General features: G+C 43.1%; 3 protein-coding genes across 3 annotated transcripts; 1 reads left to right on the top strand and 2 right to left on the bottom strand.

The window, feature by feature from the left end:
* Positions 1-30,663: 30,663 nt before the first annotated feature.
* Positions 30,664-34,907, bottom strand: C5H7orf25 (chromosome 5 C7orf25 homolog). Its single transcript, XM_072153341.1, has 2 exons — positions 34,753-34,907; positions 30,664-32,117 (listed from the first exon to the last, which is right to left on the bottom strand). The coding sequence occupies exon 2, from the start codon at positions 32,096-32,098 to the stop codon at positions 30,830-30,832; it is 1,269 nt and encodes a 422-aa protein (XP_072009442.1). The 5' UTR covers positions 32,099-32,117; positions 34,753-34,907; the 3' UTR covers positions 30,664-30,829.
* Positions 34,908-39,425: 4,518 nt separating this feature from the next.
* PSMA2 (proteasome 20S subunit alpha 2) lies at positions 39,426-52,751 on the bottom strand. Its single transcript, XM_072153342.1, has 8 exons — positions 52,600-52,751; positions 46,447-46,523; positions 45,177-45,309; positions 44,970-45,092; positions 43,149-43,230; positions 40,457-40,530; positions 39,792-39,849; positions 39,426-39,711 (listed from the first exon to the last, which is right to left on the bottom strand). Exons 1-8 carry the CDS (start codon positions 52,638-52,640, stop codon positions 39,595-39,597), a joined length of 705 nt encoding a protein of 234 aa, XP_072009443.1. The 5' UTR covers positions 52,641-52,751; the 3' UTR covers positions 39,426-39,594.
* Positions 52,752-52,984: 233 nt separating this feature from the next.
* MRPL32 (mitochondrial ribosomal protein L32) lies at positions 52,985-57,935 on the top strand. Its single transcript, XM_072153343.1, has 3 exons — positions 52,985-53,160; positions 56,162-56,328; positions 57,552-57,935. The coding sequence occupies exons 1-3, from the start codon at positions 53,049-53,051 to the stop codon at positions 57,801-57,803; spliced, it is 531 nt and encodes a 176-aa protein (XP_072009444.1). The 5' UTR covers positions 52,985-53,048; the 3' UTR covers positions 57,804-57,935.
* Positions 57,936-72,089: the final 14,154 nt, after the last annotated feature.

Here is a 72,089-nt window from a genome sequence, read left to right on the forward strand (position 1 = left end):
TAAGACATATTTTCAGTTTTTCACACTGTTTTGTTAAGTATATAATTCCACATGTGTTAATTCACAGTTCACAATTCACAGTTTTGATGCATTCAAGCAGAATCCACAATTTCTACAGTTATGAAAACAAAAACTTTTGATCTGTTCTGTATATTTTTATTTTTTTTCCTTATGAATAAAACTAGGTACATAATCATATTTTAAGATTTCCAAAATGTCTGTTACCAGTAATCTAGCAATTTGGCTAATTAATATATTTTATAACTTTTTAGTTAAGGAAAAACTGATGCCATCTTTTTACTTTTTTGGGATTTGTTGTGCATAATGCTGACTGAACCTTGTGCCATGGAAGAATACAAGGAGCTCCTGTATACATATAGGATTAGACATGATCAATCAGACTGCAAGTGCAGTAATAAATTACTAAATGACCAAGCAAATCTGGCTATGATGTTTCATGGCTCAGACCTGATGGAAATAAATTTAATGTAGAATTCTTTTTTCCCCTGTATTTGGTTTTCATTTGTTTTTACTGGCTGAGTAACCTAATAAAAGATTTACAGTTTAACACAAGGAAGTTTGCTAGTTGTCTTTGGACAGAAAGAAGCTTTTCATTTATTACTGTTATTTCAAGAACATTGCAGCTTTAGTCCCTGGAGTTCGGTTATATGTGGAAAAAAGTAGAGCCTTTCTATAAGTACATCCTAATCATCCTTCAATTTATGTGCACCAACTAAGATAGCAAATTATTACTTGTTTCACTTGGACAGGAAAATGCATCAGTGCAAATGCTTTTTATCTTTTTTTGCTTTTTATTTTTACACCAACATAAAGAATAAGACTTTTATTTTGGGAGAATGAATATACATCTATGTGTCTTCTGTTCCCACAAGGCTTGTCTGTTCATAGCTTCTCTTGGCCTATGTAGGTTCTTCATTCAGGGGAGTATATAATATTCCTGTACACTCTACAGACTATAAGGGTTAAAGGGGTTGGCCACTTTTCAATAAATCTGTTCCATTAAACATATCTCTGTATGTATCTTTGCCTCTGGTGAGAGCTTCAGCCTTTCCCGATTCTCCCCATGCTGCCCTCTACGTATATACACAACTTCCTGCCTCCATTATGTCTTTTTTCTCTCTCAGTCTGTCTCACTGTCTCATCTCCTGCTGCAGGTACCTCCTATTTATCAGTGCACAGATATAGAACAAAGATCCACAGAGAGTTTACAGACAGCACTAAGCATCAGGGATACTAAATTAATTGATGAACATTCAGGGATTATAATTAAGGCAGTAAAGGTACATAGGCAATGTAAAAGGTTGGCCAACACCTTTAATGTGCCCATACACACAAGAACCAGTTGACTGAATTTGGGAGGGCAGACAAAGGAGTGGTCATGTATAATTTCAACATGGATCTTTTTATTCTCAATTGATCCAATGCAAGTTGCATGTACATCGGAGTATTTGTATAGTGGAGTTGAGAAGATTAACTTTGCAGGTGTTTGGGCACTTAAACCCCATTTTCATACCATGACAGTGACAGAATTTCCAGGTACTGAAACTACCTTAGCTATGACAAACACATCACATTGATCAGCACAACAGCCCAGCTGTAATTTGTTATTGTTCTCTGATGAAATGGTTGCAGTTGGTAATGCACCTTCTTTGTCCATATGAGTATAAAAACTTCAACGTTCAAGGAATTTATCAGGCAAATCCCAAAAACTAGCAATGCTTTACTATACATTACACACAGACATGAGCAGGGGGGTGAGAGGGGTAACAGGTGTGACATCACTGCCTCTGACCATGCGACCGGCCTCATTTACATAATAAAGAAGATATCATTTTAGAATGTATAATGTATGAATTAACTAGATAAAGGCTTGGAAACCTTGTGAGTTGCTTCAACAGGTAGTGGTGACAGAAATAGTTTTAGAGACCTGATAACAGGTGTCCTTTAAGATGTGGGTTTTTGGTCAATGTGTAAATTTTAGGGCTAAAAGAATATATGGTCAAAATAGGACCATTCTAAATTTAACCTCAATTTTGTTTTAATTACTTTGAAGGTTTCAAAGGGTTAACAATCTTCATAAAAGCTATTTCTGATAGTTTGAGGGTTGCAGATTTGAAAATGGAGTGATGTATTGGGGGTTCCTAATATCATATATTTCAATTCTCATTAAAAACAATGATCCCAAAAACAGTAAAATCTGAAATCTCCTGGAATATATGGAAAACCGATGATATCCAGACATTTTAAAAATGATGAAAACTTAAAGCAGACATATAGGAAATGTTACTTAGTAACTCATTTGGGTGGAAAAACTATCTGTCTGAAAACAAGATAATTTAGAAATTTTGAAATTTGAAATTTTTAATTCTTTTTATAAATAAATGCAGTCACAATTTACCACAAACATGAAGTACAACATGTGATATAAAAACAGTCCCAAAAGTGTTCAAAAGTTATAACAACATAAAGCGACACATGTCGGATTACAAAATATGGGTCTGAGCCTTAACCCCATAGCAGCATCAGGCATACATGCACGTCTGAAAATGTGGTGTCTTAGCTCATCCAGACGTACATGTAGTGATTGCACAAATGGAGTGACAGCTCCGGGTGCCAGGGGCACAGAGACGAGAGCGCAGCCGGCCGCAAGTGTGCACCAATCCCCATTCAGCAGCAGTTTCCAGGCTTCTCACACAGAGTCACCTGTCATCTCAGAAGTACAAGTCTGGTGTCATTATCATCTGTAATCTCAGCGTTAGGTCCTGCAACAACATCACCTTTCGCTCCAGTGTCAGTGTCACCTGCTACGTCAGTGTCACAACCATCTCAGTGTCACTGTGTCACACGTCACCTCAGTGTCACTGCCTCTAGTGTCACTGTCACCTGTCATCTCAGCAGTACGAGTCTGGTGTCACTGTCATCTGTAATCTCAGCGTTTGGTCACACATCACCGTCACCTGCCGCTCCAGTGTCACTGTCATCTGTTACGTCAGTGCCACAACCATCTCAGTGTCACTGTGTTACCCGTCACCTCAGTGTCACTAGCTCCAGTGTCATTGTCACCTGTAATATCAGAATCAAAAGTCCTGTGTCACTGTCATCTGTAATCTCAGCGTCAGGTCCTGCATCACCTGTCGCTCCAGTGTCACTGTCACCTGTTACGTCAGTGCCACAACCATCTCAGTGTTACTGTCTCACCTGTCACCTCAGTGTCACTACCTCCAGAGTCACTGTCGCCTGTAATATCAGTATCAAAAGTCCAGTGTCACTGTCATCTGTTACGTCAGTGCCACAACCATCTCAGTGTTACTGTCTCACCTGTCACCTCAGTGTCACTACCTCCAGAGTCACTGTCGCCTGTAATATCAGTATAAATTAACCCTTTTGCTGCTGTATGGGGAAAGTAGGGCTGTTTGTTCTGAAAACCTGATGTTGGTCAAATTCAAGGACAAACGGGATGTGCTTGTTTTGACCCGTCTCTACCTTATAGTGCCATATGAAAATCTAGGGTATGGTATAAAAAAATAGTAGTGTACCTTACTCAAGTGGCACTCTGCAATGCATTTGTACTCTAAAAAGCGTCTGGCCACAGGGAGACTTTCTTTGGTTTCCAGGAAATAATTATAAAGAAATTAATTTTTGGAGACGAAGGTACAGGCACCAGTACTAGTGGGACTTCTAGGATAGTCACCGGGCAACACTTCCCTGGGGTTATTCCCCCCTTTGAAAAAGGTGTCGTGTCTGCACGGCTAGACGGGTGAAGAAAGACACTACACGCCATTGTGGCCTTTGAATTGGAGAATACTTCCACATCCACCACACTTCTTAAGATATAAAATAACAGCATTCATTTTGTTGCAAATAATTACATTCCCTGGTGTTTGCATCAAGAACCCCCCACCCCAACCCCTCACCCCCATATTCCCATTATATCCATTGATGAATATTGTAAAGGCAGCAGAAAACATTTCTTCAGCTTCCTTTATGTTCTGGCAACACTATAGTCTCTGTACTCCGAATAACAATTTTAGTGATACATATTCTGTCTGGCATGGGCTGGGCACAATATACAGTATAAGCCAATGACTACCCCATAATAATTTTCTTAAACTGTGTAGTTTGTAAAATGAGGTCATTTGGGGGGTTAACTATTGTGGCTCAGTTTTCAACGGCCCTAAAACTATTCATTGCAAATCTCCCCTTCAAAAGAAAAACTGTGCTCTTCCCCTTTTGCCGTTGACCACTAGCTGCGATATCAATTTATACCCACATGTGAAATATTTTTGTACCCTGGAGAAATTGGTTTATGAATTTTGTGTGCATTTTTCCATTAACCCTTGGTGAAAATGAAAGATTTTGAACTCCAATGATTTTTTGGGGAAAATATCTCATAATTACTAAGAAAGCCCAATTCTATGAATCACCTAAAGGGTTAAAATGCTCCTTTTACACCTTGATAAATTCTATGAATGGTCTAGTATTCAAAATAGGGTCACATTTGGGATATTTCCACTGTTTGGTAATTTGGGCACTTTGCAAATGTGGTATAGACCCTGAAATCTATTCCAGCAAAATCGGACCTCTGAAAGCCAAATATGAAAGCTGTATGACCAAACATAGTGTGAGAGGTTTAAAAAAATCTGCCCTTATAAAGCCCATTGTCGCTCCTTCCCTTCTGTGCCATGCTGTGCGCCCAAACGCCAGCGTACATCCACATGTGAAGTATTACCATGTTGGAGAGAAATTGTGCACCAAATCTCCCTAACTATTTTACACTTATACTCTTTTTCAAAGCTGAAATTTTAGGTCTACATGAATATACTATGGACATGAACAAACTTGATAAAAGCATTTTACAATAACTCAAGATGTGCTGTTTTCATAATGGGGTTACTTGTTGGGGTTTGTAATGAAAAGGCTTTTAATGGCCCCTTCGAACTAACCTGGTACCTTGAAAATATAGAAATTTGCAGTTACACTTGTAAATCTTCTAACATCCTAATAAAATAAAAAGTAATGTAAAAAGTTATACTAACATGAAGCACATATATGGTAAACGATAACTGTCAACTAATTAGGATGCTTAAAATAACTGTCTAATTGGCAGTAAATTTTCAATTTTGAAAAGTGCAGATTTTTCCAATTTTTCATTACATTTCATTTCTTCATAAATAAATGCAAAACGTATCAACAAAAAATTCTCACCAAATTGAAGTACAACATATCATAAAAAAAACAAATCTTAAAATCATGTAGGTAAGCTAAAGCGTTCTAATGTTATTACTAGAGATGGGCGAATTTGTTGAATTCGGTTCGTCCCGATTCCCCAAATTTTTCGAAAAAATTAGATTCGACCCGAATCGATTCACATTAAAAAAAACTTGTATTTCCTGGCTACAGAGAGCCTGTAGAGTGTTGTAGAATGTTGTGCCATGCTCAAATATGCATAGGGAGCGTGGTTTGGTCTTCAAACAATACTATGTTTTAGTATGACATACACATGACAGCTGCCGCTCTTAGAATCACTTCACTCTTCAATTCCATGGACACTTACAGAGGCCACATTCACCAAATAAGTGAAGCAGCCTGACAAGGTAACGTCTGTGCCAGCTGGAAAAGACTGAGCAGAGGGCCAAGATCCCACTATAACATCAAAGAGTGCACTCTTTTTACACTGACATCAGATGATTCCATAGATTACGACAGAACTTGTTCTGTTAAATGCTGATACATGTAAAAAGCCCCCAAAAGAGTGGAGAGGGTGTCGGCAGTAATAATGCATTGGCATCACTGATCATTTTGCCCTTCTTTTTCATCAGTCAGTGTCCGCTTTCAATCGGACAATAATCCATCATCAGTATTGCTAAAACCAAAAACAAACAGGAGTGGATCCAAAACAGAGATGACCAGTAAATGGGATATTTGCATGTCCTCTGTGTTCTGCATCCACTCCGACTTTTGGTTATCAATCCTGAGGTTTTTTATTCCTTCTGACAGATTAAATGAAGGGGAAAACCAAACATAGTGGCAACGTCATAGAGTGGTGGAGGGTGAAAACAGCATTATGGAAATCACAGGATGTTCCAGGAAGACAGTGGTCAGTTGGCAGCAGCATATGTAGGCTGCAGAGTAGCTCAATGACAAATTATGGAGGTGGCGGCAACATGGTAGGCCACAGAGTGGCAAAATGACAGAGTGTGGAGGTGGCAGCAACATGGTAGGCCACAGAGTGGCACAATGACAGAGTGTGGAGGTGGCAGCAACCTGGTAGACCACAAAGTGGCACAATGACAGTATGGAGGTGGCAGCGACATAGTAGGCCACAGAGTGGCAGAGTGTGGAGGTGGCGGCAGCAGCATGAGGTCAGAGAGTGGCAAAATGACAAATTCTTTAGGTGGCAGCAACATGGTAGTTTGAAGTTTGAAATTAATTTGAGTTTAAAACGAATTTGAAGTTTGATTGAATTCAAAGTTTGAAATGAGTTCAAAGTTTGAAATGAATTTGAAGTTTGAAATCAATTCGAAGTTTGACATTCTCAATTTAAATTTGAATTTGAAGATGCCACATGTATCCTTCTTTACAATTTTCCTGAAAATATCATGTCTTTGCCAAAAAAAACTGCACAGCTGCAGCAGGAGCATGAGGTCAGAGAGTGGCATGATGATAAATTCTTTAGCTGGCAGCAACATGGGTGGCCACATTGTGGCACATTGACAAAGTGTGGAAATGGCACTAGCAGCATGAGATCAGAGAGTGGCATAATGACAAATTCTTTAGGTGGCAGCAACATGGCAGGCCACAGAGTGGCACAATGATAGAGCGTGGAGGTGGCAGTAACCTGGTAGGCCACAGAGTGGCACAATGAAAGAATGTGGAGGTGGCAGAAACATGGAAAGCCACAGAGTGTCACAACGATAGAGTGTGGAGGTGGGAGCAACATGGAAAGCCACAGAGTGGCACAATGACAGAGTCTGGAGGTGGCATCAGCAGCAGTAGGAGCCTGCATAGTGGCACAATGATAGAGTATGGAGGTGGCGGCAACATGGTAGGCCACAGAGTGGCACAATGACAGATTGTGGAGGTGGCGGACAATTCTTGTCCCTGGTAAAGATGCTGGGAGGCAGATGGAGCAACTGGCAGCAGATTTGTAGCATCAGGCGGGTGGCAGCATCAGAATAGTGGTGGAGGCAGGTAGTTACAATCCAGACACCTTTCTCAACGTTTGGGGGAGCCGTCATGGCTGATCTAATCTGATTCAAAAGGCATTGGTGTGTTGAAATCCTCGCCGATCCAAGCCTGATTCATCTTGACAAAGGTCCGTCTCTCCACATTATGGCTAGAGAAGTGGGTTTTTCTTGGTGTAACGATGGCCCCGGCCACACTGAACATCCGCTCTGATGCCACACTACTGGCCGGGCAGGACAGCTTCTCTACTACAAACTCAGCAAGTTGCTGCCACGCATCAAGTTTGGCTGCCCAGTAGGCTAGGGAATCCTCTACTCGGGGTGGTGAAGTGCTGTCCAAGTAGGCCACCACCTGCTGGTGCAGGGTCTGCTTCATGTCCTGCTGCTGCTGCTGCTGGCAGCTACCCTCCTCACTAGGCAGGTGAAGAAAGCTGCCCATTAAGGACTCCAGACTTAAGCTGCTGCTGATGGAGCTGCTACTGCTCCTACCCCGCCATCTCCCCACAGCAGCCGTGGCAGTAGTACATGAGCGATGACTGCCAGGAATTCCCCGGTCAGACCTGACTGAGGATGGACAATGGCACACATAGGCAGTGGCCAACTGTGTGCAGAGTATTTCTCTATAGTACGCCAGTTGTTCCTCCCTCTCGGCAGCTGGAAAAAAGTCACCCATTTTTGACCTGTAGCGAGGGTCCAAGAGGCTGATGAGCCAAAACTCCTCGCTATGCAAGATGTTGACTATTCGTTCTATCACTAGATAAGCAAAAAAACACTGATTTCACCAGACTCTGCTTGTGCTCCAATGTCCTCCTCCTCCAGTTCAGCCCCCACTGGACTCATGTGGCCATGAGATGTAGTCGCCACTTCTCCAGTGCCCTGACCAGCCAGATTTTGCAGCATGAGTTCCAGGACATGAAGCAGTGCAATGACGTTATTCATCCCGCAGTCCTGGCAACTGACAAATAACGTGGTCTTTTCAAAGGGCCTGAGCAAACGACAGGTGTCACGCATGAGCTGCCAGTGGGTGGCATCAAAGTTACACAGGGGAGTACTCTGGTCCGCTTGCATCATCAAAAAATCATTAATGGCTTTTCTCTGTTCATACAGGCGGTCTAACACATGGAGGCTGGAATTCCAATGGGTGGAAATATCGCATATCAGACTATGTTGGGGGAGGCCGTTCTGCCGATGCATGAGGGTGTATTTGGCTTTGTAAGAATGGCTGAAGTGCATGCACAGTTTCCTGGCCATTTTTAGAATGTCCCGAAGATGGGTGGAAGACTTGATGAACCTGTTGACAACCAGATTGAACAGGTGCACCATGCAGAGCGCATGGGCCATCCCTACTTGGTGCAGCGCAGACACTATGTTCCTCCCATTGTCTGTCACCATGGTTCCAATTTTCAGTTGTCACAGAAAAAGCCACAGATTGATTTCTTCTTGCATGACGCGGAGAAGTTCCTCTACTGTGTGACTTCATTCGCCCAAGCAAACCAGGTGTAGAACTGCGTGACACTGCTGTGCCCTGGCTGAGAGAAATGAACAGGACAGAGGAAGGTTGAGGACAGGTGAGCGCCACTGACCTGCTCCTGGGCCATGCCAACTAAACGTTGTATCTGACGAACCCACGGACTCTTGGCTGGGGTTGTCACATGTCATCTGGGAGAAAGTGGATGACCGAGTCAACCAAGCGATAACCTTTGGGTTGTTTATCAACACACTGCCGCTAGATGACAACGGCAGTTCTGGACTCACAGAGTCACCTCTGCTGCGACATCCCCTTACTGTGCTGCGACCTGTGCCTGCACCACATACCACCTCTCTGTGTGATATATTGGTTAATCAACTATGTTGATTTGACAAGGATTTACTTTATCTACCAGAAAAACTCAAAATTTGGGATATACAGAAGCACAAGAACTGACACCGTGGGATACGAGCAGAAATCACTACAGAAACTATGTGGATTTTACACAGATTTCTTACGATTCACTTCAGCAACAAAAAAGAACTGCTATTTGGGGTATACAGATCCCACAAAACGGACACCCTGGGATTGAAGCAGAAATCACTACAGAAAGTATGTGGATTTTACACAGATTTCTTCCTATTCACTTCAGCAACAAAAAAGAACTGCTATTTGGAGTATACAGATCCCCCACAATGGACACCCTTGGAGCAAAAATCACTACAGCACAGTACAGTACAAGCAGCTGGACGCTACAGGCAGTGTGAAATGCTGAGATTGGAAATGGTTGCCTGTTTTTATAGGGCTGTGTGACATCACATAAGCCTGTCGCTCGCTTATTGGCTTACAGGTTTGCACATGTGATCAAGGGTGTTCGTTTCTCCTTCCCAGAGTTCTCTGCCCCATGTAACACATTGTGCTTGCGCCCATTTTGGTAATAAAGGAGGAAAAAAAACTTTGTTCCCACGAATCACTGTAAACTTTGGATTCATAACGAATCAAAGTTTTCCTAAACTGAATTCCGATTCGTTAGAATCAATTTGCCCATCTCTAGTTATTACCACATAAAATGACATATGTCAGATTTAAAAAATGGGGCTTGGTCCTGAAGTTCAAAGTGAGCTTGGTCCTTAATGACTGCGTCCAAATGGGTTAAAAATTGTCTGATCCTATTATGTACGTCAAAGACTCCCATCCCACACGCGATCTCGGCAATCTATGATTTGTTGCTAGATAAATGGGCGCTATCGGACTTACCATATGTTAAGACATGGGAACTTGAGCTAGGCAAAACATTACCTGAAGAAGACTGGGCTAAAGCCTTTGAGCTTTGCCACCGGCTTTCCCTATCGGGTAAAGCTCAAGAAGCAAACTTCAAAATATTGTCGCGATGGTACTGGACTCCTGCGAAACTGAATAAAGCATATCCCTCGTGCTCTGATGAGTGCTGGCACTGTAGGCAGGCGTCAGGAAATATGACACATATCTGGTGGGGATGCCCCTTGTTAAGGCCACACTGGACCAGAGTTATTAGACTTATAACGAAGCTAACAGGGACCAAATTGAACGACGAACCCACCACCCTACTGCTGAATATCCTTCCGATCCCTGTTGCGAAAGCCAAAAAATCGCTAGTGGGTTTCGTGTTAATAGCGGCCAGGGCTCTGATACCACGCTTATGGAAATCCACTAGGGTCCCTACTTGCTCTGACCTCCTATCAGAGATTTCGCTCCTACATAGGATGGAAGAGCTCACAGCAGACACATATCACACGACCGAACAGCAAATTAAAACTTGGGGACCATGGCTCGACTTTAGAAACTCACAGGACTTTCTCTCCTTCATGTAAATAGCTAAAAATATTTTCGCTAGCTGACACTAGACTCCCCTTCTTCCCTATACCTTTCCTCCCTCCCTCCTTAGAGATGGGGTTTTCCCTCCCCAACAACAAAAGGGATCTATAGGAATATAGGCAAGGTTTAGACATTTTATAATCTCTATGATGAGATGTTATGTTCTTACAATAACAGCCAACAAAGACGATGCTCTGATTTTACGAATACCATATTCTTGACAAGACTACATCAACTACATTATATTGTTATGTATTTATGCTATCTGTTAACTACAGGCTTACTTAAAAATGTATGACTTGATTAAATACATTGGGGGTCATTTACTAAGGGCCCGATTCGTGTTTTCCCGACGTGTTACCCGAATATTTCCGATTTGCGCCGATTGTACCTGAATTGCCCCGGGATTGTGGCGCACGCGATCGGATTGTGGCGCATCGGCGCCGGCATGCGCGCAACGGAAATCGGGGGGCGTGGCCGAACGAAAACCCGACGTATTCAGAAAAAACGCCGCATTTAAAATCCGAAAAAGTGTCGCTTGGGGAGCGCTTACCTTCACCTGGTCCGAGGTGGTGCATTCCGGCGCGATGAGATGACTTTCAGCGCAGCAGCACCACCTGGTGGACGGCGGAAGAACTACATTCATAAATCCCGGCCGGACCCGAATCCAGAGCAGAGAACGCGCCGCTGGATCGCGACTGGACCGGGTAAGTAAATGTGCCCCATTATTGTTAGTCCTAGGCACCTGAGCCTGCGTGCGCGAAAGGCGCTTGTATCTTTTTGTTTCTGTACAACATCTGTGCCTTACAATGCCGATTCTTGTTGTACCATGTATCTTGTTCAATAAAAGAATGATACAAAAAAAAAAAAATTGTCTGATCCAAGACAGTCCAATATGTATATATACTTACAGTACCCTAAAATGAATCATGAGAGCACTGTATGTGCATATATTAATTTTAGGGTACTCTTTGCCGGTTTACATATATATAAAGTTCAAAAAATGGGAAGCACACCAAAATACTTTAGTGAAAAAATTGGGTATTAACCCTAATGCTATGTTTTGGATCCTCTTCAGAATCCTCCTCAGGTGAAGGGATTCTGAAAAAGATCGGAAACAGCACTTGGGTGCTATACATCAGAGGTCCCCAGGGACCGGCTTTAAGCTAGACCAGTTTTCCATGGTCCGGTGGGGGTGGGGGTGGGGGCGGGGCTTTGGTCATATGGGTTATGGAGGAGTGGAGCTTAGTGCATACTTATCATATAATTATGACATTTATAATGAGAATGTGATTCAACTTACCATAGGTTCAGAATGAGTGGGAGCACCAGGCTTGTTTGCCTGAATCAGTGGGAGCACTGGGCTTGTTTTCCTGAAACAAGACGGTCCCATCTAGGGGTGATGGGAGACAGTGAAACCCGAAGTGTGTTCCTTATGTCCAGTCTACTCCGTAATCTCGTTTTTGCTGTTGTCATGGCAGAAAACCCAGTTTCAGTGTACAGCACTGCTACTAGCACTGCTATATGCACCAGACAGCACTGTATGGGGAGGATACTGGCGGGACCTCTGTGTACAGCACTGCTAAGCAGCAGCATTGTACATTGAGCGTCAGTGTATACAGCGCTGCTGCTTAGCAGAGCTACACACTGAACACCAGTACCGGGAGCCGCGTCACTGAAGCCAGTCTGCTGCCCCAGCACGCCCCACATAACATGTTCTGCCGGGGGCGTGTTAGTGAGGAGAGCCTGCCGCCCCACCCCGTCAGGAACACACCATGCTGTGCAGGAGGACCGCGTCACTACGACCCGCCCCGTGACGTACAACAGGTACCATGCTGTGCTGTGGAGGGCTGCGTCACTAAGACCCGCCCGACGCCCCACCCCGTCCTGCATAATGTTCTCTGCTGGGAGCTGCGAGCTGTCACGGCTATGGCAGAAAACATTATAAATCCACACAGAGCGAGCTTTGACCAGACGCAGGGCCGCGGAGCTAGCTGTCAGCGGCGCCGCAGACCGGCTGATAAACTCCAACGGCCCGGTCCTGGTCCGCAGACCGGCGGTTGGGGACCTCTGCTATACATCACATCTAATATATAAAGCTGGATGCATGTGTCTGTATATATGTATGTATGCCTGTTAAAGGAATCTACACCGTCGCAGTAACAATCACCAAATATTGCATAGCCGCTCCCTGTGACTCAGGGAACGTCATAAGTTTTGAGTCAAAATTTTCACCCCGCACTTTTCTAAATACACTTACTAACCACCATATACAGGAGTCATTAACTGCCGGCTGCTGTGGCAGTTAGCAACCAATCACAGCTCAGATTCTATTTTGTCACAAGTCATTAATGAGCTCTGAGCTTTGATTGGTTACTATAGGCAATGAGTATAAGACAGCTTATAATAGAGATAGAGACAGAGACAGAGAGAGAGATTTAGAGATAGTTATAAAATATTTTTGTTAACCCATTCTTTTTGTTATAGCTAAGAGCGTTATTTACTCTCCCGGGTAACAATGGTGGCTACAGCTAGTTTATCTATATATCTCACATTCATTCCTTGAGTACTAAAAAGTTAATACTGGGATAAGAATAAGAATTTAAGGAATGTAGTGTTTTATCACCTGTATCTACACAATTGTTAGCACATCATAACTATAGTGTGACGAGAACCAGAGTAGGGTGTGGCGGTAAATGAAAATAATTTTAATATTAAAGGCAGGTTTAATAGAAATAAACAGGACCACATTTTTTAAATTAGTTTTGGCCTAATGGCAAGATTATTGTATTTGGAATGGATCCAGGGTACAATATGGCTTCAGATTTATCATGTGGTGAGAAAATAGAAAAAGTTTTCATATAGAATTATTCATACACATGTGTTGGTTTATATTTCTCAAGTTCATACACTTTTCATGAAAAATATGGGCTCATGTGAATGGAAAATGTGTTGACTATGTGATAGTTGCTGATTTATGTTGTGCTAAAAGTCACCGTTTTCTCACATAAATAAGTTTTCATTAATTTAGAAACAAGGAGTAAACTGCAGATTACATCAAACCTGATAAGGAAAAGTTGACACTTATTTGATGTCTCCCTTATTTTACCAGACATAGCTCATGGGAAAAAATGGCATCTTTCTAGAAAAGATTCATGATGGTGCATTAGTTTGTAGTGACGTGCAGCAAACATTGTGCATCAAAAAATCTCACCACAAGGTAATAATTTTATCTTCTTTTTTTGCTGTATTCCAGTGAATGGGCTACAATTGCAATACTATGCACTGCCACTGTACAATGTAAAGCACTGTGCTTGATAGACTGTGAAGGAGGTGATAGACTGGAAGGCAATTGGTCTCCAAGTCCATGTCCTCAACAAAGAGGGCTGAGGTTGCAGTCACACGTGGCTTTTACACAGCTTGTTGAAACGCATTTCAACAGCTATGGAGGAGAGATTATATAGAGATTTCCCAATAAATGTAAATTAGGCAAATCTCCTCTCCACAGCTGTCAAATTCTGTTTCAAAACACAATATCAACTCTACGTGTGACTGCACCCTGAAGTAGTACATGCTGCACGCTCATGTGCATAGCAGCATCCACTAAAAGGGTTCATGCACCAAAAACACAGGCGCCTAAGGGTTTTATTCACATGGTGAATTATATATATAATTTCAGTGAAAGTGTGGCAATATGCTGAGGTTCACAACCTTTTCTCCATAAACAGGAATTTTTCACAAATAAACAGAACAATAAACTGTAATTTATCGTTTTGGTGTGATATTTGATATCCCAAAGGCAACAGCTTCTAAGGGGTTAAATCGACAGGATCTGTGTTGTCTCCTTCCTCCCCAGAAATTGTAGGTGGGTATCAACTAAAAAATGCAGCTGGTACTCATTAGGGTATTGCAATAGGGTGCAAATAGACGCGCCCTGATGCATTTCTGATGCGAGTGGCCACATCAATTAAGGAATTGTGATGATAATAACAAAATTATTATTTAGTGACAGTTTCATGTGAACAGTACATGAAAGTCACTATATAATAATTTTGTTACAAAAATGCATCACAGCCTTGTCATGGCTGCACCAACTATTCACACCCTATGTAGCCCATTCTGTCAAACGTTCACTGTATGTACACAGCAGGGGGAGGTGAAGGGGTTAAACATTGTAGCTGCATGTTTTTTTTTCCACTTTTACAATTTCCAGGACATACAACTTAGTGTTTAAGTTTATACAATAAAATCAGTATTTTTTAATGCTATTTCACGCATTATAAGCAACAGATATTGATTATACATACACCAAATATGTATATACTAATTTTTTACTATTTTAATTAAAATATGTATTATAATCAGATTACATTTTGATGTGGAGCGTTGTCTTTAGCTTTCTTAGGTAATTTACTGGATTTTTTTCCTTATTTTTAAAAATTAACATATGTTACAGGGGTTCCTAGAGATCCTGTTTAAAATTTACAGGTACATCAATACATCCCAAAATTAGAAGAGTTCAGTAAAGTTCAACCAGAAAAAAAGAGTAACATTCACAGGTAATATACACTCACCGGACACTTTATTAGGTACACCATGCTAGTAACGGGTTGGACCCCCTTTTGCCTTCAGAACTGCCTCAATTCTTCGTGGCATAGATTTAACAAGGTGCTGGAAGCATTCCTCAGAGATTTTGGTCCATATTGACATGATGGCATCACACAGTTGCCGCAGATTTGTCGGCTGCACATCCATGATGCGAATCTCCCGTTCCACCACATCCCAAAGATGCTCTATTGGATTGAGATCTGGTGACTGTGGAGGCCATTTGAGTACAGTGACCTCATTGTCATGTTCAAGAACCAAGTCTGAGATGATTCCAGCTTTATGACATGGCGCATTATCCTGCTGAAAGTAGCCATCAGATGTTGGGTACATTGTGGTCATAAAGGGATGGACATGGTCAGCAACAATACTCAGGTAGGCTGTGGCGTTGCAACGATGCTCAATTGGTACCAAGGGGCCCAAAGAGTGCCAAGAAAATATTCCCCACACCATGACACCACCACCACCAGCCTGAACCGTTGATACAAGGCAGGATGGATCCATGCTTTTATGTTGTTGACCCTACCATCCGAATGTTGCAGCAGAAATAGAGACTCACCAGACCAGGCAACGTTTTTCCAATCTTCTACTGTCCAATTTCGATGAGCTTGTGCAAATTGTAGCCTCAGTTTCCTGTTCTTAGTTGAAAGGAGTGGCACCCGGTGTGGTCTTCTGCTGCTGTAGCCCATCTGCCTCAAAGTTCGACGTACTGTGCGTTCGGAGATGCTCTTCTGCCTACCTTAGTTGTAACGGGTGGCGATTTGAGTCGCTGTTGCCTTTCTATGAGCTCGAACCAGTCTGCCCATTCTCCTCTGACCAGGCATTTCCAGGCATCAACAAGGCATTTCCGCCCATAGAACTGCCGCTCACTGGATGTTTTTTCTTTTTCGGTCCATTCTCTGTAAACCCTAGAAATGGTTGTGCGTGAAAATCCCAGTAGATCAGCAGTTTCTGAAATACTCAGACCAGCCCTTCTGGCACCAACAACCATGCCACGTTCAAAGGCACGCAAATCACCTTTCTTCCCCATACTGATGCTCGGTTTGAACTGCAGGAGATTGTCTTGACCATGTCTACATGCCTAAATGCACTGAGTTGCCGCCATGTAATTGGCTGATTAGAAATTAAGTGTTAACAAGCAGTTGGACAGGTGTACCTAATAAAAGTGGCTGGTGAGTGTATAAGGCTTCTAGTTAAAAAAAAAAAAAACATTTTAGAAACATTTTCAACCAAAAAAAATCAGCAAAAATGTGGTTTTAATACATTTTGTTATTGTCGTGTATTATAGATGTAGGAAAGGCCTGAAACATGCACTACTATGTGGTGGTGTGCTGTTCTTTCCAGTCCCTTTGCTCAGTATTGAGTATAGGCACACTTTGAGTCAGTACAGTAATGAGTCTTCTTAGGAATGATGCAACAAGTTTTCCACACCTGGATTTGGGAATCCTCTGCTGTTCTTCCTTGCAGATCCTCTCCAGTACCGTCAGGTTGGAAGGTGATAGTTGGTGGACAGCAATTTTCAAGTCTCTCCAGAGACGCTCAGTTGAGTTTAGGTCAGGGCTCTGGCTGGGCCAGTCGAGAATTGTTCTGAAGCCACTGCTTTGTTATTTTAGCTGTGTGCTTAGGGTCATTGTCTTGTTGGAAGGTGAACCTTCCCATAGCATGAAGCTGCCACCCCCATGTGTCACAGTTGGGATTTGCAGTGCCTGCAACACATACAGCTTAGAATTAACACCAAAAAGTTTCATCTTCATTTCATCAGAAGGGATAATCTTATTTCTCATTGTCTGTGTGTCCTATTGAGTTAAATATGTGTGCAAAGTGTCTAAATATGGTCACATTATGACCATGTGATATTTCAGTTTTTCTTGTTGAATAAATTAGTAAAAATATCTATGTCTCATTTTTTTCTGTAAAGATGGGTTGCAGAGTGTATATTAATGAGAAAAAAAGGAACTTTTTTGTTGTTACCAATTGGCTGCAATGAAACAAAGAGTTAAACATTTAAAAGGGTGTAATTACTTTCAGTACCCACTGTATATACACAATATAAATATGTTCTGGCAGATAACGTAACCAAATTTAAGATTGGCCCCTTGTCAGCAATGGTAATTCCCCTCTGTTTCCTGAATAGATCAGGGATAATAGACTACATTTGTTTTTGTGTTAGAAAAAGAAGGCCAGCATCATCTTAATGAAACACTGCCACACTGTGGCTGCATCACTGCATTACCACTCTTTTGACAACTTGGATCTTACAGTCACTTCACTGATATATCTTTTCATCAATATGACTGCATTTAACTCAAGGTGTCCAGTAGGCGCAGATACAGGAAGGTTTTTGCTACAGCTTGTTTGTCCCTCAAAAGAAACATGAAAAAACTACTATTAATTACACACGGGACACTACAGTCATGGCCAAAAGTTTTGAGAATGATACAAATGGCAATTTTTACAAAGTCTACTGCATTAGGTTTTATAATGACATATACTCCAGAATGTTATAAAGAGCGATCAGCTTAAACGCGATTAACTGCAAAGTCAATATTTGCCTAGAAAATGAACTTTTTCCCCCAAAACTCCAATTTCAACTTCATTGCAGTCCTGCCTTAAAAGGAGCAGCCAACATGGTTTCAGTGATTGTTCCACCCAACACAGGTGTGGGTGTTGATGAGGACAGGGCTGGAGATAAATCTGTCATGATTAAGTAAGAATAACACCAATGGACACTTTAAAAAGAGGCTGGTGCTTGGCATCATTGTTTCTCTTCTGTTAACCATGGTTATCTCTAAAGAAACACGTGCAGTCATCATTGCACTGCACAAAACTGGTCTTACAGGGAAGAGTTGCGGAAAAAAAAGGCTCCAGGGCGCCCAGGAAGGACCAGCAAGTGCCAGGACCATCTCTTAAAAGTGTTTCAGCTTCAGGATCGGGCTACCAGCAGTGCAGAGCTTGCTCAGAAATGGCAGCAGGCAGGGGTGAGTGCATCTGCACGCACTGCGAGGCAGAGACTCTTGAAGCAAGGCCTGGTGTCAAGGAGGGCAGCAAATAAGCCACTTCTCTCCAGAAAAAACATCAGGGTACAGGATGTGGACTGCTGAGGACTGGGGTAAAATAATTTTCTCTGACGAATCCCCTTTCCGATTGTTTAGAACATCTGGAAAAGATTGTTCGGAGAAGACAAGGTGAGCGATACCACCAGTCTTGTCTCATGCCAACTGTAAAGCATCCTGCAACCATTCATGTGTGGGGTTGCTTCTCAAGGGAATCGGCTCTCACAGTCTTGCCTAAAAACACATCCATGAATAAAGAATGGTACCAGAATGTCTTCCAAGAACATCTTCTCCCAACCGTCCAAGAGCAGTTTGGTGATCAACAATGCCTTTTCCAGCATGATGGAGCACCTTGCCATAAAGCAAAGATGATAACTAAATGGCTCAGGGAACAAAACATAGAGATTTTGGGTCTATGGCCTGGAAACTCCCCAGATCTTAATCCCATTGAGAATGTGGGGTCAATCAACAAGAGACGGGTGGACAAACAAAAACCAACAAATTGTGACAAAATGCAAGCATTGATTGTGAAGAATGGACTTAAATCAGTCAGGATTTGGTCCAGAAGTTGACTGAGAGCATGCCAGGAAGAATTGCAGAGGTCCTGAAGAAGAAGGGTCAACACAGCAAAGATTGACTTGCTGCATTAACTCATTCTAACTGTCAATAAAAGCTTTTGTTACTCATAATATCATTGCACATGTATTTCTGTATGTGATAAAAACATCTGACAAACACACATAAAAACCAGAGGGCAACAGATCATGTGAAAATATAATATTTGTGTCATTCTCAAAACTTATGGCCATGACTGTAGATGTAATATGGGAGTGATGTATATAATTTGGCCCTGTATATATGTGTGGGCAGGGATGGGAATAACATTTTTAACAACGGGCTCCCTGCTGTGCTAGCGAGTAGTTCGTTAATACTCCATAAATACAAACATGTAACATTTACAGCATTATGCTGTCATACATACATTCACCACGCGTTTATGCTGTCATACATACATTCACCACACGTTTATGCTGTCATACATACATTCACCACACGTTTATGCTGTCATACACACATTCACTGCACGTTTATGCTGTCATACACACATTCACCACACTCGTGGATGCTGTCGTACACACACATGGAAGCTGTTATACGTTCATGCACCACAGACATGGGTGCTCGTATGCACATAGATGCCTTCAAACACACATGGGGGGGGGGGAATAAAACTGCTTCTAAGCAGTGGAATAATCACTAATTTACCTAAGCCTTTGGATGTATTCAGCACGACAAGTGGGAGTATGGCCGCTTTGATAAATCTCCCCATGGAGTCTGTAATACACACATTCACTTGGGGGCGATTTAATGCTATTATGAGCTCTGGACCTCCCCTCATAAATGTCACTACTAAGGAGAGTTTTAATATGTTTTTTGTAAAAATATAATTGTGTTATATAAATATAATCAAAAGACTGAAAACACTCCACAAAATGTGTGAAAAATATATATTTTGGATGCAGATATTACTGCAGCTGTATGAAAAAAAGATTCAATTCAACAGAAAGCATTAAAGGGAACCTACCACCACAAATGTACCTATAAAGGTAGATCGGGTGGTAGGTGGATCAATGGGACGTGAGGATAGCCCTTTTAAGGGCTAATCCTCACGTCCCCACACTTTTTGTTAACTTTTATTAAACTTGTATGCAAATTTACTTATGCGGCTACTGGGGCGTGGAGTAGCCGCATCTGAGGTTACACGAGGCGGCTACTCCACGCCCCGGTAGCCTCTTTTCCCCCCCTACTCACCATCTTCGGCGCGCAGATCCACGTAGCTGCGGGCCCTCATCCGGCGATCCTGCCGTCTGCGCATGCGCAGAAGAGCAGGCCCGCGCCTGTTTCGGAGCAGTGACCGCGCAGGCGCGGGCCTGCTCTTCTGCGCATGCGCAGACGGCAGGATCGCCGGACTAGGGCGCGCAGCTACGCAGAGCTGCACGCCGAAGATGGTGGGTAGGAGGGGAAAAGAGGCTACCGGGGCGTGGAGTAGCCACCTCGTGTAACCTCAGATGCGGCTACTTAACGCCCCAGTAAACGCCGCATAAGTAAATTTGCATACAAGTTTAATAAAAGTTAACAAAAAAGTGTGGGGACGTGAGGATTAGCCCTTAAAAGGGCTATCCTCACGTCCCATTTATCCACCTACCACCCGATCTACCTTTATAGATAGATTTGTGGTGGTAGGTTCCCTTTAAAGGTATTTCCAATAGATTTATTTACTGAGAAATTGGAAATCTATGTGCCTCAAAACTACAGCAAAACATGCAACACAAAAGCAAAATTAATTCCATCTGTAGCCCAAGAGAAAGACCTAGCACTCACCATCCATTTAGAGATGAAGCATTTTATTACTGACAGAGTGTATCCATGTCTGAGAGTGACTGCAACGGGAGTAATAAAATACGTAGTTTCTGATTTCTCTTGCATCTTTGATTCAATGCACTTCTTAACCCTATAGGAATTTTTAGCAAGTTTTAAAATGAGTGAAACAATAGAGAATGTTATAATAATAATACATTACCAGTTGTACCCACATTGATGCTCCCCACTTAAGTGTCAAAGTACAAATTTGTTATGGTTTTCTATATACTGATCATCACAGTTAACAGCGTTTCACTGAGCAGTTGTACAACAGTAAGAAAGTGGTTTGAATTCTAATCACCCCTTTAGGCTACCTGTACACAATAAAAGGTTAAAAATCAGTGGCAAGGAACTAATTCTAATTACTGTGATAAATATAACACAAAAAAATTATTATAAATATGTAATATATATATATATATATATATATATACACACACACACACACTATAGAGAGAGAGAGAGAGAGAGAGAAGAAAAAAAAAGTCCATGGCAGCACAGTGTCAAAGAGCCCCTTACAAAGAGGGGTGCACAAACTCCAGAGTCGTGGTATAAGACTCACATGCATATATCTTCCAAAGTGAAAGTAGGAAGTATTTAATTCAAAACCAGCGACGTTTCTGTGTGTTGCCATCTTTTTCAAACAATGTGTGCTTACAACTGAATAATCTTATATACCCCCAGTGGGAGTGCCCAAGCAATCTCATTACTATAAATAAACAGTGTACAATGCATATAAACATTGTTTTTTCTGTCCTGTGCTCCTGCCTACCATGTGTATGCTTTTTTAAATTGAAAGAATAAAGCTGGAAGATTTATATTTTTATCAAAGGTGGGAGCTGGAATTTCCTTCTTTTCATGTTGTCCATGCAAATTGCTGATGAGATTTGAAACAAAGGGATTAGATCTGGGATCGTTGTCTCCTGGGGTAGACGGGCACAATTCACCAGCAAGTTCACTGTCCACACTGTGCGAATGGGGTACAACTGACCACAGACAGTTTTATTCGGCAGTAAAACAAAATAAACAAAACTGCAAAAAAAAAAGCCTAAGCCTCTCCAACACTAACTACACATTGAGGTTCCCTACCTCACCAGGTGCTGGCCTACTGCCAGGCACCCCAAAACTAACAGTATCAGATCACTGCCACAGCTCCACAGGCTTTTGATGATTCCTCCCCAGGGTGGAGCCAATCTGGGAAGTCTGCACCAGGTAGTTGTGCAGGACTTCCAGCTGGATGCAAATTGATCCTCATTAGTGGCAAAACACCCAGCTTTCCCACATCCATCCAGCAACATATTCATTCTATACCCAAAATCTGCTTTAGTGGCAGCTACCCTGCCACTATATATATATGTATATATATATTATATATATATATATATATATATATATATATATATATATATATATATATATATTATATACCCTATATACTAACCTATAAGCCGACCTAAGTATCAGCCAAGACCCCTAATTTTAACACAAAAAAACTGGAAAAATTAATTGACTCAAGTATAAGCTGAGGGTGGGAAATGCATTGGTCACAGGCCTTCCAGTATATAGCCAGCCCCTGTAGTATACAGCCAGCCATCCTCCTGTAGTATACAGCCTGCCAGCCCCCTGTAGTATATACCCAGCCATCCCCATGCCCCCGATATAATGCCTGTAGAAAAAAAAGTGTACTCACCTTCCGACATCCCCCCTGCAGGTCCTTCCATCCATTGTGGCTCCATGTCCCCACGTGGTCCTTCGTAGGCACCATGACATCAGCCTCTCGCTAACGTCATAGTGAGTGCCAATGCCTGCGCACACATTAGAATGTCAGCGTGCATCTGACGTCATGATGCCTGCAACAGACCAGGCCGATGTCGGGGCCGCAATGTATGGAAGTGGACCTGCCGGGGGAGAAGGGGGGGCGTCGGAAGGTAAGTGGAGTTTTTTTTTCTTGACTTGAGTATAAGCTGGGACAGGTTTTTTTAGCACATTTTCTGTGCTGAAAAAATCAACTTATACTCGAGTATATACGGTACACACAGTGCCTTGAAAAAGTATTTGGCCCCGTTGAACTTTTCTACCTTTTGCCACATTTCAGGCTTCAAACATAAAGATATAAAATGTAAAAAATTTTGGTGAAGAATCAACAACAAGTGGGATACAATTATGAAGTGGAACAAAGTTTATTGGATATTTTTAACTTTTGTAAAAAAAACAATAAACTAAAAAGCGGGGCATGCAATATTATTGTGCCCCCTAAACGGGGTTTGCCCATGAAAAAAAAACTCAAATTTCCAACCCCTATTGATGTTTACACAATAAAGATAATTCTTAACCCCTTAATTTACAATTTTACTCAGTTTTATTGCTGTTTTAGCTCCTATCACTCCCTTCACTGGTCAGTGTAAAATTCAAGAGTGTGGGCAGACACTCTTTAAGCAGACACTTCATACTTTCTCTAGTGCTGTGAGATGTTGTGTGCTGACAATGTGGTTAAATTATCAGAGTACAGGTTTATATACACTTTCATTTAGCTTCTGAACATTCATTAATACATGACAATTAGAAAGAAAGACAGATCAGAGATCTATCTTCTTTACCTTTCCCCTTTGACCATTGATCTGTCTCCTAGGAGAGGGAGGTAAAGAAGATACTAACCTGGGGTTCTAGTAGCAGATAAGAAATAAATTAGAACATACCATACAGCACCACTTACATGGACAGGTGGGTGGAGTAGGCCCAAGTCTGCCTCATCGGTCATAATGTGTCTGGGACAGCAAGGAACGTACAAGCGGGCACACTACTGGGAATTGTAGTCCGGCGGAGTCGCGCCTCCTCGTGTAGGCTGCGTATCTCCATCGCCGCTGGAGAGGATGGACACCAGATCGAAGAATAACACAGGGAAGGACAAGCCGACCGAGGACTGATCCAGAGGGCAATTTCGACTGTGGAAGGCCGGTATAACCCCAGGTAAGTTTGTGCCGCCCCCCCCCCTCCTGCCCACTTAGGAGGAGAAAGACCCTCTCTTTACCTGACCGATGTAGGGACAGGAAGAACACTGGCTGGAGGATGCGGGTGGGAGGCCTTTCTCCTCTCTTCTTCCTGTCGCTAAAGAGGTCAAGGGGCATCCTCCAAGTGGGCCATCATGGGGACGTCATGGAAAATTCAAGTTACTGCCTACTGACTTCGTGGATAGCTCGCCTGCTAACACCCGCTTTTTTCCAGATTTTATGTCACTTACCTATCCGGTGCTACTATACCGGCTCTCAGAAGGCTGGTGCAATCCATCAGCTATTAGGACCTCGATACACCCTATAATTTCAAAGCTATGACACAAGTTCAAACCAGGTGAGCAATTTTCATTCAAGGAACATCCTCTACCGATACTACTAGGGACGCCGTCCGTGTTTCTCCTTTCTAATGTGATGTCTGTCCGTAGCAGTGGTTTCCTATTTTACTTGCTGCACACAGTCTCCTCTTAACAGTTGTTCTGGAGATGTTTCTACTGCTAGATCTCTGTATGGCATTGACTTGGTCTCTAATCTGAGCTGCTGTTTACCTGCAATTTCTGAGGCTGGTGATTCGGATGAACTTATCCTCTGCAGCAGAGGTGACTCTTGGTCTTCCTTCCCTGGGGCGGTCCTCATGTGAGCCAGTTTCTTTGTAGCGCTTGATGGTTTTTGCAACTGCACTTGGGGACACTTTCAAAGTTTTCCCAATTTTTCAGACTGACTGACCATCTTTTCTTAAAGTAATCACGGACACTCATTTTGTTTACATTTTTGTTTAACTGCTTTTTTCTATCCATAATACAAATTCTAACAGTCTATTCAGTAGGACGATCAGTTGTGTATCCACCTGACTTCTGCACAACACAATGATGGTCCCAAGCCCATTTATAAGGTGAGAAATCCCACTTATTACACCTGACAATCCAAGGTAATGTTATATCCAGATGATATACTGTTGTGTTTGGCAGACAGAAGAATCAGTGCCGACCACGATGAGGGCTGTAGAAAAGTTTGGTTGTCTGGTTAAGAGTTAACTGGAACAAGTCTATTTTAATTCCTCTAGATTCACTCACGTTAAAATGGTGTGGAGAGTTGAAGGTTTCAGAGCCCCAACAACATTTTGAGCAGCTAGGAGTTGTGGTCAGTACTGATATTTCTTGGTGTCCGGAACTCAACTTTTTACCTATACCTCATGAGCTTAAGTTCATGTCTGGTCCAGATTACCTATTTTAAAGACAGATTGGGGCACACTTACTAAGGGCTTTGTGCCACACTTTAGTCGGACTGTCCAAGTTCTTCGTCGCTTAAAACCGCTTGCACAGGTATTTAAGAATTGTGTGCGCTGTGGTTGACACAATTCTGTCCTGTCAGAGGTGCTCATGATGAAGAGCGCCCGCTGCCTTGAGTGAACCAGTGGGACCCACTTTATGCATTTTATCCCCCTCTTCTCCAACAGTTTTAATGCACCCTGTGAACCACTTCCTACATGTACTGTTCCACCTCAATATCACTCATAGACTGTTTACAGAGCTACCAGTACCATCATCTCTATCACAGTCATTGAACACCTTCATCGAGGCGAACAGTCTGGGAGACGGTGCTTCCTCTTTCTGCTTTTCTACCACTACCATCCTAATGGTGAGTCCATACTCAGGCTATGACCGTCTGGTAATATATAATCCCCCACGATTGTATAGGACCCATTGGTTTAGGTCTAACCATTCTTTGGTGTTTTTTTTAGACAGATTTTTGTCCAGCAGTGTCTTCTATCATTATTTCTTGACAGAACATTTGCATTTGCCATTTTTTAACGGCATATATTAAAAGTTATATTTTATTCTCCACTTATAATTTCCTTGATATACATAAGGTGAAATTACATATTGTCATTTGGTACTACTTGTATTTCCATATTGTTGAAGAAAAATTATTTACCGGTAATAAAGATTATATGAATTTTTTTTAAAATCTGCATGGAAAGGCTGATCAATATTGCTCACCTACTACTGAATACTAAATTTTACCGTTTCATGATGTATTACATTCAAAACTGTTTGTTTAAAAACCTTCAACGTCTAAGGAATGGCTTGCAAGACAATGAATTTTCTAATTAAACTCTGATCTTGGAAAAAAAAAAAAAATGTGTAAGTTTATAAATATGTATTTTTTATGTTTAAGGGGAAGAGGGGCACCCATGAATAAGACTACTATGGGTCAGAGCCTCTCCTAGTTAAGCCCGAGGTGATCCTACAAAGTATTGCATCAGGCACTGAATAAATATGCTCTCCACACTTATTAGCTTTTTGAAAAAACACATATTTTCTTTAAACTTCACAAATACTTCATACTTTGTGTTTTATTGACATGTGAGAGCACATCACATTCTAGTTTGTGGCTCTAATGCTTAACCCCCTAACGCTCTGCGCCGTAGCTCTACGGCGCAGAGGTATAAGGGATGTATGAAGAGGGCTCATGGGCTGAGTCCTCTTCATACAAAGGTGGGGGTTTTTGCATTCTGCAGAAAACCCCCACCGCTAATAACTATTAATCATTGCAAAGTCGCCGGCAGCGTTTAAAAAAAGGCGGCGCGTGGGCGCTGCCATCTTTATTGCGATCACCGCGCCCCCGAACGTCATCGGGGGGCGGCGATCGGTTGCCATGGTAGCCTCGGGTCTTCTTTTGACACGATGCTACATGGCTTCTGCAGTTTCGTTACAATGAGCCAGTGCAATACAGAAGTATTGCAGTATATGGTAGGAGCGATCTGACCATCTAGGGTTAATGTACCTGGTCTAAAAATAGTGAAAAAAAAAAGTTTAAAAAATAAAAAAAATTTATAAAATATTAAAAGTTCAAATCACCCCCCTTTCCCTAGAACGGATATAAAACATAATAAACAGTAAAAATCACAAACATATTAGGTATCGCCGAGTCCCAAATTGCCCGATCTATCAAAATATAAAAACGGTTATGGGCGGCGATGACCTCCGAGACGGGAAATGGCGCCCAAATGTCCGAAATGCGACTTTTACACCTTTTTACATAACATAAAAAATGAAATAAAAAATGATCAAAATGTCGCACAGACTTCAAAATGGTAGCAATGAAAACGTCGCATCATTTCGCAAAAAATGACACCTCAAACATCTCCGTGCAGCAAAGTATGAAAAAGTTATTAGCGTCAGAAGATGGCAAAAAATGTTTTTCTTTTTTGTACACATTCATTTAATTTTTGAAAATGTATTAAAACACAATAAAACCTATATAAATTTGGTATCACCGCGATCGCAAACCAAAGAATAAAGCTGAGGTGTTATTTTGAGTGCACAGTCAAAGTCGAAAAAACTGAGGCCACAAGAACGTAAAGAACGTGCAGTTTTTTTTCAATTTTTTCACATTTGGAATTTTTTTTCAGCTTCGCAGTACACGGGGGAATAAATAACATTACGGGAAAGTAAAATTTGTTACGCACAAAATAAGCCCTCACACAGGTCTGTACACGGAAAAATGAAAAAAGTTATGGATTTTTGAAGTTGGAGAGCGAGAAATGAGCCGAAAAACCCTGCGTCCTTAAGGGGTTAAGAATGAGTAAAAGTTCAAGGGGTATGAATATTTTTGCCAACCACTGATTTTGTAAGCCTATATTGAGTTTTTATATAAATACTGTCCCTCGCATCTAAAAATATAATAATAAAGTTACCTCCTAAACTAAAGGACACATGCCTTAAAGGACACCTGTCATCAGGTCTCTGTCACTAGTCCTGTCACTACTACCTGTTGGAGCAGCTCACAAGGATCCATCCCAGCCTTTATCTAGTTATTTCATACATTATTCATTATAAAATCATCTATTTTTTATCATGCAAATGAGGCTGGTCACATGGTCAGAGGCAGTGATGTCACACCTGTTCCCCCTCCCCTCTCCTCCCCCTGCTCATGTCTGTGTGTAATGTATAGTAAAGCATGGCTACTGTGTGTGCGCTGCATCTGCTGACATGCTGCATCCTCCTAATATACAGGTGAGAGACACAGACATCAGCTACACATGTGCCTGACATGTTCTGCTATAACATGGCTGCCTGGAGATGCTGTATCTCTCCTATGAACACAGGCTGCAGGGGGCGTGGCCACCAGGAAGCACATCATTATACAGCCTCACATCATTATACAGGCTGTCAGTCATGCACTGGGGGTGTGGCTGTGCCTCCCACTCATGAATAAGGTGGACAGCTTGAATATGCTAATGCTTCATTAGATATTTCACAGATCATTTGCATACAGCTTTAGGACCTCATTGCTTAGGTTTACAGGCATGTAGAGGGACAATGAAGGGATAGAGGCAATGCTCTCTAATGGCAGTTTATGAAAATATATTTAGTTTAGGGGGGTTATTTTGCATGACGGGTTCTCTTTAATCACCAGTTTTCTGGTAAAATCTCACCACCCCTGCCAGTTTCTCTGCTTTTCCGTCCAGCACAGTATTTTTGGTGGGCAGGCAGAGGCGTGCACTCTCCGGCCTGCCACATTTATTATTGTATCCGCCATCCCAGGTGGTGGGGTGGGCCAGGTTGGGACATGCCTGCACACTAGCTATAACCTGCGCCCCTGCTCCTTCCAATGCAGCGGAGTGGCGGGGTTTACATCATAAGCTGGCAGAGAATATGATATATAACCCCCACAAATTGTCTAGAGGTTTGTGCTTCTGGCTTTTTTTTAGAAAATTACAATACATAATAATGATGGCAACTGAAACACAAACTGACCTGCACCGTGGGTTTTTATTGAGCCAGGTAAATGCTGCAACTATTGATGTTGAAATACTCAAGTTTCTTGAGTTCCTCCTTGCATTATATTTCACTATGATGTTCAGAAATCCCTTCTCAGCTCAGCTGTAGTATGGCAGTATATGATAGGATCGTACAGACACCCTAGGTTTAAAGTACCCTAGTGAGTCTGAAAAATAGTAAAAATTAAAAACAACTTTAAAAAAAAATTATAATAACAAAAAAATGACACCACTCACAGCTTTGTACACCAAAGTATAAAAAAGTTATTAGCGCCAGAAGATGGCAAAATCCCCCCCAAAAAATTTGTACAGGAGGTTTTAATTTTTTTAAATGTATGAAAACATTATAAAACATTATAAATTTGTTATCCCCGTAATCGTGCCGACCCGAAGAATAAAGTAGACATGTCATTTGGGGCGTACAGTGAAATCCGTAAAATTCCAGCCCACAAGAATACGGCACAAATGCGTTATTTTACCAATTTCACTGCATTTGGAATTTCTTTCCCGCTTCCCAGTACATGGCATGGAATATTAAATACCACCATTTTGAAGTGTAATTTGTTATGCAGAAAATAAGCCGTCACACAGCTCTGTACATGGAAAATTTAAAAAGTTAGATTTTTGAATGTGGGGAGTGAAAAATGAAAACGCAAAAACGAAAAAGGGCTGCGGCGGGAAGGGGTTAATGGAGTATAAGCCGAGGCCCCTAATTTTACCACAAAATACTGGGAAAACTTTTTGGGGGTCATTTATTTTATTCATCGTTGTCGATTCATAGACTACATGTTCTGCGTATGAGCGGGGCCACAGGAGACCCTAATTGAGTACTTACTGTACCTTAACTCCATTAGAAGGGAACTACAGTTATCCATGACATATGACAGAAGTTTTCTAGGCACAATGGTACACAAGGGTGCCAGCGGTGGTCTTAAAACTGACCTATTGAGAAAAGATACCGATAAGAATAGTGTTTTACACTATAATAGTAACCATCCCTACTGTACAAAAAGATCGGTACCCAAGTCACAACTTTCACGAGTATGTAGAATAGTAACGGATATTGCTTTGAGAAATGAATGATTAGATAAAATGAAACAGAGGATCCTTGATAGAGGGTACCCGAGGTACATATTGAAACAAGCTTGTGATGCAGCAGTATCTGAGACAGGTTCATCTAAGGTTCAACCTGACAAAAAAAAAAATAGTGTTATCACACCAAGGAGACATTGGCATGTCCTTAGGACGTCCTATCCAGATGTAGAAGAATTTAGGAACCCCCCACTGATTTGTAACTAAAAGGCACCTAACTTGCGTAACAAATTAATCAAAGAGGATATGGGGAGCTCTGTTAAAATTCCTCAACAACGGTTTCTATCCACTAGGAAGAAGGGTACATTTCCATGTTTAAACTGTTCGGAATGCTCCAACATCATACGAGGTGATACCTTCTGTCACCCTCATACTGGTAATCCATTTAAAGTAAAAGGTTACTATTCATGCAATTCGTGCAATGTCATTTATTTAAATGGCCGTACAGACTCTTATGTATCGGAGAAACAATACAGCCTGTGAAAACAAGAATAAAGATAAATCCACAGTCAGATGTAATAACCATTTAATACCTATCCCTTATCATTTTCATGAGAGGAAACACACTATTGCCCAATTACAATTTCAAGTTATTGAGCACAGGGGACCTAGGAGAGGAGGTAACATCAAAACTCTCCTACAACGGAGAGAAGCTTATTGGAACGATACTCTCGGTACATTGGAACCGAGAGGGTTAAATAGAGATTATGATCTCAGCGGTATCCCTTAATACAACTTTCTCTTTTCATGAGGGTCATGATGATATTATATGAATATATGACACATTATGTCAGTTTGGTTTTCTAATTTGACCTTACCTTTTCTCCCTAGAAACAGAATCTGGATGAAGAAAACCCCTGAACTCACTACGTCACACCACAGGAGGCAACGTTTCGGTAGGATGTGACACTGATGGGCAGGTTAACTTAGTTATTTTGTATATAGTTTGTATCAGTTTGTATTTACATATCGTAGTTGAGAAAGGCTTGGGTTACCAGCCGAAACGCTTTCTATTATTACTGAGATGTGGCTGTTCTGGTGCGCAAAGAAAACTACTTGCATGAAAAGACGAGTTCTGGGACTTCTATTTTCTGAAATATTTACACTAATGTCTGCACCAACACAGGGGCAGCAGCTTCTTATAAGAAATAGAAAACACTACAAGACCGAGTGTGGTTAAAGTGCATAGCTTTAACTCTTTATTGAACATGTTCTTTCCACATGATACATGTATCAAGCCTCATTGTGGGATACATTAACAAAAAATTTGGAATATTTTTTATATGCATAAAACAAACAGTCTAATGAGATCTTGACAGAGAAAACAATGCCTGGGGTCAGTGCAGGTCAGAGGCTGCCTCATTCTTTGGTATAGGAGTTGCAGAAGACTCTTTGCTCTCAGTAAGTGCTCGAGGTTGGTGAATAAACACACTGAATTTAACCCCTTGATTATTGGCTGCTCTTACAAAGCCACTATTTGCGGTCATTGTGATTGCCCTTAAGGTGTCCCCAGTACCAAATATGGAGACTGAACGGCTGTTAATTTTGGAGCTAGCAGCAAGTTTTAAGGCACGCTCAGAAGGTTGGTCGGGCACAACATTGATTCTCTGTATGAGTGATGCCGCACGTTCTCTCTCATATGTGCCTCCTAAGGTATCCAATATGGACTGGAAGTCCCTTACAGCACATTCACAGGCAAACAGCTCCTTGCCCTCCATAAAGGAGTCTAGCAAAGGTAATACTTCCTCCTGCCTTTCTTGCGCAGCCTGTTCTGTCAAAACCTTCTCCTTAAAGATAAAATAGCAGCCCCCATGACTCAAAGCAGATACGTAAGTAATTAATGTTGTGATGTCCAGGTTCACCCGGTTGCAGACTTCAACCTTAATCTCTCTAGGAAAGGCCAGGCTGGCAACTATATTTTCTCTATCTACTTTGCCTACATGGAGAAGCTCATCATCATCTTCATCTGATTCACTGCAGCTAAGATCATTTTCTTCTTGAACGTTCCCTGAAGGTAAATTAACAGCGACAATATCCCCCCGGACAGATATCCTCATCTCTCGTAGCTTCTCGGCCATAGGCTTGGAGACACTGTTATAAAAGGCAAATATAATATGAGGACTGCTGTACTGCACTGGCTGCTGACGGCTTGCTTGTAGGTAATCCTTGGCTTGTTCAATAATGCTTTTGTCCCCATATTGTCCACGTCCAATCCATATATTATGGAGAGCTTCTGCTTTTCTACCTATGGCTTTAACCCATGTATGACCACCATTGGCAACCACATCAACCACCAGTGTTTGCTTCTCACCAAACTCATCAGTGTAGCTAAAGACATGAAGAACACTGACCACATCTTCTAGACTCTCGGCTGACTCAATAATGGCTTGTAGGTGAGTGAGATTAGTGCTTTTTAAGTGAGACTCCTTAATGGCTACTTTTCGGGCCTCTACTTTTTGTAAAAACTTTAGTTCTGCCTTTAATTTGCTGCATAGTTTTGCTCCACCCTCAACACCTCCAGCTCGAGACTTTGAGAGGACTTCAGCTCTCTTTATAAGTTCCTTGGCAATTGTTATACGATCGCAGAGCATAGAATCCACGGACATGATGACAACATTATTTTTCCTAAAAAGAGAGAGAAAGAGATTACTGCCATTAGTAGAATTATTTTATGTTGAAAAGCAACACTGACAATAATTTTCAAGAAATAAAACACAATTTATAATAGTGTGTCTTGTGTTACCCGTGGTAACTCATGGCAGCCACCTCCTCTGACAATTTCTTCTGGGGCAATGGACCCCATTGACGACAGAATGTAAAGGCCAAGATCAGGGGTTCCTCTGACCTCAGCGCTTTAAACATACATGTACAACCTTGTCTTTATTACAAGTCTCTGTATTCGTACAAGTTCACATACATCATTATGCTTGAAGGTGTTCTTACTGGGTGTTTAACAAATGTTCAAAGCAACAGTTTATTTTTTTTCATTAAGAAAAAACTTTGCTTGTAGAGGCTGATTTACCCCCCCCCCAAAAAAAACACCACCATACGTATAAAAACTATGTTAATATGACCTCTGATCAGGGGAAGAGTAAGTGACAATGTTGATGGCGTGGGAGTCGGAGTGGTGATAAAATGGACTGACTCCCCAAATATAATAAATTACAAAAAATGTAAATCTCCCTTAAATGTCTGTTCCATTCCTGATGTAAGGATTAGGTCAGAGATGAGCTACATTTATTGGTCCAAGGTCCATACTGTCATACTTGCCGCAAAAAATGCCACCCCAGCAATCAATACTGCATTTTGAGCAGATGATAGTATGGGAGACACCTGCACGGCAGACTAACAATACTTATACAGAAGACCCCCAAAGCAGACCAAAAAAATTATAAATCCTCCCCTTCTTCTCCCTGTGCCATACTGCAGAAGCTTCTCTACTCCATGTGCCACTCCTTGTTTGAGCCAGCATCGAGACTGGGAACAGAGCTATGCCTGGAGCAAGAGAGGACATGATAGCAGTAAAGCAAGTACTTAGCACTTTGGGGACCTCTTCTGCTGGGCCATTCTTCTTAACCAGGTGCATACAACCAGTGTAAGGAATCTGGACACAGTGCGGAGCATCAAGAGAGGATGCGGGAGCAGTGAGAACTGTGCCCCACCAGAGCGCCCCTGCTGTGCCTCACCAGAGCGACCCTCCCCCCCCATCCATTCCGCCTCACCAGAGCGCCCCCCCCATCCATTCGCCTCACCAGAGCGCCCCCCCCATCCATTCCGCCTCACCAGAGCGCCCCCCCCCCATCCATTCCGCCTCACCAGAGCGCCCCTCCCCCATCCATTCCGCCTCACCAGAGCGCCCCTTCCCCATCCATTCCGCCTCACCAGAGTGCCCCCCCATCCATTCCGCCTCACCAGAGCGTGCCCCCCCCATCCATTCCGCCTCACCAGAGCGTGCCCCCCCCATCCATTCCGCCCCCCCATCCATTCCGCCTCACCAGAGCGCCCCCCCATCCATTCCGCCTCACCAGAGCGCCCCCCCATCCATTCCGCCTCACCAGAGCGCCCCCCCATCCATTCCGCCTCACCAGAGCGCCCCCCCATCCATTCCGCCTCACCAGAGCGCCCCCCCATCCATTCCGCCTCACCAGAGCGTGCCCCCCCCATCCATTCCGCCTCACCAGAGCGTGCCCCCCCCATCCATTCCGCCCCCCCATCCATTCCGCCTCACCAGAGCGCCCCCCCATCCATTCCGCCTCACCAGAGCGCCCCCCCATCCATTCCGCCTCACCAGAGCGCCCCCCCATCCATTCCACCTCACCAGAGCGCCCCCCCATCCATTCCGCCTCACCAGAGCGCCCCCCCCATCCATTCCGCCTCACCAGAGCGCCCCCCCCATCCATTCCGCCTCACCAGAGCGCGCTCCCCCCATCCATTCCGCCTCACCAGAGCGCGCCCCCCCCATCCATTCCGCCTCACCAGAGCGCGCCCCCCCCATCCATTCCGCCTCACCAGAGCGCGCCCCCCCCATCCATTCCGCCTCACCAGAGCGCCCCCCCATCCATTCCGCCTCACCAGAGCGCCCCCCCATCCATTCCGCCTCACCAGAGCGCCCCCCCATCCATTCCGCCTCACCAGAGCGCCCCCCCCCATCCATTCCGCCTCACCAGAGCGCCCCCCCCCATCCATTCCGCCTCACCAGAGCGCCCCCCCCCCATCCATTTCGCCTCACCAGAGCGCCCCCCCATCCATTTCGCCTCACCAGAGCGCCCCCCCATCCATTCCGCCTCACCAGAGCGCCCCCCCATCCATTCCGCCTCACCAGAGCGCCCCCCCCCATCCATTCCGCCTCACCAGAGCGCCCCCCCCATCCATTCCGCCTCACCAGAGCACCCGCCAGCCCCTGCCCTTCACCCGAGCGCCCCCCACCCACGGCGTCCCACCAGCGCGTGCCCCACCCGCTGCACTTCACCCGAGCGCCCCCCACCGCTGTGTCCCAGCCAGAACGCCACCCTGCTGCGCCCAACCAGAGCACCACAAAACTGCACCAACAGAGCACTAAAACGGCCTGCGCAATCTAAATACAGTCACAACAAACTATACGGTAGTGTTATATAGAGTAATACAGCCAGACATACAGAACAGTCTATTCCCTCAGTCGCCCGTACATCTCATCATGATGTACATCACACATACATACTGCATACACAGTAATGAGCTGAGGGGACCGCAATGTCTGTATATGTTCCGCAACGTTCCTCACCTTAACTGCAGCCACGCACAGACAGCGATACAGCGCTAACCGGGTGTCTACAGCTGGCAGCAATACCGGACCCACTGCGCATGCGCGCGCTCTGCCTGCCGGAACTGTTCTTTCCGGGGCGGAGTTCATCCCTGCGTTACGTGTGTTGTGACTCTCCGCCCCCTGCAGGTCAATGTGGTACATTACACTGCAGAAAGAGCGGGCGCGCTGCTGTGTACCTCAGCGCCTTCTCTCAGATATATGAGATTAACCACCCCATTGATGCCAGTAGTTAAAGTAAAAATGACATTAGTTCTTCAAGGACACAGTGACTAAGCAACAGATGATGGGGGCTGCCTCCTGCACACTGCCTGGTACACACAATCTCTGAGTTTCAGGTGGCACCTGAGATCACGTGACTCCAGTGAGGAGATTCCTACGCCTGGGCTGAATAATAGAGGTCTATGGCACCCAGTGGCTTTCTATGGAGAGGGGAAGGGTGAAGAGCACTCACCCCTTCTCCCTCCGGTGAGCACACAGTCATGTACATGAGACCTTAAAGAGGACCTATCACCAGATTTTTACCACCCTAACAATGTCTGCTGATAAAGGGTTACAAGTCCTCCCCATAACACCTAAAATTGGCTGCCTGTGGGGCACTGTACCTTAATTACAGATGTTTTTCTGATATGCAAATTAGCATTTGTTACTCATGTCCTGTGACTGTGACTCTTCTCTCTCTGGCTGCCAGTGAACCACGTCCCATTATTTTGTCTGACAGCTTTGTGTCTCTTCAAATCGCTGCTCTGTCGCTTTGTACTTAGGGACTGTCTGCTGATATTTAAATATAGACTATGTAAGGATGGGAATTATTGTGTAGATTTTTTACACAGTGTTACATTCATGACATGTGACCAGAGACATCATCGCAGATCCTTTAGCCTTCTAATAATATCAAACTGTACATCATGTATGTGATTACATGAAATCACAGCAGCCTCCTCGGAGGCTGCTGTGACTTCATGTGGTTAGATACATGCATGTGGTACAGTTTGCTATTGTTAAGAGGCTAATGGACCTGAGATGATGTCACTCTGGTCACATGACATGAACTGTGACCAGTAAGGAGGCATAAGGCGGCTGAGCAGGACACGCCCCCCCCCTCCCCCTGATGCCAGGTATAAGATAAAAGGTGATTTATGTGGATGTAAGAAAAACTATTTTTAGCTAATAGCAGGGTATCACTTAAAGGAAACCTACCACCACGGATCTACCTATTAAAGCAGATTCTCTTGAAAGCCCTTCCCCGGACTCTCAGACTATTTCCCACCCTTCAAAGTTTTAAACATGCTCTTAAAACCCATCTCTTTAGGCAAGCCTATCATATTTGCTAACTGCATGAAATGTCAACTCTCCCTTTACTAATCCATCTTGTGTCCTATCTACCCTCTGTTAACCGGCAAACAGCAGATATATACCAAGCTCCAGGCTTCTCTGCAGTCACTTTCACCTTGGACCCTGTAAATAAGATGGCGGCTGATGGCTGGTTCAAGCAGCAGAATTTTTATTTATTAAATTTTTTCGTAAATTATTTTATATTGTTCCCTTATAAAAAATGGCTGGACCATTATACAAGCTCTTTTACCTCTTGTGTCACCCCCTTCATCCTCATAGTCTGTAAGCTCTTGTAAGCAGGGCCCTCACTCCTATTGTTCCATATTGTTTGTACTCGGTAATGTAATATTATTTTTGTATATGTCCCCTATGATTTGTAAAGCTCTACGGAATTTGATGGCACTATATAAAGAATAAAGATTATAATTATTGTTACTCCTATTACTCAGTGATAGTCGGTGTAAAATCCCAGGTTGTGAGCGGGGACTATCTAAGCAGACACATCATGATCAATCTAGTTTTGTGAGCTGACATATGGTTAGATTATCTGGGTACATGTGTACATACACATTCATATGGCTTCTGAACATAGTACTAATATCTGACACATAGATAGATGAGACAGATCAGATATTATGAGATCCATGAGATCTATTACACACAATGACACAGTCAGCTCTCCTACATCTTTGCTATTCCACAATACACTAGATCTTCTGTGCCTCCCCAGATAAAGAACTTATCTGCTTGTAGCTTTACACTCCTCACGCTGCTGCTGGCAGGAAGTCAGTGTATGCGTATCAGTGAGAACCCCTGGCAGGGCTAGAGTGGAGGGAGCAGAGAGAGAAACTCATTTCCACAAAGAAATCCAAGATGGCTTTCACCACCCTAAGTCAGAAGTTACAGGGTTGTGTCTAGGGGCAACTGAAATTGTGTACAGCAGGACTGATAAAGGCAGGTTGGAATTATACCTGTGAAATGCTGCATTTTTGTTAGTGAATTAGAGAATGTGTTATTTTGTTATCCTGAGTATATTTAACCCCTTAAGGATGCAGGGTTTTTTCGCTCATTTCTCGCTCTCCACCTTCAAAAATCCATAACTTTTTCATTTTTCCTTGTACAGAGCTGTGTGGGGGCTTATTTTGTGTGTAACAAAATTTTTCTTCTCTCACTTTGTTTATTACCTGCCATTTGCCGGATACCTCCACCTACATAATCCACGGCAAGGCTGATTTCTTCCACAAACAGAATCACTTAACCAGAAAACTTAACCCCTTAAGCCACCATGACGTTCCCCAACGTCATGGGCAGCAGTGCATAAAGACACCATGACGTTTTGGAAAGTCATGGCTTCTGTCTGTCATCCTGTCAAAACGCAGGGTAACAGGATCACCCAAGGCTCAGCTGAGCAGCATGTCGGTAGTGGGTAACTAAGAACCTCAAGTTCGTTATTACAATATAGCCTAGAGGAAGTAGATCATAGTGTGATATGTGGATGTGCGGTCCAGTTCTTTTTCTCTCCCCATGTTGGTCCAGTATCAGAATCCTTTCTCATTTTCCTTCACAGAGAAAGGAGGTCAGATGCCTACAGTGACCGTCCACACCAGAAGTCACTTGCACAACACATAGAATTAGCCCCTTCACTGCCCTGCTGCATAACTCTCTCCTCTGTGCTCTCCTCACCATTTTTGAATTTAAGGGGTGTAGTTTCCTAAATGGGGTAATTTGTGCGTTTTCTGTGGTTGAAGTCCATTAAAATCTCTAGAGATATGAAACTGCACTTGAAATGAATTAGGAAATATTCTTGAAAATTGTCACCAAACAAAAGCCTTCTTCCATCCTACAGATACAAAAGAATTTTAAAAAAATGGCAAAATTTGATAAAAATGGTGAATATTATTTATCAAGTCATTTTTGTGGTGTGACTATTTGTTGAAATATTATAAGAGTTTAAAAAAAGCACTAATTTTTGCTACTTTTCAGTTTTTACACAAATAAATTCAAAATATAATCACTCAAATGTTTCAACATGAAGTACAATGTATCACGAAAAAACACAAAATCAACTTGATATATTAGGTGTTCCAAAGTTATTACAATTTAAATTGACACATGTCAGATTTGAAAAATGGGTCTGTGTCCAGAAGGTCAAAATAGGCTTCGTCCTTAAGGGGTTAATGTAGCTGAGCTGCAATACCATATATTACCCGTTTCTGGAAGGAAGCAGACATGTTTATGTAATCCGATAATCCCTTTGAATCCTTCTATGAAGTACTACATAGAAGGAACTCCCTGAATCCTACCAACATACTTCCATGCAAATACATCCCCCTCTTGTACTCCCAGCCTGCTAACATTCAGTCCCATGGAAATGCAGCCCTCATGCCACCCCAGCTTTTAACTGGGGCCCCATGTAAATACACTCCTCATCCCTTCAGCCCCAATTAATGACATTGTTACTGTCCATTCCTCCAGTACATCTCCCACACCTTCATTTTTCTGCTCCATGAACTGACCCCTCAGCACAGATATCTGAGGCTTCTCTTTACCCTTTATTGATGGCTCCACCCCCTAATTGGGAGAGCCCGTCCCCTCAGTGACATGAATGATACCTATCTGAATAAAGGTGCAAGCCAGTGCCACAGGCAGACCGAGTCAGACGGGGAGGGATGTGGAGCGGACCACATCCCTCCCCGTCTGACTCGGTCTGCCTGTGGCACTGGCTTGCACCTTTATTCAGATAGGTATCATTCATGCACTGCCATATTCTGTGGCATTGCATCTTTTCTCAGGCAGCCTTGTTCTGATCACCAGGTTTTTGTATACCTAGCGCCATTCAGCTATTGATTTTTTACTTGTAAATTACATTATTGATTGTGGTCTGGACACCTGGTGTCATCCTGTACACTCACTCATATAAACTTTTGGATTATCTGTTTGTGGGAGGGACTACAGGGTTTACTGACCCTTGGTAGCCAGATACACCTGTGAGTGTATCCTTTTAAGTGTTTTTAATTTTTTCTTTGTCCTGTTCATATGTGTAGTTATTTACAATAAAATATTTTGTCATTTATGGTTAGTCCTTTGTATGTATCCCATCTTTCTCTTCAGTGTTGTCACAAATGTATGAAGGTTACCACAGTCACTGTGCCTGGATCTATGAGTAAGTGCCTCTGGTTAATTATGCTTTTTTTTTTTATTTCCTTTAAGTAAAACCGACTACTTAAAATTGTAATTTCAAGCATCGGGAAACTAGTTACAATGGATAGGAGGACGGCAATAAGAGACAGGGTTTGATATTCTGTTTGATGTTCTTTATTGTGATTAGATCCATATCATTTTTAAAAAGATCTGTTGGACAGGTAGAAATAAGAAAGTATGCAAAAAAATCTGCAAAGAAAACCATTTTGTATCCTTTAGTGGCAGAAAAAAAAACTACATCAACCGATCTCCCCAATCGGAAACCTTTTATGCTATAGCTGCCAAGTAATCCTTGACTTCAGCAGGAGTGAGCCTCTTAAATCCAGCTTCATTGCAGATCCCCACTTCAATATTATCTTCTGTCATCTGACCCTCAAAGCTTTCCTGTGGAAATACACATAGGATAGTTGTATTATACGCTCCCTTATTCATGGTTACATTTCCTATGTGTTCCATCACAATACCTTCAGTGTTAAAATTGCTGTGTGAATGGCATCTTCCAGTTCAAGATCTTCATTATATCTACAAGAAACACAATGACATTTTACAATGGAGATGATAGAGACCTTAAAATTCAGCTATAAGACCTTGTACAAAGACATTGAAGTAGCATCCAAGAACAAAGAAAACTGCAGAAGGAAGTAGAAGTACAGCCACCAGAAGGTTATGGATCTCTCTAAATGGGCCCAAAGAAAAATAAAAATAAGACCGTTTGGTGCAGATTTTATTTCCTTAGTAAAAATTTATATACAAGCGGTCCCCTACTTAAGAACTCCCGACTTACAGACGACCCCTAGTTACAAACGGACCTCTGGATGTTGGTAATTTACTGTACTTTAGCCACAGGCTACAATAAACAGCCCTAACTGATATCAAAGGCGTCTGCAATTAAGCTTTATGGTTAATCCTGACAATCCAACATTTTTAAAATCCAATAAACAAACAGACTTAAATTTTTTTCCCTGGAGCTGCAATTATAAAATATACAGTTCGGAATTACAAATTCACCTTAAGAACAAACCTGCCGAACCTATCTTGTACATAACCTGGGTACTGCCTATATTATTCTTACTCAAAGCTCCTTTAAATTATAAGACTCTCATCCGCTCTGAATAAATGTATTATGTACCTTTTTTCCAAGAAAGTCTTTCCATTTACATAATTCTTTCCCATTGCTGTAGCTTTCCATGCAAAGTACGCCCCCTGGAGGAGAAGAAACCATGTTTTATAAGGGAAACCATTGCAGAGTACCAAGTTCAATTGTCACAAAGAGAACTGGCACATGACCGTAACATGTTTTTGCTGTTTTGCAACCCTTTCACCTACTTCACACTCCATGCTATATATGTACGGCACAGTGGTGCAGGGCCTGCATGAAGAGGGCTCAAGGGCTGTGTCCTCTTCATACAGAGGTGGGGTTTACTTATTTTTGAAGGTGGAGAGTGAGTAAAGTGAAAAAATCCTGCGTCCTTAAGGGGTTAATTGCATTAATTTGTTAATTGCAATTTTTTATTACAGGAGTCCTCTGATTAGAGACACATATCCTTTATATTCAGGTCTGATCACTAGGATCTCTTGTGAACTACAGCACAAGTGACTTAGGGCCAAGAGCTGCTGCATAAAAATAGGACTTCCAGGAGCAGCTAGAATCACTCCTCTGGTACAGCTGTGAGGATGTTGGGAGCCCTATTCTGTATGGAGTAACTGAGGGTGCCTTGCAGTCCCCTGTCCATTCTAGTAGGCAAATATCTTTTAACCCCTTAAAGGAAACCTACCATTTGATTTGATGATTTATGAAGCAAACATACCTTGAAAATGCTATAGCTACTCTAGTGCAGGATCATATCTTGGTTAATCCCCAAGCTGAGTGGTTTTGCTGAAAAAAAACCAATACCATTCAGGACCTTGGGAAAGCTGGGACAGACTGTCTTACACATTACATGGAGCTTGGAATTGCAAATGGCTATGTAAAGAATGACTAAGCATGACTAGTCAAGCACTAATCAACCCGAGCCGAATGACTCATACACAGCAGCTGGGGGATGGTGCAGCAATTGATTATTCTGTCTGAGAGAAACTGCTGGGCGGCAGAGCAGACATAGTAGGGGCAGAGCTTCATTATCATAATGTTATATCTGTTCTAACTGCAAAACCACTCTGCACAGGGATTAACCAAGATATGATCCTGGAACAGTGTAGCTTCAGCATTCTCAAGGTATGTTTGCTTCATAATGCATCAAATCAAACGATAGGTTTCCTCAAACCGTGAAATTGGCGAAAAAATGTATTTGCTTTATTTTCTTGTGGGTTTAGATTTAATGGCCTTCACTGTGCACCACAAAATGACATGTCTGCTTTATTCTTTGGGTCAGTGTGAGCATGGGGATAAGTTTTCATACATTTACAAAAATTAAAACCTCCTGTACAAAAAGAAAAAAAATCAAAAAACACTTCATTTTGCCATCTTCTGGCGCTAATAAATTTCTTATACTTGGTTGTAATGGCAAAAAAGGGGTTTCAACTAAGGACGCTATAACCGTTATTGTATTTTAAAAGATCAGACATTTTGGGACATGGTTATGATTATTACTGTTTATATTTAACATCAGTTCTAGGGAAAGGGGCGGATTTGACTTTTTTTTTTTTACTATTTTTCAGACCCACTAGGGTACTTTACAGCCAGACAGCCTTGGGTCTTTGTATGACCCCAGGGCTGTCATAGTAACCTATCGCCACCGCCAGATGACCTAACAGCCTGTGACCCCTGTCCGTACAGCAGGAGCCGACATGTGACGTACTATTAAGTCACTCATCGGTAAGGGGGTTAAGGACACATACTTATGCAATTGGAAATATAGTTAAGCTGTGTAAGGATTCATTTTTTTAACTGAACTGTCATTTTTGTTGATGACCTTTAGATCAATTTTTATTTTATGGTTGACAAAATACAAGTGAAACAAACATTTTTCTGCAGGGGTGTTCATCACAAGGGATCATTATATTTATAGACCTGGCAGTCTGGGATGAGGTAAAACCTTACATCTTTATGATGTCATGTACGTTCTAAGGGAAGGGGAAAGAATTAAATAAAACCAGAAAAATCTAAAAATCTTAACAGATAATCAGGTTCTAAGCAGCCAAATGCATGGCAAAAGGTCAAAAACGGATGAGTTTTCAAAACGCATGCGTTTTTTAACGGTCTGAAAACAGGACAATTGCCATCACCCTAACCCAGTGTTGGCAAACCTATGGCATGGGTGCCAGAGGTGGCACTCAGAGCCCTCTCTTTGGGCACCTAGACCATCACCCAGCACAAAGTCCACCATTCAGGACTCAAGACCTGAATCAAGTAGGTGTGGACAGAGCTTGATTATCATTGTAGCCCCTTCTCCGGACCTGTGATTCATCCTGTTAAGGGGAATTTAGAGGGAAATTACAATAATACAAATTCCTCCTTCTTTCTCCTGTATTGGTGTCCTCAGGGCGCCAATACGTTTGAAACCTGTTACTTTAAATTGGCCTTTGTGAAAAATATATGGCTTTTGCTTGTAGTTTCGGCACTCGGTACCTAAAAGGTTCGCCATCACTGCAGTAACCTGTGTAAATGGAGAAACAGCAGTGTTCGGCTCATGCACATGAACGTATGTTTTTTCCCGGTTCTGTATATACAGCTGTAGATTGTGGTAGATGACCTTTAAATGTCCCCCCCCTTTTAATAAGATGTATTTTCTTTATAAGGTGATCCCTTTGATAGTAATAAGATATGGATGAAGGGCAGGTAACAATTTTATGTAAAGCAAGAGAATATTCATGTTACTTACAGAAGGATCAGACTGAAATAAATATGGCCTATCTTCATCCCAACCAGCAATTAATAGTGAGACTCCAAATGGACGCACACCACTAAGGATTAAAAGAAAGTTATTTGTCATACATCCAGTAACACACGTGGCATTTTATGTATAGCAGACACATTCAATGTGGAATGATATTATATACAGTATATACTCGAGTATAAGCCGATCCAAGTATAAGCCGATCCAAGTATAAGCCAAGGCCCCTAGTTTTACCACAAAAACCTGGGAAAGCCTATATTTTTTTTACTTGAGTATAAGCCGAGTTTGGGGTTTCAGCACATTTTTTGTGCTGAAAAACTAGGCTTATACTCGAGTATATATGGTATATATATTTCACCCACTACTAACAGACATTTGAAAATCTGTTCCAAATTATCTTTATAAGATGATTGTATACAATACATATACGGTAGATATACTTAAATGTTATACATAAATGTAACTACTCTATTTAGCAAACTATAAGATGCACTTTTTAGCAAGAAAAAGGGTGAATCGCTGACAGTTTCATTAGCTCTCGGAGAAGAGCCTCCGCACATCTCTCTCCCTCCCTCTCCCAGCTCTCCTGACATGATTACCACCTACCAGGACCACGTGACTAATCACATATCACTGCAAGGTCCTGTAACCCTATAATTGCAGCCGGTTAAAAAGCCAAGGGATTGGCCAGAAAACAAGCTGCAGCTGGTACTGGGCATGGAGAAGTGTTAGGGTGGTGGCACACATGCCATTTTGGCTGCGTTTGCAAATGCAGACCAAGCCGCACCCTCCAGGGCGGCCCGCAGCCCGATCGCATCGGCAGTTCTATGGAAACGCCTGCGATCGGGAACGAGCCGCAGGTGTTTCGTAGCCATAGGTGTAGCCGCATGTGTTTCAGGCCGCCCTGGTGGGTGCAGCTTGGTCTGCGTATGCAGCCAAAACGGCACGTGTGTCACCACCCTTAGGTCTGATACCACACTATTAGGCGGTTAATATGCATATGACTCATTACATTATACTTGGGGTGATGCCACACATGGCGTTTTTGGTCTGTTTTTAAGAACGCCCTTTCAGTCTGTTTAAGGCAAATCTCTCTCCAACTGGTGCAATATGTTGTGAAACTGCAAGGCAATCAGTTTTGAGGTGGTTTCAGATGCAGTTTTGTTACTTTAACAGGTGAAAGACATTAACTGAATGGGTGAATTAACAAAACTACACCTAAAACAACCTCAAAGCTGATTGCGATGCATTTTAAACTGCAATGTGTGACTGCATCTTGAGGCCAGTGGCACACGTGGCGTTTTGAATCCATTTTTGCGCGGTTTTTAAGAAGTCCGTTAAAAAAAAAAAAAATTAAAAAAAGCGCATGGCGTTTTACCAATTATGTTATTTAAAAAGCGTCAAAAACGGATGCGTTTAACGGACTGCTTAAAAACAGCCCAAAAATGGGTTCAAAATGCCCCGGCCTAAGGGTGGTGGTAGTGTTTTGAACCCGTTTTTAGTTGTGTGTTTTCAGGCTCGCAGTTTATTCCCCCCCAAAAAAAGCACACTTTTTTACAGTCTGAAAACGCATGATTAAAGACGGCCTAAAAACACCACATGTGCCACCATCCTAAGAAGTGTACGGCTATCCTAGCTTAAATGTAATTACAATTTTTTTTTTTTTTTTTTTTTTTAATAGAACAGCCTTAATAAGAAATTAACAGAGGCTGGGAGGTCAGAAAGTCATTTTTAACTATTTTTTAGAAAAACCATCGAATCTGTAAAAAAAAAAAAAAAAAAAATGGGAAGAAAAAAAAAGCTCACCCGGACTGTGTGTATTCCTGCATGACGGATGCCACTCTCTGTACTAACTGTGCTGTTGGAATAGGTTCCTGATACACCATGCAATACTGCTGGGCCAGTTTACGGGCCCTCCGAACAAGGACTCTAAAGATAAAAAAAATAAATAAAAGAATATGTAACAAGACTACAGGACTATGCCATGCACACATCTACCATGCCATTGGATACCTGTAATCTGGGCCCATGCCACTGTACACCATGCCTATGTGTTTTGTGATTGGTTCCACTTTATGTACACTCTGCTCATCGTACAATATGGATTTCTGTTTTTTCTCAGTCGCCAAAACAACGCCATTTGCAGCTATAACAGAAAACAAAATGGTTTACATACACACCACTTTCCATACAGATCACATACAGACCACTTTCCATAATGGCAATGATTCTGGGACAAGTTTTCAAGATTTGACAGTTCAAGGTAAGATATAGTACCTACTGATCATACTGCCATATTTCAAGGTAAAATGTAGTATATACTTCCATATTTCAATGATTGATTTTTATTGCAATATCCATGAATACTGTTCCTTAACCCCTTCACATATTCCATAAGACTACATAATGTCCTATTTAGACATGCCAGTGCAGATAGCATATACATTATGGCAGTGCCAAATTTCAATCGTTCATGTCTTTGGATAGTTGGCACCTACAAACACAGAATGCGCAGAATTGCGTTTCTAGGTGCCACGGTTCAGGAGACATGTCAAAGTGAGCCTCTCCAGTTTGAAGGAGCTGCAGAGGACACTTTGGATAAACACATGTACCCTCAGCCTCCATCTGAGGGTGAGCAATGCCTTGTCAGTGATAAGATACGTGATTGGTACGTGATCCAAGCTTGCCACATTAAAAAAGTCCTGGGCAGAGACTTTCCCCTGAAATTCAGGGTCCTCATCCTTCCCGCCATCTTTAAGTCCTATAACCCCCCCCCCCTTTCAGTTTTGCACAATTTATTGTCAGAATACTAACTAATGTAAATAAGTCAGTCACTCTCTAACCATTCCCACTGATTGAACACAAGACAATGACTACAAGATTTTTTTATTATGCTTATGGTTGCCATTGTTACAATATTTACCTGTAAAATGAAAAGCCAATAAAAGTTTGTTAAACAAAAGTATATATTATCACATCAAAAAAAAAAAAAGGTTCCAAGGATATTGTAATTTAACTTGACTTGCACTGCAAAAATTGACCTGGACATTCATGCACCAATGACCCATGGTCACGAATGGGTTAACTATAATATCTGAAATAATTAAATCAGCTTTAGGTGCAAATTATTTTTCTCCTAGCTTTTAGTGCTGAAATGGCCAAATCACTTTGGATATAAATGGCTGCCGGCACTTTTTTGGGGGGGAAATTCTTCACCATAAACATATCCTAAGAGCAGTGGCGGGTAGGAGCGTGCTGCTCTATCACACTAAACTCGCTTTACCTTTAATTCCAACAGATGGAGCTCCTGCAGCTACCGCAGCCAACGCATATTCAATCTGTACAAGTTTACCTGAAGGACTAAGGAGAGAAATCACTGTTAGAGGAGCAACTGGTAAACATACACATTAGGGCAAGATGGAGCGATATTTCTGGCTCATTTATAACTAATACACTCAGAGTCCAGAAGTCTATATACCCACTATGAAGACTTCTGTACACTGAAGAGTGTTCAGGTACTACTAACCCATTATTAGCAGACCAGCACCATCGATTAGCCGACCGATAGTAAGATACTGTGGGGGAGATTTAGCAGTGCTTCTGCACCAGTTTTATGGCGTAGAAGCACTGATATAATCGCACATTTCTTAAGCACTGGGATGGGGCGGCTTTAATATACGGTGTGTGAGCGCAGACGTTTTTCACTTATAAATCCATAGGCTGCTCTGAGCCACAAGACAAGGCACAGCCACTTAAGAGATGTGTCTGATATGGAGATGGACATTCCCTTGAGCACCTCAGCCAATAAGCGAGATGCCACACGTCGTGTTCTTGGACCATTTTAAAGCATGCATTTTTGAACATTTACCATGCATTTTCTCTGCTTTTAACCTGTTTATCTTCATTTCTAGAAGTGTAGGCAGCTGAGAAACAGATTAAAACCAACCAAATGCATGGAACGCTTACAAAAACGCATCCGTTTAAAAACGATCAAAGAACGTGACGTGTGGCAACACCCCGAGTCACACACTCATTGATCTTATATGAACGGCTTATCAGAAGGGTAGCCCATCCATTTTTAACCCCTTAAGGACACAGGGTTTTTTCGCTAATTCCTCACTCTTCAAAAGTCCATAACTTTTTCATTTTTACGTGTACAGACCTGTGTGAGGGCTTATTTTGTGCGTAACAAATTTTACTTTCCTGTGATGTTATTTATTTTGACAAGGCGTGTACTGCGAAACTGGAAAAAATTCCAAATGTGGACTTGTGGGCTCAGTTTTTACGACTGACTGTACGCTCCAAATAACACCTCAGCTTTATTCTTTGGTTCGGTGCGAGCGCGGTGATACCAAATTTATTCAGGTTCTATTGCGGTTTAATACATTTTCAAAAGTTAAATGAATGTGTACAAAAAAGAAAAAATTTGCCATCTTCTGACGCTAATAACCTTTTCATACTTTGGAGTACGGAGCTGTGTGAGGTGTCATTTTTTGTGACATGAGCCGACGTTTGCTACCATTTTGAGGTCTGTGCAACATTTTGATCACTTTTTATTCCATTTTTACGTGATGTAAAAAGGTGTAAAAGTCGCATTTCAGACATTTGGGCAGCGTTTCCCGTCTCGGAGGTCACCATCGGCCGTAACCGGTTTTATATTTTGATAGATCGGGCATTTTGGGACGCGGCGATAACTATTGTGTTTGTGATTTTTACTGTTTATTATGTTTTATATCAGTTCTAGGGAAAGGGGGGTGATTTGAACTTTTAATATTTTATTAATTTTTTTTCACTATTTCTTAGACCATCTAGGGTACATTAACCCTTGATGGTCAGATCGGTCCTACCATACACTGCAATACTTCTGTATTGCAATATATGGCATTTTGCAGGTCATTCATTACAATGAGCCACTGGCTAATTGTAACGAATCTGCAGAAGCCATGTAGCTTCGGATCAAACGAAGACCCGAGGCTACCATGGTAACCAATCTCCGCCCCCCCCCCGATGACGTTCGGGGGAGCGACGATCGGAATAAAGATGGCGGTGCCCACGTGCCACCGTCTTTTAAATGCCACCGGCGACAGACGGTTTAATAGCCGCGATCGGTGAAAGCACCGACCGCGGTTATTAGCGGTGGGGGTTTGCTGCAATATGCAACAACCCCCCATCATTGTATGAAGAGGACTCAGCTCGTGAGCCCTCTTCATACATTCCCTGTACCTCTGCGCCGTAGAGCTACGGCGCAGAGCGTTAAGGGGTTAAATCCTTAAGGCCCATTGCCCACAAGTGAGCCTGATGCCACAAATCTTTGCAGGATTTAATGACCAGAACCTACAACTCAGCACATCAGTTCAGTTGTTGTAAATCCCACATTCAGCCAAAGCATAAGACACCTTTGCAGGAATGAATAGTACACCTGGTATTATACTACTTTCAGGAAAACTGGTTTTTATTCCACTTATTCTTTCTCTTGTAGCGAACATTGTATCTGAAATCCTGTATACATAAACATAAGGAAAGGCGGCCAATGATTAACTCTTAATGTTTCATTTTCAGATTAAGCCCTATAATAATCTTTATTTATATAGCACCATGAACTTCTGTATTGCTTTACAAATCATAGGGGAAATACACAAATGTAATATATTACAGAATACAGACAGTCATATGGGACAACAGGAGTGAGGGCCCTGCTCACAAGAGCTTACAGTCTATGAGGATGATAAGTCTATCCAGGGATTGTCTGTAAAGGGTAATTTGAAGCATTATCAGGGGAGTACAGGACAGAGGGCAGATCTACACAACATGCTAAAAACAGGCTGAACCATGGAAAGAAACCGGAGGGGGCGCCTCACTTGTGACAATGCCATCATGAGCTCTAAAGGTCACAGCTATAATTTTTCAGCCAATGTGCAGATAACTGAGGAGATTTTTTTTTTACTTTTTTGGTGAAACAGGGCGATAGAATACTTAACTTTCTTCACAGCAAACTATGTAGAAATGTGTCTGGCTCCTTCATTCACAGGGTCATCTGTGTCCCAGAAATCATGAAGTGATAGAAAAGTGCCAAACCACCATCAATGATAAGGAATAGGCAAAAGTGCAAATGTGTTTAAAGAGGACCATATTTTGAGCTCCCATATTATCCAAAATTAGCTGCCTGTGGGGCAATGCACCTTAATTGACATTGACACCTTAATACAGACATTTTTCTGACATGAAAATTAGCTTTTGTCTGGCATCTGTGACTCTTCTCTCTCTAAGGCTGGCAGTAAACCCCGCCACATTATTTTGACTGACATCTCTATCTTATTTTGCCCTGCCTCCTTGTACTTAGGGACTGTCTGCTAATATTCAAATGTACAGATAGGAAATATTGTGGCAATTTTTTTTTTTTTTTTTTTTTTTTTTACACAGTGCCCTGTGATACATTCATGACATGTGACCAGAGTGACATCATTGCAGGTCCTTTAGCCTGCTAATAACCTCATACTGTACACAGTGTATTTGATTACATGAGATCACAGCAGCCTCCATGGAGGATGAAGAGGAGTAGAAGTCCATGGAGGCTGTTGTGACTTCATGTGGTACAGTTTACTATTGTTAAGAGGCTAATGGACCTGAGATGATGTCACTCTGGTCACATAACATGAACTGTGACCAGTAAGGAGGCATAAGGCATGGGGAGAAGTAGAAGGGAGGGGAAGGATGAGCAGGACACACCCCCCTCTGATGCCACATAATATAAGATAAAAAGGTAATTTATGTGTATGTAAGCTGAAAGAAGGTGTGAGTCAGTTAATAGAGCTCTATATGAACCTGTCACTGGCTGTATATGTGCAAATGTGGTGACAGGTTCCCTTTAAAAATGAACATGAGGGTTTATCTTCTCTACCGTTTTCACCCAAAATGGAAAAATGTGACAATTGTAATTACAGAAGGTTAATAATTTTAAAACACTGGAGCAGTTCTGCTTTGAATCATATCATCAGGCTCAGAGCTGCCACTGCTGACACCCAAACCCCTCCCTGCTGTACAGAGTGAAAGTGAAAGCTGAAAAGCTGTGTCATGCCTGCCAGGTTAACTCCAGAACACTTCCCACTGCGTGAACACTGATGGTCAGGGCATAATCCAGATCCGGGTTCAGTTATGACAGAGCTCTTTCAATGTTGATCGATGCCAAAGGCCATGTTCACACTTAAAGGGAACCTACCACCACGAATCTACCTATAAAGGTAGATCGGGTGGTAGGTGGATGTATGGGACGTGAGGATAGCCCTTTTTAGAGCTAATTCTCACGTCCCCGCTAGCGTCACAAACTTTATTGCCCTAATATGTTAATTTAATTAAGCGGCTACCGGGGCGTGGAGTAGCCGGACACGAGGCTACACGGCGCGGCTACTCCACGCCCCAGTAGCTGCTTTCCCCCCGCCTACCCTGTGATCTTCGGCGCGCAGCTCCTGGCAGCTGCGCGCCCTCGTCCGAGAAGCCGGAGTTCTGCGCATGCGCAGTAACTCCGGCCTCGTTCCCGAGATCGCGCATCTTGGCCGGAGTTACTGCGCATGCGCAGAACTCCGGCTTCTCGGACGAGGGCGCGCAGCTGCCAGGAGCTGCGCGCCGAAGATCACAGGGTAGGCGGGGGAAAGCAGCTACTGGGGCGTGGAGTAGCCGCGCCGTGTAGCCTCGTGTCCGGCTACTCCACGCCCCGGTAGCCGCTTAATTAAATTAACATATTAGGGCAATAAAGTTTATGTGACGCTAGCGGGGACGTGAGGATTAGCTCTAAAAAGGGCTATCCTCACGTCCCATACATCCACCTACCACCCGATCTACCTTTATAGGTAGATTCGTGGTGGTAGGTGCCCTTTAATATGATAAAATCCTAAAATGAACAGTGTCACCAGCTTTTAAGCCACTATTAGAGTAGAGTACAATAAATCCTTTCTAGAATTCCATCTTGACTTAAAACTTATCCATTTACCCATTTAAAAAATGACCTCCCATTGCATATGCAAATGAGCAGAGAAGAGTCACTTTTTGCCTCTTTTTAGAGACTGCAGGTTGGTTGCAACGCTGTTAAGATGGGATTGTTAACTGTTAGAGCCATGGTTCTACAGTTTCATTTGCCACCAGCCAAGCCTGTTATTTGAAGGATGTCATTCTTATCTTTACAAGGATTTCATGTTACTAGGTACTATACAAGTCATTATATGGACATCTGAAGTGACTCATCCAATTTGCATATGACTGTGGAGATGTTTTTTTTTGGCCATTTAGAGTGCTGTCATACATCGGTTTTTAACACCCTTTAGGAACTGAATCAAAGCGAATGGGGGTGTGCCACGTGCCGATCGCATATGAGTTTGTGGGTGCGGTAATTTAGACAATACAAGACACAGGGTGTTGGTTACCGATCGGATGCGTATCCATAGAAACGCATATTCGATTGGGCCGTGGCACACCCATGCACTTTAATTCCTTTCTAAACTGAGCCAAGGCGCTACACGTGACTGCACCCTTACTGTTTAGTTTAATTCACTTATAAATCCGTAGGCTGCTCTGAGCCATGAGACAAGGCACAGCCACTTCAGAGATAGACATGGACATTGTCAATGAGTCAGACACTCATTGATCTGATATGAATGACTTGTCCCAAGGGTAGCCCATCCATTTTAAAATCCTTGATGCCCATTGCCACAAACCTGTGCAGGATTTCAGTTGCTGTAAAAACCTGGTGACGGTTTCTGCCGCAAAATGTAAATAGAAGTGGCTATAACTCTGCTGTCAGGTAAATACGTAAAATCTATTACTCCAGATTCACCTGCCTACTTCCCTCCTAGATACACAACTCTGCCAAGGCACGCGTGGACCAGGTAGCCCATTGTCTTCCTCATTAGATGGATGTGCTCCATACAGCTCTGAAGCATCAGCAGTCACATCAAATAGGACAACACTTGCACTATTCTACCCAACTGAATGACGGAAACCACAACAGAACCAAATGGACCCCGGTAACAGGGAACAGTGTGTGTCAGGAGCAGATATTTCATGCAGCACTAGCAGCAGACATGTAACACGTGCAGAGCCCTGGCTGTGGGGCACAGTAACCACCGGCGCTTAGGCCGCGCTCCAGTCTGTGTGTGTACCCGGCTGACGGGACATCGCTGTGTGCGGAGGACAAGCCACGGTCAGCGGCCACACGCAGCTACTACAAGCCTCAGTATGAGCGGCCCCCGGGAGAAGCACCGCATAAGCCGCGGCTCACAGGCCGGACACACAGGAGGGTGACTCTGCAAAGTGCCGGCCCAGAGAGCACACAAAGGGAAGCGGTGCTCAGAAGCGCCGGAGGAAGGGAGGCCGCTGCCAGGGGACAGCAGGGAGTACACGAGGTCAGGCAGTAAGGAGGCCGGCTGTACTGCAGCTTCCCACTCACCTGAAAGTGGTCAGAGAGAAACTATAACCGCGTTCCGCCATCTTCTCTCCGCTCCTCCTCTATGTGAGCTCCCGGCGCTCGCGTCCCACGTCACTACGTCACCTCTGTCACAGCCCGCCCCGCCCTGTGTGAGCGCACTGCCTGACGGGAATTGTAGTTCTCACCATAATGCACTATTAGATTATTATACTATTATAGACTGAGAGATTATTTAATGACATTATAAATACACATATAAAGTTGCTGCGAAATGCAAAGCAGCCATTGTTTATTGCAAAACCCCACAAGTTCATCTCGTAAGAAGCACGCATGCGTCGTCTTGAGTTCTGGGAACTAGGTATTGGCTGGCAAGGGCAGCCATACTTTGGCTGGCAATGTCACATTGGTCTCTCTTTAGTGCGCCTGCGCATAACATCGTGCAGGGTGACAGATAGGAGGTCACTGACAACATGGCGATGTCCGCAGGACCGGGTGGAGGGGTGTTCAGCTTGCTTCTTAGATGTTTCTTACGAGCAGAACAAAACCTGCTTAGAGCTCTGGGAGTTCAGCCTTTACATCCAGGTAAGAGCGGCCATAGCACTGCCTGACCACGTGTCTGTGCTCCCCTAGCTGTCCTCAGCACAAGGGGGCTTCCTATAGCTCCACTGTAATGGAGTAAGTAGCAGTGAGCTGCTTCTCAACGTGAAAATCTCGCAATTTCTCCTGGGCTGCCTCTATTCTCCAGAACTATCGCCCTCGCCCAAGGCCGGATTAAGCTTGGTGGGGGCCCCATTGAATGTAGTACAGACAGGGAACAACAATCGCTATATACTGCCCCCCAGCAATCACTATATAAAGCCCTTAGTAATCACTGTATTCGGCTCCCCCGGCAATCACTGTATTCGGCTCCCCCGGCAATCACTGTATTCGGCTCCCCCGGCAATCACTGTATTCGGCTCCCCCGGCAATCACTGTATTCGGCTCCCCCGGCAATCACTGTATTCGGCTCCCCCGGCAATCACTGTATTCGGCTCCCCCGGCAATCACTGTATTCGGCTCCCCCGGCAATCACTGTATTCGGCTCCCCCGGCAATCACTGTATTCGGCTCCCCCGGCAATCACTGTATTCGGCTCCCCCGGCAATCACTGTATTCGGCTCCCCCGGCAATCACTGTATTCGGCTCCCCCGGCAATCACTGTATTCGGCTCCCTATGACAACTACATACAGTCCTGCTATAAGAACGATATCCACCCTTAAAATAACTATATAGAGTCCCTTATAACTATATAGAGTCCCTTATAACTATATAGAGTCCCTTATAACTATATAGAGTCCCTTATAACTATATAGAGTCCCTTATAACTATATACAGACCCCTATATAACTATATACAGACCCCCTATAATAACTATATACAGTCTCCCTATAATAACTATATACACCCCCCTATAATAACTATATACACCCCCTTCTAACAACTATATACACCTCCCTCTATAATAACTATATGAAGATTACTATTATTGCTATATACACCCCCCACACACATAATAAATATATACAACCCCCCAATAATAACTATATACAGATTCCTATTATTGCTATAATCCCCCCCCCTTAATAAATATATACAATCCCCCAAAAATAACTATATACAGATAAAATACTGAAATTGTTCTCACCTTCCATCGTTCCATTGGTGACGTCACACTCTGCGACATCACCAAGCGGCAGAGCGTCGCCATCTTTATTTACATTCGATTGTCTATGGCAGAGCAGGGAACTTATTGTTCCCTCGCTCTGCCATAGACCAAAGGCAGGAAGACACATCGAAGGTATTCGGCCCGAAGAGCCCGGCGCCGAATACATCATATGCGACCGCCCGAATCGCTCCAATTTGGTGGGGGCCCTTTTAAAGGCGAAGTGGTGGGGGCCCCCCACTATGATCCGGCCGTGGCCTCGACCTTTACAATATTTCAGGAACTCCCATATTCTCAACTCCCAGTTCATACCGGCTTCCAGACCTCTGTTATCATCAGGAAAACGATAACGAAACGTCTGAGATCACATTCACATGCAGCGTTTGTGGAACTTGAAGGTTGGGAGGTAGGGGCTTTTCCAATGGCAGTTGTGTTTCTACTGAAATGCCTGCGATAAAGTACAAGCTCCACTTGTTTTGCATTGTGGGGCTTGTTCTCAATCACAAGTTTTGCAGTAACCGGACAAAGCTCTCCCTGGCAAACACACAATCGCCGCGTGTGAACGTGGCCTCAAGGATCCACTAAAATATCCATAGATTTCAGTGGACTTTAATGGCTTCTATTGTGCACCACTTCCGTTACTGCTTCTATTATTTGTGAAAAATTGGATGGAAGCTGCAGCGCTTTTTGTACCGTCTCGAATAACAGAAGCCTAATGCAAGTAATGCAAACAGACACTAACAGAAGCCATTGGAAGTCTATAGAAATCAATAGTAATGCATCTGTTCGACCTCTCTTATTGTTTTAATGGCGGATCTACAAAGTAGAACCAATTAATCACAAAGACTGATCATTTGCTTCTCTGTCCTTCTCAGAATCGTCCATTTAAAAGCAGCCATTGGCTGTTGGCCAAAATATATATTTTTTTTTTTTTAAATAATTTTCCACTGCTATTGTTTGCTTTTTAATGTATAAATGACTTTTATTTTACAGAGAAATTGGTGAATCTCTGTTTGTTCTTAGGTATTAGTGTTCTCTCACTGTTTGGGTGAAAAGGCTCACGTCCTGAAATAATTCCAATACTAGTGAATCCCCAGTAATTGTGATCATTTCCCCCTTCATGCCATCTTCACAGTAAGTGGCCATGGAGAATTGACAGCGATGTAGTGAGCCAGCTCAGGGTGTTTCTAGCACTAGCTACAGCTTGTGAACATTCAGGCCTGGAAGTTTGCAGGCAATAAGTAAACTCCTACTCTCGGCAGAATCTGGTTTAGAATGGTCTGTGAGCGATGCAATATACAAGTCGGGGTCAACATCCTACATCAGTGATGGCGAACCTTTTGGAGACAGAGTGCCCAAGCTACAACCAAAACCCACTTATATGTCGCATAGTGCCAACATGACAATTAAAGCAGTAACTTATTGATCCCTGGTGTATCACAGGTTTTAATCGTATTGGCGTCATGAGGTCACCAATACATTAGAAAGATGATGGAGAAATTTGGATTGTAGCTTCCCTCCAGGGTCCCCTGGAGAGGAAGAATCAGGGGACCAAGAGTAGGAGCTCCAACAACAATCCATCTCTATCCACACCTTCTTGCTCCTCCTGTAGTTGGGCTGTATTGGATCACAGGAGAAATCCTTGAGTCCTAGCTGGCAAACTGTGTTTTCGGGTGAAGGCCTGGGTGCCCACAGAAAGGTCTCTGAGTGCCTCAGGTTCGCCACCACTGTCCTACATCATCATCATATGATAAATGTCTCCCATTGTGCAGATCATTTGCGATTTTTGGTATTTTATTCCCTAGTACGACATATAAATATCATTTTCAGTAATTTTAATGCCCAAAATCTGTCAGCCAAATGTGTTTTTACATTCTGCAGCTCTAGCTCCAGTGTCCTGTCCATTGAAAGAGTTAGATGATGATGCCTCGAATAATGTGCCCAGCTTTCTGGATAGCATCTTTTGGATGGCTGCTCCTAAATCTAGAAGAACAATCGAAGTTAATCGTTGCCGAAGAAGAAATCCTAATAAACTTATAAAAGTGAAGGTATTACTACAAACTTGTGGCTTAAGTACTGTATATGTTAAATAGTGTTGTGAAGGAAGTGTCCTGCAGCTTTAAACTACTATTTTATTTAATCACTGTGAAGCTAGTCATGATGGCAGCTAGCATATAATATATTTTCAGGTTTAGTAGACAAACAAGCCTGCAAGGTGGAAGCAGCACTCCCTGGAGTGTAGTGAATGCTTCAAATAGCTGATATGTGGAGATGTTAGCTCTCCACTGTTTTGATATTGTAAGGATAGGTAAAAAGTACTGGAATGTCCCATAGAGTAACCCTTAACATGTTTGTACTTGGGCCATATGATACCGGCTGTATGAATAATCCACACTGGACACTGCCCCAGAATCTGGACTTGGCAAAGCCATCTATAATGCTAGCCGAGACACCAAGCATCAAACATGACTACACCGTTTCCAGTGCCTGGAGTTTGGGTGCCCAGCCCAAGCAATGTTTAGTTTGGGAAAAATGGTTGTCATATGGTTCATATTTTATTTAGATTAAATATGGCTCATATTTTATTAGATTAAATATGCCTGTGTAAAAGAGGGTTTAAAGGGGTTTTTCCAACAAACAAGTTAGGCCCTATCCATAAGATAGGGCCTGATTTGCTGACTGGTGGGGGTCTCGGTGATGAGATCCCCACAGATCACGAGAACAAGGGGTCCGATGGGTCCCAGGTACCTCTGTCGGAACCCTCGTCGATCCCTGGCATTCATGGAGCAGATGGCCGTGCATGACTGTTCTGCTCTATGAAGCTGATGGAGATTGCCGAGCACTGAGACCCCCACTGATCAGCAAATTAGGCCGTATCCTCTGGATAGGGCCTAACTTGTTTGGTGAGAAAACACCTTTAAAGGAACCTATCATACGGGGTAAGGCCTACAAACCACCACAAACCTGTTATCAAGTTTGACTGGAGGTAGTTTATGATGATATATTGGCCCTATGGGACGTTATTTATTCCAGGAGGTGTCAGGCCAGTTTGACTCTTCTCCAAGTTTAAGTTGTCTGCATAATGCTGAATCTCCTAAAATATAGAAGGACATCAGTGTGATCCTATTACAGTCCTGGTAAAGAATTTGGGCTTAAATCCTCATGGAAGGTTCCCTTTATGTGTACTGGCTTCCTTTGTTTCCTGAGATTTGTTCATCCCTGGAATGTAAACCTCTCCATACTTACATATTAATGTTTTATGTTTTTTCAGAATAACATTGACACATGTCCAGCATGTGGACACCTGAAGCTGAAGCACATTCTGTGTGGATATTGCTATGAGAAAGTTCGCCATGAAACACATCTTATTAGGAGGGAAATAGAAGCTGTTGAAGGGGGGCCTTTTAAAGCCCCCACTGTGGAAACCGTAATTCTCTATGAGGGTGAAAAGCCACATCCAGAAGATGAAGGGAAAAGAATTATTGAGCGGAAGAGGAAGCGACCATCCTGGTTCTCTTATTGAAGTGTTTGTATTTTCTTGTTGAACTTGACCATATACAGTAAGATTTTGGCTACCTGTGTCTCAAACTTGAATCAGGATATAAGTTTGCCTTTTGTGCAGCTTACATTAAAAGTAACCAGTAAGTGTTTTGTACATGATGTGTTTGGTGGCATTATTTAATATACCCGTACAATCGCCATAATTATAACCCCAGCCAAATTTATTTAGGTGACAATTGGATTTAAAAAATCTAGGATGGTCATAAGAACCAGGATTAACAATAAAGCTTCATTGCAGACACCTGTTATAACTGTTTTAGTCCCAGGCTACAATAAAGTACAGTAAATTAACAAAATCCAGAGGTCCGTTTGTAACTAGGGGTTATCTGTAAGTAGGTATAAAGTAGGGGACTGCCTGTACTTACTTTCTCTTGTGGTTTGTATCCTGATTATCTCATGGAAATCTTTAACCCCTTAAGGACGCAGGGTTTTTCCGCTCATTTCTCGCTCTCCAACTTCAAAAATCCATAACTTTTTCATTTTTCCGTGTACAGACCTGTGTGATGGCTTATTTTGTGCGTAACAAATTTTACTTTCCCGTAATGTTATTTATTTTAACATGCCGTGTACCGCGAAGCTGAAAAAAAATTCCAAATGTGGAAAAATTGAAAAAAAAACTGCACGTGCGTCACGTTCTTGTGGGCTCAGTTTTTACAAGTTTCACTCTTCGCTCCAAATAACACGCCTACTTTATTCTTTGGTTCGGTGTGATCGCGGTGATACCAAATTTATATAGGTTTTATTGTGTTTTAATACTTTTTCAAAAATTAAACGAATGTGTACAAAAAAGAAAAAAAAATTTTTGCCATCTTCTGATGCTAATAACTTTTTCATACTTTGGCGCACGGAGCTGTGTGAGGGGTCATTTTTTGCGAAATGAGGCGACGTTTTCATTGCTACCATTTTGAGGTCTGTGCAACATTTTGATCATTTTTTATTTCATTTTTTATGTTATGTAAAAAGGTGTAAAAGTCGCATTTCGGACGTTTGGGCGCCATTTCCCGTCTCGCAGGTCACCGCCGCCCAAAACCGTTTTTATATTTTGATAGATCGGGCATTTTGGGACGCGGCGATACCTAATATGTTTGTGATTTTTACTGTTTATTATGTTTTATATCCGTTCTAGGGAAAGGGGGGTGATTTGAACTTTTAATATTTTATTAATTTTTTTTATTTTTTAAACTTTTTTTTTTCTTTTTTTTTTTTTTTCACTATCTTTTAGACCATCTAGGGTACATTAACCCTAGATGGTCAGATCGCTGCTACCATATACTGCAATACTTCTGTATTGCAATATATGGCATTTTTGCAGCACATTCATTACAATGAGCCACTGGCTCATTGTAACGAATCTGCAGCTGCCAGATAGCCTCGTGTCAAAAGAAGACACGAGGCTACCATGGCAACCGATCGCCGCCCCCCGATGACGTTCAGGGGCGTGGCGATCGAAAAAAAGATGGCGGCGCCCGCGCGCCGCCGTCTTTTAAATGCCGCCGGCGACTTTGCCGGCGGCAACGGGGGGGGGGTTAATAGCCGCGATCGGTGCTAGCACCGACCGCGGTTATTAGCGGTGGGGGTTTTATGCATTATGCAAAAACCCCCACCTTTGTATGAAGAGGACTCAGCCCGTGAGCCCTCTTCATACATCCCTTATACCTCTGCGCCGTAGAGCTACGGCGCAGAGCGTTAAGGGGTTAACCATAAGGATACGTCCAACTGGGTAAAAAATCATTGAAGTATTTCTTTCTAATGTGTTTGATTTGCCCTAAAAATTAATTTTCTTTTTCTGTAGATCTAGTACAGCAAACTTTAACAAATAAACAGTACAGCAGGAAAGATATTCACTGATCTTACACATATCAGGTCCCTTCAGACCCAAGGTAATATTACACAAAACAAAATTCCCAAAACAATGGACATCAGAAACAATACAATTCAACATGGTCATTCAAAACTTGTCACAGTTTAGTAATACCTATAAAGAATGCCCTTTTCTTATTGGGTTTTTAATCTTTTCACGGCCAGATAAGTGGAAATCCTCCAGGTCACCACTATTTTTGAGCAAATGTGAACCTTCAAATTGACGTCCGTACTGAACATTGTAGGTTTGGCACCCACAAGCTTGAGACCAAATGTCCGCCAGACATTCAGCTTCAGGAAACTGCAGCAAACCTGGTTGGTTGACTGCTTAGCAGCCAATCAACCAGCTTTATGCTCCTTTGCAACCACAGAAATGCCCATACTGTGCATGGCTGTGATTGGTGTAGCAGGGCATGTGACCCTGTAGTATAAGAGCAGGGACACATGTCCCAGTGACATAACACAGAGGGAAATCCTGGAGCTACAATAGAGCTTTAACCCCTTAAAGGAAATCTACCATTTCAAATGGTCGGTGTAAGCTGTAAACACCGAGCACCAGCTCAGTGTGAGCTGGTGCCGGTGCTTAGTTTCGTTAGTGTTAAAACCGCGGTATCGCAGTTTTAACACTTTTTAAACTTTATAGCAGAAACTGCTTCGGCGCTGGGTGCGCACGATCTTGCGTGCGCCTACATAGGAAATGCCGCAGGCGTTGCGCGCGCACGGTCGCGCGCAGCGCCGAAGCAGCTTCTGCTATAAGGTTTAAAAAGTGTTAAAACCGCGATACCGCGGTTTTAACACTAACGAAACTAAGCACCGGCACCAGCTCACCCTGAGCTGGTGCAAGGTGTTTACAGCTTACACCTACCATTTGAAATGGTAGGTTTCCTTTAAGGACGCAGCCATTTTATAGCTTACGACTCAGTCCAATTTTTTGTATTCTGACGTGTCTCTTTATATGGTTATAACTTTTGAACACTGTTACTTATCAGAAGAGATTCTGAGTTTGTTTTTTTCCTCACATGTTGTACTTCATTTTAGTGGTAAAATTGTCTGATACTTTTTGCGTTTATTTACAAAAAAAAGAGGAAAAAATCATTTTTGAAATTCGAAATCATTGCGTTTTCAGGAAGATAGATTTACCACCTAAATAACTTTCTGAATAACATTTCCCATATGTCTACTTTACATTTTCATAATTTTTGAAATGTCTGGATAATTTATTTTGATGTCACATGGCTTACAAATCAAATATCGATTTTCCTTATTTTCAGAGTCGACTGTTTTGGTGATAAATACCGTTTTGAATGAAATTTAGCATATTTAACATCAAAACCGGCGCTGGCTTTCATGCAACAGAAATGAGGGAGCAGGCCATCGGACGATCCAACTGATTCGGACATAGTGCGGGATTTAACAATAAAATTGTGTCGCAAGCCATGACCTTACATACACCAGGAAGAAGAAGGTGAACTCCGGCGGACCTGAGTGGGGAAGCTACGCATGCAGGATATCGGGTATAAATGTGCCCCACTGATTTGTATGTTGTTTATCAGCTTTTAAATAAGCATTGAGAAACTAAGGGGTATATTTATTAACGGAGATCAATCATTTAAAAATCAACCATCCAAGGATACTCACCTATGCTCCTCTTCATTACGATCCGGTTCTGTCCTCTGAATTTACACCTCTCGCATGACATCACCTCCCTCTTGCAAAGGTGTGCATAATTAGCAGCCCAGCATGGGAGAGGGAGCTGGCGAGGGCATGCTTTATTAGCAGCCCAGAGAGTCTTGTCTTTTCGCTCCATGCTGCTTTTTATAACTTTCTTTTCTGTAATAATTTGTGCATAAAGATTGTCTGAAATTCCTTGCCGCACATTTATTAAGGGGTTTACAGTTTTAGACACTTTTCCTTTCCACCATATTTAATAACCGGAGTCTAATTGGCACCTGGTCTTCACCAGAGCCCGCCACAAAGCAGGTTGAACTTGCTGCGGCAGGGTACCACCAGTTCGTTCCATAGGTGGCAGGGATACACGCAGGGAGCTGTGGGAGACACCGCTGGATCCCAACAAGGTGAGTCGCGCGGTGAGCGGTCGCAGGTATCCAGGGGTCGCAGGGATATCCGTGACAGTACCCCCCTTCAGCCTCCCCCTCTTCTTGGCGTGAAGGAATCTCTGAAGTACAGAATGGTCTAGAATGTTGTCTTCTGGCTCTCAAGACCTCTCCGACCCAAACCCCTTCCAGTCAACAACAAAGAACCGCTTCCCTCTGACTGACTTAATGCTCAGGACTTCTTTCACCTCATAGACATCAGAGGAGTCTGCCTCAGGAGCTGGCGATGGTACTTGATGGGAGAAGCGGTTCAGGATGACAGGCTTCAGAAGGGAGACATGGAAGGAGTTCGGGATGTTGGGAGGAAGGCGCAGCTTATAGGCCACGGGGTTGATGCGTTTCAGCACTTCAAATGGACCCAAATAGCGAGTACCAAGCTTGTAGCTGAGTATCTTCAGCCGGACATATCTTGAAGACAGCTACACTTTATCTCCCGAGGAGAAGACAGGAGGAGACCTGCGTCTCTTGTTGGCCTGGGTCTTGGTGTGGGCGAATGCCCGAAGTAGAGATTGCAGAGTCCAGAGAATTATTATGAAAATTCTGTCCAAGGTAGGAGTGTAGCCCAATCGTCCTGACGAGCAGAGACAAAGTGCCGTGGTTAGCAGCCCAGAGTCTGGTTGACACTCTCCACTTGTCTGTTAGACTGCGGATGATAGGCAGAAGAGAAGTCCAGCTTAACTTGCAGTTGACTGCACAAGGAACACCAGAACTTGGAAACAAACTGGACCCCTCAATCCGAGACGATGTGTTGAGGAAGCCTATGAAGCATAAAGATGTGAAGAAAGAACAAGCTGGCAAGAGGTGGAGCCGACGGCAGACCAGGCAGAGGCACAAAGTGGGACATCTTGGAGAACCTATTCATTGCTACCCAGATGACTGTATTACGGAAGAAGATAGGAGATCCATAATAAAGTCCTTAGCTATGTGAGTCCATGGGCAACTAGGTATCGGCAACAACAGGAGCAGACCTGCTGGCTTAAGGCTTGTTACGGGCACAGGAAGTACAGGAACTCACAAAATCTCGAATGTCCTTGACCAGATCTGGCCACCAGTAGAAACGAGATATGAGAGCGATAGACCTGGGGGACCCCAGGGTGCCCAGTCACACAAGAGCAGTGTCCCCAAGTTAGTATCCTCTTCCGAAGAGCTGGTCGGACACAGATCTTGCTAAGAGGAAGCTGCCATAGGTCCACAGGAGCAACAACAACCAGAAGTTCTGGCGGAATGATATGACGAGGAGCAGGTTCTTCCCCGACAACATCAGAGGCATGAGAGGGGGCAACAGCTTTGACGTTCTTCTCAGCTGAACGGAAGTGAATCAAGAAATTGAACTGGGAAAAGAAGAGGGACCAACGAGCCTGTCGAGGATTGAGATGCTGGGCGATCTGGAGGTATAGGGAATTCTTGTGGTCAGTGTAAATATAGACCGGATGATGAGCTCCTTCCAGAAGATAGCACCATTCCTCCAATGCTAGCTTTATGGCCAGAAGTTCCCGATCACCAATTGAATAATTCCACTCTGCGGCGGAGAAGGTTTTAGAGAAGAAGCTGCAGATAAGGGTTCCAACTTTGGGCCCTTTCTGGGTGAGAATGGCTCCAGCACCTACGGATGAGGCATTGACCTCTAGCAGGAACAGTCTCACAGTTTTGGGCCGGGTGAGAACTGGAGCAGAGGCAAAAGCAGACTTCAGCTTAGAGAAAGCTACTTCAGCCGCCAGAGTCTCAGATTGGCGTTTTTCTTGGACAGTGCCAAAATAGGAGATACAAGAGAGGAAAAATATGGAATAAATTGCTGTTAATAATTGGCGAAGCCCAGAAATCTCTGTATAGAATGTAGACCCACTGGGCGAGGCCACTGTAGCACGGCAGGCAGCTAGGCAGGATACATCTGTAGCCCTTTGTCATAAAGGATTTATCCCAAGAATGGAAGGCAACTCTGATGAAACTGGCATTTTTTTGAGCTTGGCATACAAGCAATTGTCCCTTAGGCGGCTAAGAACTTGCCGGACGTGGACCTGATGAGACTGCAGGTCAGGAGAAAACACCAGAATATCGTTCAAGTAGACAACGACACAAGTGTAGAGCAAGTCCCGGAAGATATCGTTGACAAATTCCTGGAACACTGCATGGTGCATTGCAAAGTCCAAAGTGCATTACAAGATACTCAAAATGTCCATCACAAGTATTGAAGGCCGTCTTCCACTCATCACCTTCACGGATGCGGATGAGGTTATGAGAAAACATCTGCAAACTCCTAAGAAACGGGAACACCTGTTAACTGCTTGGAAGAGTCTGGAGACGACATGGCGGGAACCGGATGGAGAGCCATGAGACAGCGAGAGTGGCATTCTGCTCCGCACTGAAGGATTTCCCAAGTCTGCCAGTCGAGCACTGGAGCGTGTTGCTACAACCATGGAAGACCCAAAAGCACTGAAGACGAAGATCGGGGGAGCACATAAAATCACAGTCTCTCCTAGTGCAACGCCCCAATTTGCAGAGACAGAGGCTCCTTACGGTAGTGGATCGGGTCATGGAGAATCTATCCACTGACGGAAGAAATAAACAACGGCTTCTCTAAGCGAACCACAGGAAAGTGATGCTGGGAGACCTAGGCAGCAACCAGGAAGTTCCCTGCAGTGCCAGAGTCCAGGAGTCTTAAACTGGGTTGCTTGTTCCAAAACTGAGAAGGACCAGGACATTCAGACGTGGGGAAACCTTGCTCTCACCTAGGGACGCTTCTCTCAAGAACCCTAGGCGCGGGCTTTTCTCCAGACGCTGGGGATGGACTGAACATGCCTCAAGTGCTGCGAACTTGCACAATAAAGGCAGAGATTCTCCTGTCTTCAGGTGACAGCCTTGGACTTTCGAAGACAGGAGCCAAACGGGTCCTGGTCTGCAGCTGTTTGAGACGTTGCTTCTCAGAACGCTCAGCAAAGAGGGTATCAATCCGAGTGGCCAGAGAGATGAGACCACTCAGTGTAGACGACAAGTCACGTGCAGACAGCGCGTCTTTAACTTGTTCTGAAAGTCCCTTTTTAAAGGTTGCAATCAGGGCTGCTTTGTTCCAGGCTAACTCAGAGGCCAGAATACAGTCCCAAACCGCATAGTCACCAACGGATGAATCCCATTGGCGCAGGGTCAATAGTGTGAACTTCGCTGAAGACGCCCTGGCAGGTTCCTTGAAGACAGACCGGAACTCAGCGAGGAACATAGAGAGAGTAGCCGTGACTGGAACGTTCCTGTCCCAGAGGGGAGTTGCCGATGCCCGGGATTTTCCGTAAAGAAGGCTGATCTCAGAAGCCACCTTAGCCCGCTCTGTGGTGAACTGTAGCCATAAGTTCGATACGTAGAGAGCATTCCGTGAAGTGAATGTGACCTTGTCTTTGAAAGTGCCTTGATTTGAAGTGCTTTTTTCTTCATTAGTCTGATTCCTACGTGAATTAATTTTTCAATATAACGTGAAAGATAAACTGTGTAAAAATGATCCAATTATGGCTTCCAATTTATTTAGCATTTTTAATGGACTGGTTCTTGAATCCTGGAGCGGATTTACATGTGTTACATATAGAGTACACAACTGCACTGTCCTTTTTGTTTCTAGATGTCCTTTTTTATTGGATTTCTACATTAGCTGTACAATTCTAGACCTCCATCTAGTACTGACTACTGGCACCCAGAACTTTATCATTTACTTTGTGAGGGAAGCAGCACGTTTGGAACATACATTGATAAGTTTTGCAAAAGCACATTAAAAAAGCAAGTACATTGAAAAAACATTTATGATGCTCTCAAGTAATTTTTTAATAATATACAGCTACGTCACAGAAAAATTTCCAGTCCAACAAATTAACAGACATTAATTGTAAGGTAAAGCCCTCTATAAAATGTGCCCTGGACCACAATAAGTCTATGTACCCCTCATTTTAAGAAGGTGAATTAATTACTTTGCATGGAATAGGGAAACCAAAATCCCAAATACTGCAGCAGTCATTACAAGAGATTTTCTTGCATTAGATATGCATTAGCATATATTCTTTGTTCATTACATGTGAACTGCTGACTTTCCCTGATTTACCTACCTCACACTCAATGCTTCTCTAAGTAATTACTATAACGGAAGAGCTAATTCATCCAGAGTTGATAGGATACTAAAAAATGTATGAGATTTAAAGTTTCTAACATCATCATGGTTACGGTACATCATAAAGATATTCATAAACCTTGAACAAACAATTTTCTTATACAAGGATGGTTGCATCTAAACAAACATAATATATTTGGCACATAAAAGGTTACGTAGACTAGGAATAATTGTATCTTTACAATTTTATTTATAGTCAGAACAGATATCCTAAGCATTTCTTGTGGTTTGGGGCACAACAGGAATTGTGAAGCAGGGATTGGTAACATCTGGATCCAGATCGGTGAGTAATGATTTGTTCGGTTAGGTACTCAATAATGGTCATGTTTAGCCATGATAAAATAGTTTTTTGCAGTTCTTTAACCGGTTAAGGACCTGGCCCTTTCCTGTTTTTTCATGTCCATTTTTCACTCCCCACCTTCAATATACTATAACTTTTTTATTTTTACACGTAAACATCTGTGTGACGGCTTGTTTTCTGCGTAACAAATTGCACTTCATAGTGATGGTATTAAATATTCCATGCCATGTACTCGGAAGTGGGAAAAAAATTCCAAATGCAGTGAAAAAACGCATTTGCGCCATTTTCTTGTGGGGTTGGATATTACGTCTTTCACTGAGCGCCCCAAATGACATGTCTACTTTATTCTTTGGGTCGGTACGATTAAGGGGATACCAAATTTGTATAGGTTTTATAATGTTTTCATACATTTACAAAAATTAAAACCTCCTGTACAAAAATTATTTTTTTGATTTTGCCAACTTCTGGTGCTAATAACTTTTTTATACCTTGGTGTACGGAGCTGTGGGTGATTTTTGCAAAATTTGATAATATTTTCAATGATATCATTTTTAGGACTGTACGACCTTTTGATCACTTTTTATAGATTTTTTTATATTTTTCAAAATGGCAAAAAAGTGCCATTTTCGACTTTGGGCGCTATTATGGGGTTAAACGCATTGAAAAACCGTTATCATATTTTGATAGATCGGGCATTTTCGGGCGTGTCGATACCTAATGTGTTTATGATTTTTACTGTTTATTTATATTTATGTCAGTTCTAGGGAAAGGGGGGTGATTTGAAATTTTAGGTTTTTTTATTATAATTTTTTTTTAAACTTTTTTTTATTTTTACTATTTTTCAGACTCCCTAGGGTACTTTAACCCTAGATTGCCTGATCGATCCTATCATATACTGCCATACTACAGTATGGCAGTATATGGGGATTGTCCTCCTCATTCATTACAATGTGCTATCGTTAAAACGAAATAGCCGGAGACGGATCGCCGATCCCCGATGACGTCACGGGGAGCGGCGATCCCAGGTAAGATGGCGGCGCCCATGCGCCGCTATCTTTTTGAGGCTGCCGGCAGCTTTGCCGGCAGCCATCGCTAGCACCGATCGCGGGTGTTCCCGGTAAGCCTTTGCTGCAATATGCAGCAAAGACTTACCGGCTATGGAGGGGGCTCAGCCCGGCGGGCGGTCGCGAACCGGTTAATAATATCTTTAGAACCTCATATCATAACAATTTTATGAAGAATTTTAATGACATGTTAAAGTTTAACTATAATAATTTTATTAATAATTTTTTTTAAGAACTAGCAGAGAACTAAAAATGTTAAAACATATGCTTTGCTTTTTGTAATGTTTCTCATTAAAATTTAAAATTGTATAAATGTTTACCAAAATATGTTTCTGTAGTGCCGTGCATTATATCTTACCTAACAGGAAACAATACAGGCAGCCCTGGGGTCTTTCACTGGAACCATGGTGCCTACGGGGTTAAACACCAGGGATTGGAGTACTTACTATTGCGTATGTTAGTGGCACAACTGATGCAACACTGTAGAAAGATGTCACGTCAGAAGAAGTATCCTTAATGACCGTCGTAGAATCCCTATAATGTGGTAATTAAAGAGTTAATTAGAAATAAATGAAGACTTATTCTAGACATTCCACTGGAATGAAGGGCTGGGATGTTGGAAGATGCAGTATATATTTTGGACTAAACATGCTCAAAGTTTTAAAGCAATAAAGGCCATCTCTCCTAAGTGAACAACAAGTGCTATATCTGTACTGAATGAGATGGCATTACATACATACGTTGTCCTCTCGGTTGTCTTATTCAATCTTTATTTCCTTCTCAGCTCCTTCCTAGTGTTTTCAGTTTTCTGGAGCAACAGATACAGTTTTCTGCTCTATTTACTAATCAAGACAGATTTGAAGCGCTTACATGAGGAGCAACCTGGCAAGGACATATTCTCAGTCCATCACTGTAAAGCCATCTGAGCTGTGCAAAAAAACTATTTAAGCTATTTTATTTTTATAATATTGTAAGTTGTCGTATATAAATTTGCATCAGGAAAAAAAGTAAAAAAAATTAAAATTGGACTTCTAAGCATCAAATTCAGTGTGGGGTGAGCTGGTGCAGGAGCATATCTTTGTTATTTTCATAATGCGCTGTAATGCTTTTAATCACTTTTTTAATCTTTATATTCGAAGCAGCTTCGGCGCATGGTGCTCCGACCGCGTATCACTGTGCGCCGAAGCTGCTTCGAATTTAAGGATTAAAAAAGTGATTAAAAGCATTACAGCGCATTATGAAAATAACGAAGATATGCTCCGGAACCAGCTCACCCTGAGCTGGTGCACGCTATTTGATGCTTAGAAGTCCAATTTGAAAGTGGTAGGTTTCCTTTAAAACCTACAAATTTACAGTGGGCATGGAAAGTAATCAGACCTGTCAGGCTTCTGGGGCAGTGAACCCCCTGGACCACCGCAGACGATGACACAAGCCAACACCTCGGACCGGAATCTAAGTGGCACCCGGTTTTCACAAGAGCCCGCCGCAAAGCAGCGTGGTACCACAAGCTTGTGCAACAGACACAACTTGTCCCCGACAGAATCAGCAGGCAATCTCGTAGTCGGGGACAGGCAGATGGTCAGGCAGGATCGGAGATCGGAATCAGGGATGGAGCAGGAGGTCAGGGCTATCAGCGGAGGAGCAAAGACAAGAACAGGTCCGGGAACAGCTTTCTCATCGGCAATAGCACGAAGATCTGTGAATGCTGGGAGCCAGCACCATTTAGCGGTGTGGTGGCCCTTTAAATCTGCAAGTGCCTTTAAATCTGTTACAGCCCAGAACATTCTCCTCTGGCTCCCAGGATCTCTCCTCAGCCCTGAACCCTTTCCTGATGACAAGGGAGAACCGCTTACCTGTTACAGTCTTCATGTCAACAACCGCCTTAACCACGTTAACGTCCATGGAATCGGCCTCTGGAGCAGGAGGAGGGGGTTGCTGAGAAAAGCGGTTCAAGATGACAGGTTTCATGAGGGTGACATGGAAGGAGTTTGAGATGTGCATAGTGGGAGGAAGGCGGAGCTTATATGCCACAGTATTTATGCGCTTTAACACCACAAAAGGACCAAGAAACCGTGGACCAAGCTTGTAACTGGGAATCTTCACTCGGACGTATCTAGTAGATAACCACACCTGGTCTCCTGGAGAGAAGACAGGAGGAGTACTACATTTTTTTATCAGACTCGGCCTTGGTGGGAGCAGAGGCCTGAAGTAGAGACTGTTCCCAGATAGACTTGAGGTCCTGCATCGAGTCTTTAACCGCAGGGACATCCAAAGGAACTGACAGAGGAAGAGGTGCGTGTGGCAGCCTCAGAGTCCAGAGAGTTCTAGGAGGACTCTGCCCATGGTAACAGATTGGTCAAATCATCCTGGCGGGCAGAGACAAAATGGCGGAGATAACAGTCCAAAGTCTGGTTCACCCTTTCCACTTGACCATTCGACTTAGGGTGGTAAGCAGAAGAGAAGTCCAGAGTCAAAGATCACCAGAACATAGACACAAACTGCACCCCTCAATCGGACACGATGTGCAGAGGAAGACCATGCAGCCAGAAGATGTGTTGAATGAAAAGGTTGACAAGACATGGAGCAGATGGGAGACCTGGAAGGGAAACAAAATGGGACATCTTGGAAAACCAGTCAGCCACCACCCAGATGACGAATGAAGATGAAGAATGTCCCCAGATGAAGAATGTCCCCAAGACAAAATCCTCTTCTGCAGTGCAGGTCGTACATACGTCTTGCCGGGGGGAAGCTGCCAAAGATCCACTGGAGTGGCAACAACCGGTTGTTCAGGAGAGATAATATGCCGAGGGACCAGCTCTTCAATGACACGTGAAAGAGCATCCGCTTTGATAATCTTCTCCGCAGGACAAAAGTGGATCAAAAAATTGAAGCGTGAGAAAAAAAGCGACCAACGGGTTTGCCTGGGATTAAGACGCTGGGCTGTCTGAAGATACAGGAGATATTTTTATGATATGTATATACACAGACCAGATGGTGAGCTTCTTCCAGTAGATATCTCCATTCCTCCAGGGCAAGTTTGATGGCCAAAAGTTCTCTATCACCTATAGAGTAATTCCTCTCTGCGGGAGAAAAATTCTTGGAAAAGAAACCGCAAGTAAGAGTTCGGCCCATAGGTCCTTTCTGAGTGAGCACCACCCCTGCGCCTACGAAGGATGCATCAACCTCCACATAATAAGGGCTTCTCCGTGTCAGGCCTAGTGAGCACTGGAGCTGAGGCAAAGGTGGACTTCAACCTTGAGAAGGCCTCTTCAGCCGCTTAGGGCCAGTGGCAGGGATTGGCGCCCTTCTTGGTGAGCGCCAGGATGGGAGATACCAAAGTGAAAAAATGCGGGATAAACGGTCAATAATAGTTTGCAAAACCCAGGAACCTCTGTATGGCACATAGGCCTTCTGGTCGTGGCCACTGTAGGACAGTTTAGCAGAATCCATCTGGAGACCTCTATCGTAGATTACATAGCCAAGGAAAGGAAGGGTCCCATGGTTGAAACTGACAATTCTTGAGCTTGGCATAGAGACGATTAACCTGAAGACGCCCAAGAACTTGCCTTACGTGTGACTGGAGGGTCTCTAGGTCTGAGGAAAACACCAAAATATCATCTAGGTAGACAGCTGGCTCATTACACAGCCATCACCAGGTACTCAAAATGTCCATCACAGGTGTTAAAAGCTGTCTTCTATTCGTCACAAGAAGGTGGTCTCAAGAAGGACCACAGGGATGTGATGCTGGGAGATCAGAGCTGCATCCACAAAGTTCCCCCGCAGAACTAAAAGTCCAAGAAAGCAGAGACCTGGAACTGGGTTCGGGTGCCAAAGCTGAGGAGCACAGGAATAGTCAGGCGTGGAGAAGCTTTGCTCACACATAGGGACGCTTCTCCCAAGAACCCTAGGTGCTGGCGTTTCCCGGGGGTTTCAAGTCCCAATGGACTGGCACAGTACAGGCAAAGATTCTCCTGACGTCTTCAGCTTTCCTGGAAGGAGAGTCGGGCTTCGTCCACCTGCATAGGCTCCTGTAGAGATGGTACGGCCATAGGCTGGAGGGGACTTTGGAAGACAGGTGCGAAGTGAGGTAGATGTCAAACCCAGGCTTGCAGATGCTCAAGACGTAACTCCTCGGCACGCTCCATAAACCGCACATTGATCCGAATGGTCAGAGCGATGAGACCACTCAGAGTAGACAGCAGGTCACGAGCAGCCAATGCGTCCTTAACTTGTGACGAAAGTCCTTTTTTAAAGGCCATAGACAGGGCATCATTCCAGAAGAGTTTGGAGGCCAAGGTACGGAACTGAACTGCATACTCTCCCACGGACGAGTCCTCTTGGTGCAGGTTCGGTGGCGCAGTCTCAGCTGAGGAGGGCGTGCAGGTTTTTCGAACAGCAGGGACTAGCGCGCTGACCAGCTGGACAGGAGAAGAAATGCGGAGAGGTAATTGGGGTCTGGGGGAGTGGGAAGGGCCAACACCACCCAGAGGGGCATGGGTGCACCTGCGATCCGAGATGGGGATTGCAGGGGCGCATGTGACAAGACCCCTTTACTTTTTTCACTTTTTGTTTCATTACAAAGTTCTTTTTTTTGCTTATTAATGCACACTCTGCACCCCATGTTAACATGAAAAAAAACAGAAATGTAGATATTTTTGCTACTTTATTAAACAAGAAAACCTGAAAGATCACACTGTCATATGTATTCAAACTCTTTGCTGTGGAACTCATTTTTAACTCGCATGCTGGAGGAGGTTGAGACAGGCAG

Source organism: Engystomops pustulosus, chromosome 5 (assembly GCF_040894005.1).
Source record: "Engystomops pustulosus chromosome 5, aEngPut4.maternal, whole genome shotgun sequence".
Lineage (NCBI taxonomy): Eukaryota > Metazoa > Chordata > Amphibia > Anura > Leptodactylidae > Engystomops > Engystomops pustulosus.

Excerpts from the sequence above, each read along its gene's own strand:
- MRPL32 (XM_072153343.1), top strand. The coding sequence starts at position 53,049 with ATGGCGATGTCCGCAGGACCGGGTGGAGGGGTGTTCAGCTTGCTTCTT. Across the intron at positions 53,161-56,161 it reads AGTTCAGCCTTTACATCCAG|CTCTAGCTCCAGTGTCCTGT; the intron begins GTAAGAGCGGCC and ends TACATTCTGCAG. Across the intron at positions 56,329-57,551 it reads ATAAACTTATAAAAGTGAAG|AATAACATTGACACATGTCC; the intron begins GTATTACTACAA and ends ATGTTTTTTCAG.
- PSMA2 (XM_072153342.1), bottom strand. The coding sequence starts at position 52,640 with ATGGCGGAACGCGGTTATAGTTTCTCTCTGACCACTTTCAG. Across the intron at positions 45,310-46,446 it reads TCCATCTGTTGGAATTAAAG|CTGCAAATGGCGTTGTTTTG; the intron begins GTAAAGCGAGTT and ends TTTCTGTTATAG. Across the intron at positions 39,712-39,791 it reads CAGCAATTTTAACACTGAAG|GAAAGCTTTGAGGGTCAGAT; the intron begins GTATTGTGATGG and ends GTATTTCCACAG.
- C5H7orf25 (XM_072153341.1), bottom strand. The coding sequence starts at position 32,098 with ATGTCCGTGGATTCTATGCTCTGCGATCGTATAACAATTGCCAAGGAA.